General features: G+C 43.8%; 1 protein-coding gene across 2 annotated transcripts; it reads left to right on the top strand.

Moving 5' to 3' along the window:
* Positions 1–38,905: 38,905 nt before the first annotated feature.
* LOC123126736 (cyclin-dependent kinase E-1) lies at positions 38,906–44,467 on the top strand. 2 transcript variants are annotated; one of them, XM_044546730.1, is made up of 15 exons: positions 38,906–39,343; positions 39,447–39,557; positions 39,681–39,784; positions 39,927–39,969; positions 40,062–40,160; positions 40,620–40,689; positions 40,773–40,867; positions 41,027–41,060; positions 41,148–41,232; positions 41,324–41,401; positions 41,523–41,570; positions 43,211–43,243; positions 43,335–43,443; positions 43,805–44,011; positions 44,112–44,467. In XM_044546730.1, exons 1-15 carry the CDS (start codon positions 39,119–39,121, stop codon positions 44,181–44,183), a joined length of 1,413 nt encoding a protein of 470 aa, XP_044402665.1. In that variant the 5' UTR covers positions 38,906–39,118; the 3' UTR covers positions 44,184–44,467. The 2 variants fall into 2 exon arrangements, with proteins under 2 accessions (XP_044402665.1, XP_044402666.1); XM_044546731.1 differs by lacking the exon at positions 40,062–40,160.
* The last annotated feature ends 27,622 nt before the right edge of the window (positions 44,468–72,089 follow it).

Genomic DNA, 72,089 nt, shown 5'->3' with positions numbered 1-72,089 from the left:
TGAAGCATAGCCTAACTATATGATTTTGTAGGGATGAACTTTCTTTTGCCATGTTATTTTGAGAAGACATGATTACTTTGATTAGTATGCTTGAAGTGTTACTATTTCTTTTATCATTATGAACTTTTATTTTGTATTCATTTGGATCTGAACATTCAAGCCACAATAAAGAAAATCACATTATGAATTATGCTAGGTAGCATTCCACATCAAAAATTTCTTTTTTATCATTTACCTACTCGAGGACGAGCAGGAATTAAGCTTGGGGATGCTTGATACGCCTCCAACGTATCTATAATTTTTTATTGTTCCATGCTATTATATTACCCCTTTTGGATGTTTATGGGCTTTATTTTACACATTTATATCATTTTTGGGACTAACCTACTAACCGAAGGCCTAGCCCGTATTGCTGTTTTTTGCCTATTTCAATATTTCGAAGAAAAGGAATATCAAACGGAGTCCAAACGGAATGAAACCTTCTGGAGCGTGATTTTTGGAACGAACATGATCCGGAGAGCTTGGAGTGCAAGTCAATAAGCTTCCGAGGGCCCCACGAGATAGCCCCCCCCCCCCTGTAGGGCGCGCCCCCTGTCTCGTGGGCTCCTCGGGCGGCCACCAACGTACTTCTTCCTCCTATATATACCTACGGACCCCGAAAACATCCAGGATCACGACGAAACACAATTTCCACCGCCGTAACCTTCTGTATCCGCGAGATCCCATCTTGGAGCCTTCGTCGGCACTCTACCGGAGGGGGAATCGACCACGGAGGGCTTCTACATCAACACCATAGCCCCTCCGATGAGTTGTGAGTAGTTTACCACAGACCTACGGGTCCATAGTTATTAGCTAGATGGCTTCTTCTCTCTTTTTGGATCTCAATTCAATGTTCTCCCCCTCTCTTGTGGAGATCTATTCGATGTAATCTCTTTTTGCAGTGTGTTTGTCGAGATCCGATGAATTGTGGGTTTATGATCAGATTTATCTATGGATAATAATTGAATCTTCTCTGAATTCTTTTATGTATGATTGAGTTATCTTTGCATGTCTATTCGAATTATCAGTTTGGTTTGGCCTACTAGATTGGTCTTTCTTGCCATGGGAGAAGTGCTTAGCTTTGGGTTCAATCTTGCGGTGTTCTTACCCAGTGACAGAAAGGGTTGCAAGACACGTATTGTATTGTTGCCATCGAGGATAACAAGATGGGGTTTATATCATATTGCATGAGTTTATCCCTCTACATCATGTCATCTTGCTTAATGCGTTACTCTGTTCTTATGAACTTAATACTCTAGATGCAGGCAGGAGTCGGTCGATGTGTGGAGTAATAGTAGTAGATGCAGGCATGAGTCGGTCTACTTGTTATGGACGTGATGCCTATATACATGATCATGCCTAGATAATCTCATAACTATGCGCTTTTCTATCAATTGCTCGACAGTAATTTGTTCACCCACCGTAATACTTATGCTATCTCGAGAGAAACCTCTAGTGAAACCTATGGCCCCCGGGTCTATCTCTTATCATATTTGCATTCAATCTACTTTTATTTGCATCTTTGTTTTTTGCATCTATATTACAAAATACCAAAAATATATTATTATCTCTCTATCAAATCTCACTTCCGTACGTGGCCGTGAAGGGATTGACAACCCCTTTATTGCGTTGGTTGCGAGTTCTTAGTTTGTTTGTGTAGGTGCGTGGGACTTTTGAGGAGCCTCCTACTGGATTGATACCTTGGTTCTCAAAACTGAGGGAAATACTTACGCTACACTTGCTGCATCACCCTCTCCTCTTCGGGGAAAACCAACGCTAGCTCAAGACGTAGCATACTGCACCGCCCGCTGCACGCCCGGAGCCTCCATTAAACCCCTCTGTTAAACCCGCATGCAAACCGAGAATCCTACTCCGGCCACACGTCCATTCATGAGCGGGCTAGAATTAAATGCAACACCAGCCGAGCTCCTCCCGCCCGCCCTCAGTTTAAACAAGGCCAGACGCCGGCCAAGCTCCTACCGTCCGCCCTCTATTTACATGAGTCCAGGCAGACAGCGGGCTTGCACCCCTCCGCCGCTCCCCCATCTCCTCCTTCACCATTTTCTCCACTCTTTCGATGGCTTCCGATGAGCTGTTCTCCAGCATATTACCCGGCTGGGTGGCCCGCCGAGCCCTCCGGATACGGGCGAGGCCGCTTGGTGCTTCACCAACCTCGCTTGGCCCGACGGAGCCAGTTGCCGCCCCAAGCAGGCGTGTGGTTCAGCAACTCGCCGCTCTAGTTCAGCTCGATGAGGAGTGGCGAGTTGCTCCACTCGGCACGGCGGCGAGCACGCCGGTACGGGCGCCATCGTTGTCGCATCGTACCGCGCCACCAGTGTCTGCGGTGGTCGCGCCTCCCGTGTCTGTGGGCGTGCCTCCCGTGCCTGCGGCAGCGCCATGCAGGCAGAGACAGAAGCCGGGTGCATGGAGAGCGACGATTCGGTGGCCAGCTTCTCCGTGTCCGCCGCCATCATCGAGGAGAAGTAGAACACGGGAGGCCGCCGCCACTTGGGACCCATGAAGGCCACCGCCTACGCGACAACCGTGGATTCGGGTGGTTTCTTTGCTGCTTCGTCTCTTCCAAGGACCTTCGTCGACCCCGCGAGTGTCTGACGGACATGAGAAAGACAAAGGGATCCACGGGCGGCCATTTAGAACTAAAATAAGTCTAGATACATCCATTTCTAGGACAAGTATTTCCGGATTGAGGGAGTATTAATTATACAAGAGAGCCGGATTGGCACCTCTTAGTTCATGTAAATGTAATGAAATCCATCATGTTTATATGAAGATCCGACTTTTTATACGAAATCCTTCATGCTTATATGAAATCAGTCCGTGTTTGCACGAAATTCATTTGGTTGGTTAGAGTTGTAAAAATGTATGCCGCTGGCGTTTGATGTCGTCCTCCACGGAAGGAAGCGAGAGGAAATTTGTTGGCTGCCGTTGGAGATGCTCTTTATGCTGGAAATAATAGAGTGACATCCAATCCATTTGAGTTTATTGCCTGTATGTTTGTCCCTCTATAAAAAATTAATTGCATTTACAGTGTACACGTGACTTGCAGGGTGGCTACAGCTTCGTACAGAAAGTTTAAAAGAAACAAGTCCATCCTTAATCTTGTATTCTAAGTACTCTGTGGGTTTCACTATCAGTACAGTAGCGAAAGAAATATATATTAATAAATAGAGTAATATATATATAAAAATCTAAAGTTAAAAGACAGAATTCGAACTCATGTCATCGCATTGCGAGCATCCGGCGCTAACCAGCCCAACACATTTTTGTTGTAGACCATGCTGGAGATATATCTCCATGTCTACTCTTATATATACTCCATTCGTTTCTAAATATTTGTCTTTTTCAGAATTCAAATGGACTACCACATAAGGATGTGTATGTAGACATATTTTAGAGTGTAGATTCACTCATTTTGCTCCGTATGTCTTTTCAGGAAGGGGTCAGATTTGTCCTTGATTTATTTATGAGGTATCTAGATGGCACTGCACCGCCAAGAAAAGAGGGTAACATCAAAATTATGGACTACTTTTTTGAGTATGTTGGTAAGGTCCGATCATAGTCACTTGTTGAAATCTCTAAAAAGACAAATACTCCCTCCGTCCGGAAATACTTGTCATCAAAATGGATAAAAGGAAATGTATCTAGACGTATTTAAGTTTTAGATACATCTCTTTTTATCCATTTTGATGACAAGTATTTTTGGACGAAGGGAGTAGAAAACAGAGTTGGTGATGATGGTGTGCGTGACATCCTGCAATATAGGCCGTCGGATTTATATCTAACGGATAGGAAAGAAACTATGACAATTTTGCAAAAATATACCCACACGTCTCTCCATGTTCGTGAATAAGGCCTTCCCTCGTTCAGCCTTTTCTCTCACAAGATAAACTACTCATACAAATGCATCTTGATGTTCCGTGCAACGCATGGGCAACGAGCTAATTTCTTTTAAAATAGTTGCTGCGGTAATTGGGTTGAAGTGATATATTTTATGTCTGCCCGAATGATTTCAGATTCACTAGTAGTAACAAAGAAAAGATTGCCTTGTTAATTAACAGAAAACAGGGTGAAAACTATCACGTGAGGCCGGTAAAAATAAGGCACACTGGGTTCAGCGTCATCGTCACTACAACTGTGCGCACGCGAGAAGTCTACATATCGAGGGGGCTACCGAGCGAGGCACCGAGACACAATGTTTGAGAGAGAAACCAATTGATAGATTATGATCAGATCGAGTTGTCACCCTTCTGCTGTCATTGTTGGGGGGGGAGAAAGATGTATCGAGAGTGTGCGCGGTAGGCACAGAGGCACAACTAGCGAGTGTGTGTGTGTGTGTGTTTGAAAGAGGAGTAGATAGATTATTATCAAGATCGATGTGCCACCCTACTCCTTCGGTGCCGGGTAGTGTGTGTGTGTATGTGTGAGAGAGAAGCCAGTCGATAGATTAGTATCAAGATCGAGGTGTCACCCTACTCCTTCGGTGTTGGGAAGTGTGGGTGTGTGGGTGTGGGTGTGGGTGTGGGTGGGGGGGCAGTGACACTCACATATCTCTACTCTTATAAAAACAGAGTTGGTGATGATGGTGTTCCTGCCATCCTGCAATATAGGCCATCCGATTTATATCCGACGGATAGGAAGGAAACTATGGCGATTTTGCAAAAAGATACCCACACCCCTCTCCGCATTTGCAAATAAGGCATTCCGTCGTTCATCCTTTTGTCCCACAAGATACACTTCTCATACAAATGCATCTTGATGTTCCATGCAACGCATGGGCATCTTGCTAGTAGGGAGAAGGAGTTTGTGTGACACATATCTAGCTATATTAATGGATAGGTAGATAGCATATGTGTGAGAGACATTATTATACTTTGAGACATTAGTGGTTGTGGGTGGGCGGAATTAAAGGGGTGGGCGTGTTAGACATAGAGAGCGTGTGTGTTTCTGTGTGAGAGACTTGTAGGACGGGGTAGAAAGACGAATTTAACCCTGGCGGAGGGAGAGAAATACACGAAGTGCGCGTGCGTGATTCCGATGCCCACATGGAAATGAGATATGTATGTGTGTGAGAGAGATTGCACAATTCATTCACGTATCACTATCTAGTGATCGTGGACGTGCATCGCTTGAACATAAGTCAATATCTACTTCGTATCATGGCCAAAGGTACAATATCGATTCAACGCTATAAAGATTGGACACTCACATATCACTTTTTTTCTATTTAAATAAACCTTTTCAGTTGTGCATGCCAAAGTTACAGTGATGTTTCTTCAAACAACCAATGTAGCTATCATGTACATGCACCATTGTTACTCTTGCATTCAAATTCATTAGTCTTGGATGATTTAAGTTTCTATTTTGAAGTAATTTATGTAATATTCATATATGAATTCAACAGGTACGCAATTTATGAAATGGAGGCTATGTAATAATGTGAGGTAACACTTTTAAGTAGCTGACTACAATATCCATTTCTTTTTCTGCGCCTCTACACTAACACGTCAATGCATTATGTTTAAAGTAAATAACCAATGACACTAAATTATCCATTTACACGAGAAATACATAGGCTGAACGTTTGATCCCTTTTTTGTGAACGCGCCACTACACCCGTACGATTGGCCACGCCCGTGTGAACGTCCAAGTTATCGGCGCATCATCCCGAGTTATTGTCTTTTTTTTCTGGTGTGGACTTCACACCAGTTATTAACTGCTGACACGTGCCCCGTGTACATAGTCTAGCACGACCTTCCCACTAGCACGGTCCAAAATTAGTTGAAACCGGATACAAACGATCCTGCGGGCGGCAAAATCTCCCGCCTCCTTCTAAAATTTCTGCCACCTTAGTCTTTAGCATGCAAAATCCCCCTTTTGTCCTTGGTGCATGGAGGCCAACAGTTACAATACTGCCCTCATCTACATGATAGGTCGGGGCTGCTTTGGTAACTTCCGGTTCCCCCCACTACACGGCACCCCCATTTCCTCTCCCCCTCCCGCAAAAACGACTAACTCCACAGCACCAGAGCATCTTACATCACGCCATCCGTACTTCATCGCCCTTTCTCCCCTCCCCTCTCGAAACCCTAGACTGCTCATCCACCAGCGTACCATAGCCCATTCACTGCCAGCGGCGTCCACCTCACCGGATCTGCTTCTGCGGCCGCATCTACCCCTCTCACCTCTCCTAGAAACAAGTACACTGCTCATCCAGCACTGTACCACAGCCCATTCAGTGTCGGCCTTGTCCACGGCGCCGGATCTGCTTCGCTGGTACTCTCGTCAATGCACGGCTCATTCGTACTCCCCACCGGAGACGCTTCGTCCACACCCCCCGGAGCCGCCCCACCGACGCCCCCGTCGACGGCCTCTGATCCTCTTCGCCGACACCTTCCTCAACCCTACCGGAGCCGCTTTGCCGACACCATCGTCAACCTACCGGAGTAGCTTCGCCTACACCATTCTCAACCCTACCGGGGCCGCTTTGCCAACTCACAAGTCCACGGCCTCAGATCCGCTTCCTCGCACCCTCATACAACCTACCGGAGCAGCTTCTGACGCCACGTCCACAGCCGCAGATCTGCATCATTGACACCACCCTTAACCCAACCACCGGAGCAGCTTCTGACGCCCTGTCCACGGCCGTAGATCCGCGTCGTCGACACCATCCTTAACCCAACCACCGGAGCAGCTTCTGACGCCCCGTCCACGGACGCAGATCCGCGTCGTCGACACCATCCTTAACCCAACCACCGGAGCAGCTTCACCTACGCCCTCGTCCACGGTCACAGATCTGCTTCGCCCACACTATAGTCCACCCTACCGGAGCCGCTCCACAAACACCCTACTCGACGGTTCTAGATCTCCTTACCGGACCCCATCAGCCACCGCAGCGTCATCACCCTTGACGTTTCTAACCTGATTCCCACCGTCCGGAGAGATGCCAAGCACCCGCCACGGCCTAGGTACTTGTCACCTTTAAACCCGTCCAGCATCACCTGCCCGATGTACTTCAAATAAACTAACTAGTCGCTATTACCTATTATGCAGCTGGCAAAAACTACAAGGACGATGTTTGTTCTAGATCTAACAGCTTGGACAACCAGGATCCTGGACTGAGGCATTGCTATGATCTTGTAAGCGCGTCTCTCTCTCTCTTGTATTGTTCTGTGCCTGCCAGCGTGCTTTGCTAGGATTTTCGACCAGTAATCGCTTTGTGCAGACAATGATTTCTACTACTGGCTGCTAAATTAGGTATGTAGATGTCATACATGATACTACCTCGTACCTCCGTTCCTAAATATAAGTTTTTCTAGAGATTCCACTATAGGCTACATACGGAGCAAATGAGTGAATCTACACTCGAAAATGCATCTATATACATCTGTATGTGGTCCATACTGAAATCTCTACAAAGACATATTGTTGGAAATATGCCCTAGAGGCAATAATAAATGTATTATTATATTTCAATGTTCATGATAAATGTCTTTTATTCATGCTATAACTGTATTATCCGGAAATCGTAATACACGTGTGAATACATAGACCACAATATGTCCCTGGTGAGCCTCTAGTTGACTAGCTCGTTGTGATCAACGGATAGTCATGGTTTCCTGACTATGGACATTGGATGTCGTTGATAACGGGATCACATCATTAGGAGAATGATGTGATGGACAAGACCCAATCCTAAGCCTAGCACAAAGATCGTGTAGTTCGTATGCTAAAGCTTTTCTAATGTCAAGTATCTTTTCCTTAGACCATGAGATTGTGCAACTCCCGGATACCGTAGGAATGCTTTGGGTGTACCAAACGTCACAACGTAACTGGGTGGCTATAAAGGTGCATTACAGGTATCTCCGAAAGTGTCTGTTGGGTTGGCACGAATCAAGACTGGGATTTGTCACTCCGTGTAAACGGAGAGGTATCTCTGGGCCCACTCGGTAGGACATCATCATAATGTGCACAATGTGACCAAGGGGTTGATCACGGGATGATGTGTTACGGAACGAGTAAAGAGACTTGCCGGTAACAAGATTGAACAAGGTATCGGATACCAACGATCGAATCTCGGGCAAGTACAATACCGCTAGACAAAGGGAATTGTATACGGGATCGATTGAGTCCTTGACATCGTGGTTCATCCGATGAGATCATCGTGGAACATGTGGGAGCCAACATGGGTATCCAGATCCCGCTGTTGGTTATTGACCGGAGAACGTCTCGGTCATGTCTGCATGTCTCCCGAACCCGTAGGGTCTACACACTTAAGGTTCGATGACGCTAGGGTTATAAAGGAAGCTTGTATGTGGTTACCGAATGTTGTTCGGAGTCCCGGATGAGATCCCGGACGTCACGAGGAGTTCTGGAATGGTCCGGAGGTAAAGATTTATATATAGGAAGTCCTGTTTCGGCCATCGGGACAAGTTTCGGGGTCATCGGTATTGTACCGGGACCACCGGAAGGGTCCCGGGGGCCCACCGGGTGGGGCCACCTGCCCCGGGGGGCCACATGGGCTGTAGGGGGTGCGCCTTGGCCTACATGGGCCAAGGGCACCAGCCCCAAGAAGCCCATGCGCCTAGGGAACCCTAGAGGGAAGAGTCCTCAAGGGGGAAGGCACCTCCGAGGTGCCTTGGGGAGGATGGACTCCTCCCCCCCCCCCTCTTGGCCGCACCCCTTTCTTGGAGTAAGGGGCAAGTCTGCGCCTCCCCCCTCTCCCTTGCCCCTATATATAGTGGAGGGGAGCGAGGGCATCCACACCTGAGCCCTTGGCGCCTCCCTCCCTCCCGTGACACCTCCTCCTCTCCCGTAGGTGCTTGGCGAAGCCCTGCAGGATTGCCACGCTCCTCCATCACCACCATGCCGTTGTGCTGCTGCTGGATGGAGTCTTCCTCAACCTCTCCCTCTCTCCTTGCTGGATCAAGGCGTGGGAGACATCATCGAGCTGTACGTGTGTTGAACGCGGAGGTGCTGTCCGTTCGGCACTAGATCATCGGTGATTTGAATCACGGCGAGTACGACTCCATCAACCCCGTTCACTTGAACGCTTCCGCTTAGCGATCTACAAGGGTATGTAGATGCACTCTCCTTCTACTCGTAGCTGGTTTCTCCATAGATAGATCTTGGTGACGCGTAGGAAAATTTTGAATTTCTGCTACGTTCCGCAACAGTGGCATCATGAGCTAGGTCTATTGCGTAGATTCTTTGCACGAGTAGAACACAAAGTAGTTGTGGGCGTTGATGTTGTTCAATATGCTTACCGTTACTAGTCCAATCTTGTTTCGACGGTATTGTGGGATGAAGCGGCCCGGACCGACCTTACACGTACTCTTACGTGAGACAGGTTCCACCGATTGACATGCACTTGGTGCATAAGGTGGCTAGCGGGTGCCAGTCTCTCCCACTTTAGTCGGAACGGATTCGATGAAAAGGGTCCTTATGAAGGGTAAATAGCAATTGGCATATCACGTTGTGGTATTGCGTAGGTAAGAAACGTTCTTGCTAGAAACCCATAGCAGCCACGTAAAACATGCAAACAACAATTAGAGGACGTCTAACTTGTTTTTGCAGGGTATGCTATGTGATGTGATATGGCCAAAAGGATGTGATGAATGATATATGTGATGTATGAGATTGATCATGTTCTTGTAATAGGATTCACGACTTGCATGTCGATGAGTATGACAACCGGCAGGAGCCATAGGAGTTGTCTTTATTTATTGTATGACCTGCGTGTCATTGAAGAACGCCATGTAAACTACTTTACTTTATTGCTAAACACGTTAGTCATAGAAGTAGAAGTAGTCGTTGGCGTGACAACTTCATGAAGACACGATGATGGAGATCATGATGATGGAGATCATGGTGTCATGCCGGTGACAAGATGATCATGGAGCCCCGAAGATGAAGATCAAAGGAGCTATATGATATTGGCCATATCATGTCACTACTCTATTTGATTGCATGTGATGTTTATCATGTTTATGCATCTTGTTTGCTTAGAACGACGGTAGTAAATAAGATGATCCCTTACAACAATTTCAAGAAGTCTTCTCCCCTAACTGTGCACCGTTGCTACAGTTCGTCATTTCTAAGCACCACGTGATGATCGGGTGTGATGGATTCTTACGTTCACATACAACGGGTGTAAGACAGTTTTACACAGCGAAAACACTTAGGGTTAACTTGACGAGCCTAGCATGTGCAGACATGGCCTCGGAACACGAAGACCGAAAGGTCGAGCATGAGTCGTATAGTAGATACGATCAACATGAAGATGTTCACCGATGATGACTAGTCCGTCTCACGTGATGATCGGACACGGCCTAGTTGACTCGGATCATGTGATCACTTAGATGACCAGAGGGATGTCTATCTAAGTGGGAGTTCATAAGATGAACTTAATTATCCTGAACATAGTCAAAAAAACCTTTTGCAAATTATGTCGTAGCTCGCGCTTTAGTTCTACTGTTTTAGTTATGTTCCTAGAGAAAATATAGTTGAAAGTTGACAGTAGCGATTATGCGGACACTAGAACGCTTATGTCCTTAATGCACTACTTAGTGTGTTGAACCCCAAACATCGTTTGTGGATGTTGTGAACATCGGACATACACGTTTTGGTAACTACGTGATAGTTCAGTTAAATGGTTTAGAGTAGAGGCACCAAAGACGTTTTCAAAACGTCGCGGAACATATGAGATGTTTCGAGGGCTGAAATTGGGATTTCAGGCTCGTGCCCACGTCAAGAGGTATAAGACCTCCGACGATTATTCTTAGCCTGCAAACTAAGGGAGAAAAGCTCAATCGTTGAGCTTGTGCTCAGATTGTCTGAGTACAACAATCACTTGAATCGAGTGGGAGTTGATCTTCCAGATGAGATAGTGATGTTTCCCCAAAGTCATTGCCACCAAGCTGCTAGAGCTTCATGATGAACTATAACATATCAGGGATAGATATGATGATCCTTGAAATATTCATGATGTTTGACACCGCGAAAGTAGAAATCAAGAAGGAGCATCAATTGTTGATGGTTGGTGAAACCACTAGTTTCAAGAAGGGCAAGGGAACAAAGGGATACTTCATGAAACGGCAATTCAGCTGCTGCTCTAGTGAAGAAACCCAAGGTTGAACCCAAACCCGAGACTAAGTGCTTCTGTAATAAGGGGAACAACCACTGGAGCAGCATTACCCTAGATACTTGGTAGATGAGAAGGCTGGCAAGGTCGATAGAAGTATATTGGATATACATTATGTTAATGTGTACTTTACTAGTACTCCTAGTAGCACCAGGGTATTGGATACCGGTTCGGTTGCTAAGTGTTAGTAACTCGAAATAAAAGCTACGGAATAAACGGAGACTAGCTAAAGGTGAGCTGACGATATATGTTGGAAGTGTTTCCAAGGTTGATATGATCAAGCATCGCACGCTCCCTCTACCACCAAGATTGGTGTTTGCGTTGAGCATAGACATGATTGGATTATGTCTATCGCAATACGGTTATTCATTTAAGGAGAATAATGGTTACTCTAATTTTTGAATAATACCTTCAATGGTCTTGCACCTAAAGGGTTTATTGAATCTCGGTCGTAGTGATACACATTTTCATGCCAAAAGATATAAGATAGTAATGATAGTACCACTTACTTGTGGCACTGCCATGTAAGTCATAATGGTATAAAACGCATGATGAAGCTCCATGTTGATGGATCTTTGGACTCACTCGTTTTTGAAAAGTTTGAGACATGCGAACCATGTCTATTGGTGTATATGCATGAAGAAACTCCATGCAAATGGATCGTTCGGACTCACTTGATTTTGAATCACTTGAGATATGCAAATCATACCACATGGGCAAGATGACTGAAAAGCCTCATTTTCAGTAAGATGGAACAAGATAGCAACTTGTTGGAAGTAACACATTTTGATGTGTGCAGTCGAATGAGTGCTGAGGCATGCAGTGAATATCATTATGTTCTTACTTCACAGATGATTCGAGTAAATGTTGAGTATATTTACTTGATGAAACACAAGTCTGAATTATTGAATGGTTCAAGTAATTTCAGAGTGAAGTAGCAGATCATTGTGACAAGAGGATAAAATGTCTATGATATGATCATTGAGATGAATATCTGAGTTACGAGTTTTGGCACACAATTAAGACATTGTGGAAATTGTTTCGCAATTAATACCGCCTGGAACACCATAATGTGATGGTGTGTCCGAACATCATAGTTGCACCCTATTGGATATGGTGCGTACCATGATGTCTCTTATCGAATTACCACTATCGTTCATGGGTTAGGCATTAGAGACAACCACATTCACTTTAAATAGGGCACCACGTAATTCCGATGAGATGACACCGTATGAATTATGGTTTAGAGAAACCTAAGTTGTCGTTTCTTAAAAGTTTGGGGCTGCGACGCTTATATGAAAAAGTTTCAGGTTGATAAGCTCGAACCCAAAGCGGATAAAATGCATCTTCATAGGAAACCCAAAACAGTTGGGTATACCTCCTAATTCAGATCCGAAAGCAATATGGATTGTTTCTAGAATAGGGTCCTTTCTCGAGGAAAAGTTTCTCTCGAAAGAATTGAGTGGGAGGATGGTGGAGACTTGATGAGGTTATTGAACCGTCTCTTCAACTAGTGTGTGACAGGGCACAGGAAGTTGTTCCTGTGGCACCTACACCAATTGAAGTGGAAGCTTATGATAGTGATCATGAAGCTTCGGATCAAGTCACTACCGAACCTCGTAGGACGACAAGGACACGTACTACTTCGGAGTGGTAAGGTGATCCTGTCTTGAAGGTCATGTTGCTAGACAACAATGAACCTACGAGCTATGGAGAAGCGATGGTGGGCCCGAATTCCGATAAATGGTTAGAAGCCATGAAATCCGAGATAGTATCCATATATCAGAACAAAGCATGGACTTTGATGGACTTGCCCGATGATCGGCAATCCATTGAGATAAATGGATCTTTTAAGAAGAAGACGGACGTGGATGGTAATGTCACCATCTATGAAGCTCGACTTGTGGCGAAGTGTTTTCCGACAAGTTCAAGGAGTTGACTACGATGAGATTTTCTCACTCGTAGCGATGCTTAAAGTCCGTCGGAATCATGTTAGCATTAGCTGCATTTATGAAATCTGGCAGATGGATGTCAAGACAAGTTTCCTTACTAGTTTTCGTAAGGAAAGGTTGTATGCAATACAATCAGAAAAGTTTTGTCGATCCTAAGGATGCTAAAAGGTATGCTAGCTCCAGCGATCCTTCTAAGGACTGGAGTAAGCATCTCGGAGTTGGAATGTACGCTTTGATGAGATGATCAAAGATTTTGGATTTATACAAAGTTTATGAGAAACTTGTATTTCCAAAGAAGTGAGTGGGAGCACTATAGAATTTCTGATGAGTATATGTTGTTGACATATTGATGATCAGAGATGATGTAGAATTTCTAGAAAGCATATAGGGTTATTTGAAAGGTGTTTTTCAATAGAAAACCTGGATTAAGCTACTTGAACATTGAGCATCAAGATCTATAAGGATAGATCAAAATGCTTAATAATACTTTCAAATGAGCACATACCTTAACATGATCTTGAAGGTGTTCAAGATGGACCAGTCAAAGAAGGAGTTCTTGCCTGAGTTGTAAGGTACGAAGTTAAGACTTAAAGCTCGACCACGGCAGAAAAGAGAGAAAGGACGAAGGTCGTCCCCTATGCTTTAGACGTAGGCTCTACAGTATGCTATGCTGTGTACCGCACCGAAAGTGTGCCTTGCCATGAGTCAGTCAAGGGGTACAAGAGTGATCCATGAATGGATCATAGGACAGCGGTCAAAGTTATCCTTAGTAACTAGTGGACTAAGGAATTTTCTCGATTATGGAGGTGGTAAAAGAGTTCGTCGTAAAGGTTACGAAGATGCAAGCTTGACACCTATCCGGATAGCTCTGAGTAGAGAGACCGGATACATATAATGGAGCAATAATTTAGAATAGCTCCAAGTAGAACAGTTGTTTGGAATAGCTCCAAATAGAGCGTGGTAGCTGCATCTAGGAGATGACATGGAGATTTGTAAAGCACACACGGATCTGAAAGGTTCAGACCCGTTGACTAAAACCTCTCTCACAAGCAACATGATCAAACATAAAACTCATTGAGTGTTAATCACATAGTGATGTGAACTAGACTACTGACTCTAGTAAACTCTTGGGTATTAGTCACATGGCGATGTGACCTGTGAGTGTTAATCACATGGCGATGTGAACTAGATTATTGACTCTAGTGCAAGTGGGAGACTGTTGGAAATATGCCCTAGAGGCAATAATAAAAGTATTATTATATTTCAATGTTCATGATAAATGTCTTTTATTCATGCTATAACTGTATTATCCGGAAATCGTAATACACGTGTGAATACATAGACCACAATATGTCCCTGGTGAGCCTCTAGTTGACTAGCTCGTTGTGATCAACGGATAGTCATGGTTTCCTGACTATGGACATTGGATGTCGTTGATAACGGGATCACATCATTAGGAGAATGATGTGATGGACAAGACCCAATCCTAAGCCTAGCACAAAGATCGTGTAGTTCGTATGCTAAAGCTTTTCTAATGTCAAGTATCTTTTCCTTAGACCATGAGATTGTGCAACTCCCGGATACCGTAGGAATGCTTTGGGTGTACCAAACGTCACAACGTAACTGGGTGGCTATAAAGGTGCATTACAGGTATCTCCGAAAGTGTCTGTTGGGTTGGCACGAATCAAGACTGGGATTTGTCACTCCGTGTAAACGGAGAGGTATCTCTGGGCCCACTCGGTAGGACATCATCATAATGTGCACAATGTGACCAAGGGGTTGATCACGGGATGATGTGTTACGGAACGAGTAAAGAGACTTGCCGGTAACAAGATTGAACAAGGTATCGGATACCAACGATCGAATCTCGGGCAAGTACAATACCGCTAGACAAAGGGAATTGTATACGGGATCGATTGAGTCCTTGACATCGTGGTTCATCCGATGAGATCATCGTGGAACATGTGGGAGCCAACATGGGTATCCAGATCCCGCTGTTGGTTATTGACCGGAGAACGTCTCGGTCATGTCTGCATGTCTTCCGAACCCGTAGGGTCTACACACTTAAGGTTCGATGACGCTAGGGTTATAAAGGAAGCTTGTATGTGGTTACCGAATGTTGTTCGGAGTCCCGAATGAGATCCCGGACGTCACGAGGAGTTCCGGAATGGTCTAGAGGTAAAGATTTATATATAGGAAGTCCTGTTTCGGCCATCGGGACAAGTTTCGGGGTCATCGGTATTGTACCGGGACCACCGGAAGGGTCCCGGGGGCCCACCGGGTGGGGCCACCTGCCCCGGGGGGCCACATGGGTTGTAGGGGGTGCGCCTTGGCCTACATGGGCCAAGGTCACCAGCCCCAAGAAGCCCATGCGCCTAGGGAACCCTAGAGGGAAGAGTCCTCAAGGGGGAAGGCACCTCCGAGGTGCCTTGGGGAGGATGGACTCCTCCCCCCCCTCTTGGCCGCACCCCTTTCTTGGAGTAAGGGGCAAGGCTGCGCCTCCCCCCTCTCCCTTGCCCCTATATATAGTGGAGGGGAGGGAGGGCATTCACACCTGAGCCCTTGGCGCCTCCCTCCCTCCCGTGACACCTCCTCCTCTCCCGTAGGTGCTTGGCGAAGCCCTGCAGGATTGCCACGCTCCTCCATCACCACCACGCCGTTGTGCTGCTGCTGGATGGAGTCTTCCTCAACCTCTCCCTCTCTCCTTGCTGGATCAAGGCGTGGGAGACATCGTCGAGCTGTACGTGTGTTGAACACGGAGGTGCTGTCCGTTCGGCACTAGATCATCGGTGATTTGAATCACGGCGAGTACGACTCCATCAACCCCGTTCACTTGAACGCTTCCGCTTAGCGATCTACAAGGGTATGTAGATGCACTCTCCTTCTACTCGTAGCTGGTTTCTCCATAGATAGATCTTGGTGACGCGTAGGAAAATTTTGAATTTCTGCTACATTCCCCAACACATATATATTTAGGAACAGGGGCAGTACATTACACAAAATCATAGGTGGCATGAAGGAATTCCAGTGCACTACATCAGGCTCCCTTAGAGTGCCTGCTAGTCCAGCATACAGAGTCATGGCTAGTTTATGGTACGCACACAATCGTTAATTGGTGGTTTAAATATTCGCAAGGGATATGCAATGTAGTATCATGTAGAGATGTCTGAAATTAGCCGTGTCAACTTGCAGATAGGGTTACACAATGAAAAAGTACAACATGTATGTGGCAATTTCATGGAACATTGCAAAAAAAGGAGAGGCAGCAGTGAGCCTATACAGTGTGCTATGGTACATCACTCCTCCATTGCAGTTATTTGTATGCCAGTTCAATTAGCCAAGTTTCTTAGGGACAGTTATTACGAGTTATCCTAAGAAAATAAGCAATTGTGAATATAAGCTCCATGTAATAAGCCAACCAGTTCTTTTCATTGCGTTTTCAGCTTATCTTTGGTATTATCAGTGGAAAGTCTAGATTGCATTATATTTTTTTCATTTTGCTGCCCATATGGAAATTAATTTGACTTGCAAACATCACAAATTGAACCCAGTGCAATAATTAATATGATGGAAAAACAGACCATCACTATTTGCTCAAAATGCAAATACAAAGATACCATCTACTTGGCACAATCTACTTTGGTCAATGTTTTCCATAGAGATCACATTGCCTAATTTAAACGAAGAACGCATGACCCACATTTAAATGAAGAACAATTATTTATTGAAATTCGATGGTCCAAGTGGCTGGTTATTATCATATAGCAGCAGCACCTCAAAGCATCATATAGCAGCAGCTCATAGCAACTCATCATACAGTAGCAGCAGTCTGCAATTCATCATATACCAGCAGCAGCTCATAGCAATTCATCATATAACAACAGTAGGAGCAACTCATAGCAATTCATCATATAGCAGCAGCAGGAGCAGCTCATAGTAATTCATCATATAGCAGCAGAAGGAGCAGCTTATAGCAACTCATCATATAGCAGCAGTAGCAGCTCATAGCAATTCATCATATATCAGTAGCAGCAGCTCATAGCAACTCATCATACAGCAGCAGCAGCTCATAGCAATTCATCATATAGCAGCAGCAGGAGCAGCTCATAGCAATGCATCATATAGCAGCAGCATAAGCATCTCATAGCAATTCATCGTATAGTGGATCAGAATGAAAATTTGGCAAAATACCAGAGGAGATCCTCACCTTGTTGGATGAGCTCATCCTTCAACAGCACCTCAAGGACATGGCCTGGGAGAAGGGGAGGGGGAATAAGGTGCCTTCTGCTGCAGTGTAGCATCAGCCGTAGTTGTGCAGCGCCCGCTGGAGTAGTGCGTTGGACGAACCATAGTGGAGCAGCTGCTGGAGACCATGAGAATGAGGGGCAACGCCGGAGGGAGGAGCAGCCAGGGAGATTTGCCCCTACCCGCCGACCATGTAGCCTAGCTGGACATAGCATCATCGAGGACCAGGCCATATGGGACCAGTGGTGACAGCTCGCTGGAGGAACCCTAGTGCTGCAGGCAAGGGATCTAGGTAGAGGGAAAGGGGAGAGGAGATGCAAGCGGGCAGGCAATGAATGCTTGCGTGTTTGTTTTTACTTGAGGGTCAGGTGTGACACGGGCGTCAGCAGTTGCATTTTGAGTGTAATATAGGCAGACAACAGAGTCATTTCACTATTCCCCTTCCCTTCAATTTTTAGTCAGGTTCTACCCGAAACACCCCCCTCCAAAGCGAAATTAGTTAAGCCCAAGCCCATAACTGAAAAATGACTTCTTTACATCTTTTATGGCTTATTTTGACAATATGCCCTGAAAAGGCGGAATCGAATTGGCCCTTAACCTGCAATTCAATTGTGCGTGCAATGATGAATCACTCCTGCCTGCTACCTATACATTTAGGCATCATCATACATGGCATAACCTAATACATGTGCATTCCATTGTAGAATCTGGAATATGCAATGTTTATGTTAGTTCATACGTTGCACATGATGTTTAAATGCCCCTTAAATCTGGTCAGTCAAGTGATGGTCTTTAAGCCTCCTTCTTTGCTTCTTTTCTTGATATGTAAGATTTTCTCACACATCTATTCAATTGCTTGTTTGCATGAGCCAGCCATACTAGGACGGTTTGCTTTGATTACTTGTTGTTCTTGAGCTAACACTCTAACAGAGCTTGTCAATGATTTAAACACTAAGGGCTGCTGTAGTGGGGCCTTGTCTAACTCATAGGTGACATAAAGGTTTGGCTGTACACTACAGTAGGCTCTCCAAGAGTACCTGGAGATCCAGTTTGAAGGTATGCCTAGTTTTTACATAGTGCAGACATAGTAAATGCTCATTTCATTGTGTGCAAGTGCAAGAGATGCAGCATGTTTCATTATGTGGTGTTGTTTTGTTATAATCTCATCCTTTTGTGTTCACGGACTAGAAAGTATGCATATTTATCTTCCAAGGAGACGAGTAACTAGTTTGTGTCACCTTGCAGAGGGGGTGCAATGAAGATAAGATTGAGGATTTCCAAGTACAAGATGCTAGGAAGGAGCCTTGCAAGAGAAGTATGTCACGCCCAATATGCGATACTATCCTAAAGAGACTCGAAGGTCCCACCAAGGATAGAACCGCATATTGATATGCTTTTGCAAGGTGGATATCATTACATCAACATTACATAATAGATGGGGATACATATAAAAGGCATACAATGCCACACGAATACAACATCATCTTACATAAGAGCACCATCCGACTACGGATGAAACACAAACAGAAACTCAAACGACATCCACCCTGCTAGCCCAGGCTGCCGACCTGGAACCTATCCCCTGATCGAAGAAGCGGAAGAAGAACTCCAAAACAAGCAAACATCGCTCTCGCGTCATGATCTTCGCAAAACCTGCACGTGCAACTGTTGTTGTAGTAATCTGTGAGCCACAAGGACTCAGCAATCCCATTACCATGGGTATCAAGACTAGCAAAGCTTAAAGGGAAAGGAAGCGGTAAAGTGGTGAGGTTGCAGCAGTGACTAAGCATATATGGTGGCTAACACACGCAAATAAGAGCGAGAAGAGAAGCAAATGGAACGGTCGTGAAGCTAGCAATGATCAAGAGGTGATCCTGAACTCCTACTTACGTCAAACATAACCCAAAACCGTGTTCACTTCCCGGACTCCGCCGAAAAGAGACCATCACGGCTACACACATGGTTGATGCGTTTTAATTTGAATCTGGTGTCAAGTTATCTACAAACGTACATTAACAAATTCCCATCTGCCACATAACCGCGGGCACGGCTTTCGAAAGTTTATACCCTGCAGGGGTGTCCCAACTTAGCCCATGATAAGCTCTCGCGATCAACGAAGGATATTCCTTCTCCTAGGAAGACCCGATCAGTCTCGGAATCCCGGTTTACAAGACATTTCAACAATGGTAAAACAAGACCAGCAAGACAGCCCGCTGTGCCGACAAATCACGATAGGAGCTGCACATATCTCGTTCTCAGGGCACACCGGATGAGCAAGACATCGGGTTTGCATAGACCCTGGTTGCCCAGGGGGCGCCGTGCATCACTCAGTTTGGACCAGCACTTAGAGAAGCACTGGCCCGGGGGGGCTAAAATAAAGATGACCCTTGGGTTGGCCGACCCAAGGGAAAGGTAATAGGTGGTGGTGAGGCAAATGGTAAAACGAAGGTTGGGCCTTGCTGGAGGAGTTTTATTCAAAGCGAACTGTCAAGGGGGTCCCAAAAATCACCCAACCGCGTAAGGAACGCAAAATCTGGGAACATAACACCGGTATGACGGAAACTAGGGCGGCAAGAGTGGAACAAAACACCAGGCATAAGGTCGAGACTTCCACCCTTTACCAAGTATATAGATGCATTAATTAAATAATAGATATTGTGATATCCCAACATAATCATGTCCACCATGGAGCAATCTTCAACTTCACCTGCAACTAACAACGCTATAAGAGGGGCTGAGCAAAGCGGTAACATAGCCAAACAACGGTTTGCTAGGAAGGGTGAAAAAGGTTAGAGGCTGACATGGCAAATAGGGAGGCTTGAAGAACAAAAGATAGGTAGCGCAGCATAGCGATAGAACGAAGCAACTAGCATAGCAATGATAGTAATGAGATCCAAGGCGATGGTTATCTTGCCTGAAATCCCGCAAGGAAGAAGAACGAGTTCATGAAGAATATGAAGCCACGAAGACGAACCAAGCGTAGACGAACGAATCCTCACGATCGCAACGAAACAGGAACTATCGAGAAGAACCACACAACATAGTAAACACACCAAACATGAACAAGGCATGATGCTCAACCAAGTATGATGCATGTCAAAGCTAGAAGAGGCTACTCATGGCAAGAGATGATGCAAACAAGAACAACACAACAAGGCAAGGTTAAATGAGGCCGGAAACAACATATAACTAATCCGGTAAGTCCTCATATGCAAATTTCGAAATCGGTCCAGATCTGAATACACCTTAGTTCAGGTTGTTAAACAGCAAGTTAAGATGCACCAAGATGATCTACATGAGATTCTAGTCAAGTTACATATAAAGTTCATTTAGTTCGTAGCTACGGCCTAGAAGATATGAGCAAAACAAGGTAAACATGGCATTGATGCTAAATGCATCCAAACATCAAGCACACACCTCAAAACAAGGATGCAACATGATAATATGAAACTACATGCAATTCTAAGCAAGTTTCATATAGGGCACACTCAAAACGGAGCAACGGTGCAACACATACACTCTATACAAGTTTAAAGGACAAGCTGTCCAAAACAGCAACTAGGCATATAGCAAGCATCAAAACAATATGCTACGGCATCTCAACATAAGAACAAAAGTCATGGACGTGATCTACAGGTAAAGCATAACAAAACAGGAACACTGAGCTATCTCCAGAATTCACTAGAACATGCTCAAAATGACATGGCAAGATTGCAAATAATAACAGTTTACAGACTTGGCAAAAATAACATCAGGTTGCAATGTTAAGAGCTAGCACACAACATGCTATAGGAACTTATTATGGCAAACAACAGCATGGAATGAATCTACTAATTGCATAGAACAAAAGTCCCTTATTGAACTTATTCCAAAGATCAACATAAAACATGGAAGCATCCATGCAAACATGGCAAATGATATGACAGATTCAGACATGGCAGGAACAACAATAAGTAGGCATGTTGGTGAGCTTGTACCACTCACCACAGAGCAATACATGGCATGGAAAGGCAACCAACAGTAAGAATACATGTTTATGAAGCTAAGAATGGCAAGAGCATGGTCATATGGTGCATAGATCACTAGCAAAGCTCATGACAACACTGAACTTAAAGTTAATAGACTGACAGCAACATTATTTAGTAACTTTGGAGCAAGATTACAACAAGCTACAGCAGGATATAAATGAAACCAGGGGCATGAATGGATAGGGATTGACATTTATAACAAAACATCCTTAGTGAACATCTATATATTATGCATAGAATGACTTGTAGAAGCAGGTTTACATAGCAACATGATATAGCAGATTCGTGCTAGCAAAACAGTAACAGCAAGTACCCTACTTCACGAGCTCGATGCACTCACTACAAGACTCACAAAAATACATGGCTGGCACCACAGTAAATATGGCATGATTATCTCAAAACTCATGTATACATCAAGCTCATAGGATGCACACACAAAATGCAACGAAAATGAGAAAACAGCAAGTTCTGTTAACAGACAGCAGTTAACATCATATAGCACTTCTGCAACAATGATTAGGGCATCAAGATGGACTCAAACAAACATGTAACAATGGAATGAAATGAAGAACATCTCATGATGAACATTTTGATATATCATGCGCATGAAACGGAGGAGCACACATGCAGTTACAGTAGGTCAAAGTTAGCACCCGAATGTAGGGCAACAGGGACTTAGCAGATTTTCACCTCACAGGAAACTGGGATGGGGAGGACCCGGGACAGAGGGGGTCCGGGACGGGGCCGCATTTGGATGGCCGGGCGGGTGGATCTCGTCCCACCCGTCAGATCCGGCGACGGCGGCCGGAGGGTGGGGCGGCGCCGGAGGAGGTCGGGGAAGGCCGAAGGGAGTCGGGCCGGCCGGATCCGCGGCGAGGCGGCGGCGCACGACGCGGGAGGTGGCCAGGTCGGGAGGCGGCGGCGGAGCCGGTGAGGCCAGCGGGCGGCGGAGCGGGGCGCTGGCGTTTCGATGACGGGGAAGGCGGGCGGCGGCGGTCGCGGGCACGGTGGTGGAGGTGAGCGCCGGCGAAGGGCGAGGCGGGGCTGCATTCGCGGGCGAGCGGCAGCGGAGATGGGCCCGCGGGGGCCGACTTCGGGCTGAACGGGCCGCAGCGGCGGGGACGGCGCAGGGGCCACATGGCAGCGCGCCACTGGCTGGGAGCGGTGGCGGGGTTTCGTCCGGTTCGGGACGGACATGCCTGGCGGCGTAGAGGGGAAGAGGCTAGGGTTAGGGTGGAAATCATTCGCGAATTTCGGGGGGGGGGGGGCTAATTTATAGATAGAGGGAGCTAGGAGACTCCAAATGGAGTGCGGTTTTCGGCCACGCGATCATGATCGAACGACCGAGAGGATGGAGGGGGTTTGGATGGGTTGTTGGGACACTTTGGAGGGGTGTTGGGCTGCACACAAAAGAGGCCTTTGCGGCTACCCGGATAACCGTTGGAGTATCAAACGGACTCCAAATGGCACGAAACTTGACAGGCGGTCTACCAGTGGTGTACCGAGGCTGCTTGGCAAATCACGGTCCATTCCGGGAATGTTTAACACCCGCTCACAACAAGAGACAAAAAAAGGGGACGCCGGAGGACATAGGAGTGTCGGATTGCAAAACAGACAACAGGGAAAATGCTCGGATGCATGAGATGAACACGTATGCAAAATGAGATGCACATGATGACATGACAAAATGCAGCACGCAAGCAAATATCATGGCAACGACGGCGAATAACTGGAAGACACCTAGCGCAGCGAATCCGGGGCGTTACAACACTCCTCCACTAACAAGAGATCTCGTCCCGAGATCTTAGGACCGAGACGGAAGGGAAAAAGGATGAGGTGAAACAAGAACTCAAGAGAAGAAGCAAAGAATCGAGAGCACTCGAGAAGAAAAGATGAACGACGAGAATGACGAGAATCGAAAGCTCACGGAATCAGATAGACTATGGAACCACTCCGGTTAGAACGAGATAAGAAACGAATAAGACTGAAAGGATTTAGGCAGCGCTCCGGCTGAAACATGGAGGAATAGAACACGAGATTCACCCAAAGAGATGGCACTTGACGAGATGAACAATGCAATGCCTCCAGAAGAATTGAAAGAATTGAATGAAAAGAATTTAGAAGGAAGGATTGAACGGAGTTGTTGAGAAAATCAACAACGAAAAGAATAAGCTTGTTGTGGTCTTATAGGTAAAATCTCAAGATATAAGGTGATAACCGGCCACAAACGGAAATGATTGGATAGCTGAGAGGAACGAACAAATGCAAAACTCCACTTCAAAAGAATACGGAGAATTAATTACACTTTGAGATGCGAGAAGAAAAGATACTTGAATTCCTCCAACAAAGTCTTGATGAACTCTTGAAGAATGAATTAAATCATGAAGAACCACCATGAAGAACTCCGGTGACAAAAAAATGATGAGATAGAATGAAGGAAGAAAGAATAAGATGAGACTTGCGATGATTTAGATGGAGGTTCCAACAAAATGGCCGAGGAAATTGAACTCCGGAAAATAAAAGATGAAAACACTTGGAACTACAATTCTTCCCCAAGAACAAACTCTGAAGGAAGGGATTACTTGACGATGATGAAATAAGAATAAGAATTACGTTATGCTTATCCTCATCAAATTTAATTGATGACAAGCAATGGATTTTGCATACTACTTATTCTTTTTAAAGAGGATTAAGGGGGGTATAGCACAACACTTGAGAAAGTCTTCATGAATCACCGGTAGGATTGAAAAGAACGAAAGGATTAATATGATGACAAAGGAAAAAGAATCTTGAACGAACCATCGTAAGAATTCGAAAATGACTGATGAAAGAGAATGAATCACCGGGAAGAATTAGAAGAACAAATATGCTAGAGGGGATTTAGATGCAAAAGAACAAAGAGACCATGAGCTGATTAAAGAACACTTGAACAAAGCACCGGGATAAATAGAGAACGATAACTGGAATGATGGCCTCCGGTGAAAAGGAATGGAAAAAACAACTTCTGACATACTCCGGATGGGTAAGAAAAGAATATCTGACAAATGGAATAATTCAAGAGGACAACATGAAGCTAGAACCGCGAATCTTCGAGAGAACGGGCAAAATTTAGAGGAAGAACTCTTCTTCGGTCTTCAAATGACGACGAGAAACACCACCAAAATTACTGAGATGCTCCGGTAGAATGGAAAGCGGAGAGGTTGAGCCAACAATGAAAAAAATTTAAAAGCGATCTTGGAGAAGGCATGTGACTGATGAAATTCATACTTACGTCAAACTTAGAAACAGATTTGAGAATAGCTCCTGGAAATTAGAAGAGTCAGGTAAGATCCTGGGAAAAGACCTGTGGGTTAGGGCCCACTGGAGAGATAACACCGTTGAAAAGGATTGTTGAAAAGATAGATGATGCACCGGAACAATTGAAATATTTGAATGAGGTGATAACATCGAATTAATTGGATCACAGACGAATCTCCTGAGATGTCTTGAACTCCAGAATGATTGAATGGCGAGAGGCAAACGAGTAAGGAGAACACTTGATCCAAGGAAAAGATATGATGAACACCGAATACTTGAATTGGGTCCATCGGAAAAGAAAAAGAGATGAAGAATGTCGAACAAAACGAGAACTCACCGGTTGAAATAATTGAGGGAAGACTGAAGAGGCTCAACACGAATGAAATTGATGCTCGAAAGACACTCAAACTCTGGGAAGAAAAAGGGTGGTAGGGCGGGAAAACAAAGGCAGTTTGGAAGGCAAAAAAACCCGATGAATAACTTCAAGAGGAAACACCGGTTGAAATGATTGAGGAAAGAAAGCAAAGACTTCACACGAGTAGGATGGATACTCGATTATGGACTCCGGCTCCGAGGAGAAAAAGGGGTGGGTGGGTGGGAAAAGAAAACAACTGAGGATTGAACTTGGCAACAATGAAGAGGCTCGAGTCAACTTGATGAGAAATGCACCAGATGCAAAGAGCTGAGGAACAACAATCGGAGAACCAACTGCGTGATCCTAAAGAAAGTTTGAAAGGGAAGAGGAGTAATTCAAAACACCTATGTCAAGATTCCTCACCAGAGCGACGAAGGGGCTGAGGAGTAAAAAGAATTCCTACTCCCTGATATAACTAGACTCCAAAAAAGTTTTCTTCTAGACTCGACAACGGCCAAACTACACGATCAATCAAGGGGGATCCTATGGTTGGTCGAGGCTCTGATACCAACTTGTCACGCCCAATATGCGATACTATCTTAAAGAGACTTGAAGGTCCCACCAAGGATAGAACCGCATATTGATACACTTTTGCAAGGTGGATATCATTACATCAACATTACATAATAGATGGGGATACATACAAAAGGCATACAATGCCACACAAATACAACATCATCTTACATAAGAGCACCATCCGACTACGGATGAAACACAAACAGAAACTCAAATGACATCCACCCTGCTAGCCCAGGCTGCCGACCTGGAACCTATCCCCTGATCGAAAAGCAAAAGAAGAACTCCAAAATAAGCAAACATCGCTCTCGCGTCATGATCTTCGCAAAACCTACACGTGCAACTGTTGTTGTAGTAATCTGTGAGCCACGAGGACTCAGCAATCCCATTACCATGGGTATCAAGACTAGCAAAGCTTAAAGGGAAAGGAAGGGGTAAAGTGGTGAGGTTGCAGCAGCGACTAAGCATATATGGTGGCTAACATACGCAAATAAGAGCGAGAAGAGAAGCAAACGGAATGGTCGTGAAGCTAGCAATGATCAAGAGGTGATCCTGAACTCCTACTTACGTCAAACATAACCCAAAACCGTGTTCACTTCCCGGACTCCACCGAAAAGAGACCATCACGGCTACACACACGGTTGATGTGTTTTAATTCGAATCTGGTGTCAAGTTATCTACAACCAGACATTAACAAATTCCCATCTGCCACATAACCACGGGCACGGCTTTCGAAAGTTTATACCCTGCAGGGGTGTCCCAACTTAGCCCATGATAAGCTCTTGCGATCAACGAAGGATATTCCTTCTCCCAGGAAGACCCGATCAGTCTCTAAATCCCGGTTTACAAGACATTTCGACAATGGTAAAACAAGACCAGCAAGACCGCCCGCTGTGCCGACAAATCCCGATAGGAGCTGCACATATCTCATTCTCAGGGCACACCGGATGAGCAAGACGTCGGGTTTGCATAGACCCTGGTTGCCCAGGGGGCGGCGGACATCACTTGGTTTGGACCAGCACTTAGAGAAGCACTGGTCCGGGGGGGCTAAAATAAAGATGACCCTCGGGTTGGCCGACCCAAGGGAAAGGTAATAGGTGGTGGTGAGGCAAATGGTAAAACCAAGGTTGGGCCTTGTTGGAGGAGTTTTATTCAAAGCGAACAGTCAAGGGGGTCCCATAAATCACCCAACCGCATAAGGAACGCAAAATCCGGGAACATAACACCGGTATGATGGAAACTAGGGCGGCAAGAGTGGAACAAAACACCAGGCATAAGGCCGATACTTCCACCCTTTACCAAGTATATAGATGCATTAATTAAATAAGAGATATTGTGATATCCCAACATAATCCTGTCCACCATGGAGCAATCTTCAACTTCACCTGCAACAAACAACGCTATAAGAGGGGCTGAGCAAAGCGGTAACATAGCCAAACAACGGTTTGCTAGGAAGGGTGAAAAATGTTAGAGGCTGACATGGCAAATAGGGATGCTTGAAGAACAAAAGATAGGTAGCGCAGCATAGCGATAAAACGAAGCAACTAGCATAGCAATGATAGTAATGAGATCCAAGGCGATGGTCATCTTGCCTGAAATCCCGCAAGGAAGAATAACGAGTCCATGAATAAGATGAAGCCACGAAGACGAACCAAGCGTAGACGAACGAATCCTCACGATCGCAACGAAACAGGAACTATCGAGAAGAAGCACACAACATAGTAAACACACCACACATGAACAAGGCATGATGCTCAACCAAGTAAGATGCATGTCAAAGCTAGAAGAGGCTACTCATGGCAAGAGATGATGCAAATAAGAACAACACAACAAGGCAAGGTTAAATGAGGCCGGAAACAACATATAACTAATCCGGTAAGTCCTCATATGCAAATTTCGAAATTGGTCCAGATCTGAATAAACCTTAAGTTCAAGTTGTTAAACAGCAAGTTAAGATGCACCAAGATGATCTACACGAGATTCTAGTCAAGTTACATATAAAGTTCATTTAGTTCAGAGCTACGGCCTAGAAGATATGAGCAAAACAAGGTAAACATGGCTGTCCAAAACAAGGATGCAACATGATAATATGAAACTACATGCAATTATAAGAAAGTTTCATATAGGGCACACTCAAAACGGAGCAACGGTGCAACACATACACTCTATACAAGTTTAAAGGACAAGCTGTCCAAAATAGCAACTAGGAATGTAGCAAGCATCAAAACAATATTCTACAGCATCTCAACATAAAAACAAAAGGCATGGACGTGATCTACAGGTAAAGCATAACAAAACATGAACATTGAGCTATCTCCAGAATTCACTAGAACATGCTCAAAATGACATGGCAAGATTGCAAATAATAATAGTTTACACACTTAGCAAAAATAACATCAGGTTGCAATGTTAAGAGCTAGCAAACAACATACTACAGGAACTTATTACGACAAACAAAGGCATGGAATGAATCTACTAATTGCATAGAACAAAAGACCCTTAGTGAACTTATTCCAAAGATCAACAGAAAACATGGAAGCATCCATGCAAACATGGCAAATGATATGATAGATTCAGACATGGCAGGAACAACAATAAGTAGGCATGTTGGTGAGATTGTACCACTCACCACAGAGCAATACATGGCATGGCAAGGCAACCAACAGTAAGAATACATGTTTATGAAGCTAAGAATGGCAAGAGCATGGTCATAGGGTGCATGGATCACTAGCAAAGCTCATGACAACACTGAACTTAAAGTTAACAGACTGACAGCAACATTATTTAGTAACTTTGGAGCAAGATTACAACAAGCTACAGCAGGCTATAAATGCAACCAGGGGCATGAATAGATAGGGCATGACATGTATAACAAAACATCCTTCGTGAACATCTTCAGATTATGCATAGAATGACTTGTAGCAGCAGGTTTACATAGCAACATGATATAGCAGATTCAGCCTAGCAAAACAGTAACAGCAAGTACCCGACTTCACGAGCTCGATGCACTCACTACAAGACTCACCAAAATACATGGATGGCACCACAGTAAATATGGCATGATGTAGCTCAAAACTCATGTATACATCAAGCTCATAGGATGCACACACAAAATGCAACGAAAATGACAAAACAGCAAGTTCTGTTAACAGACAACAGTTAACATCATATAGCACTCTTGCAATAATGATTAGGGCATCAAGATGGACTCAAACAAACATTGCACAATGGAATGAAATGAAGAGCATCTCATGATGAACATTTTGACATATCATGCGCATGAAACGGAGCAGCACACATGCAGTTACAGCAGGTCAAAGTTAGCACCAGAATGTAGGGCAACATGGACTTGGCAGATTTTCACCTCGCGGGAAACTGGGATGGGGAGGACCCGAGACAGAGGGGATCCGGGACGGGGCCGCGTTTGGATGGCCGGGCGGGTGGATCTCGTCCCACCTGCTGGATCGGGCGACGAGGCGGCCGGCGACGGCGGCCGGAGGGCGGGGCGGCGCCGGAGGAGGTCCGGGAAGGCCGGAGGGAGTCGGGCCGACCGGATCCGGGCGGTGGCTCGCCGGATCCGCGGCGAGGCGGCGGCACACGACGTGGGAGGCGGCCGGATCGGGAGGCGGCGGCGGAGCCAGCGACGCCGGCGGGCGGCGGAGCGGGGCGCCAGCATTTCGGCGACAGGGAAGGCGGGCGGCGGCGGTCGCGGGCGCGCTGGCGGAGGCGAGCGCCGGCGAAGGGCGAGGCGGGGCTGCGCCCGCGGGCAAGCGGCGGCGGAGATGGGCCCGCGGGGGCCGGCTTCGGGCCGAACGGGCCGCGGCGGCGGGGATGGCGCAGGGGCCACGTGGCGGCGCGCCACTGGCTGGGAGCGGCGGCGGGGTTTCGTCCGGTCCGGGACGGACATGTCCGGCAGCATAGAGGGGAAGAGGCTAGGGTTAGGGTGGAAATCATCCGCGAATTTCGGGGGGAGGGGCTAATTTATAGATAGAGGGAGCTAGGAGACTCCAAATGGAGTGTGGTTTTCGGCCACGCGATCGTGATCGAACGACCGAGAGGATGGAGGGGGTTTGGATGGGTTGTTGGGCTACTTTGGAGGGGTGTTGGGCTGCACACAAAAGAGGCCTTTGCGGCTACCCGGATAACCGTTGGAGTATCAAACGGACTCCAAATGGCACGAAATTTGACAGGCGGTCTACTGGTGGTGTACCGAGGTCGCTTGGTAAATCACGGTCCATTCCGAGAATGTTTAACACCCGCTCACAACAAGAGACAAAAAGAGGGACGCCGGAGGACATAGGAGTGTCGGATTGCAAAACGGACAACGGGGAAAATGCTCGGATGCATGAGACAAACACGTATGCAAAATGAGATGCACATGATGACATGACAAAATGCAGCACGCAAGCAAATGACATGGCAACGACGGCGAATAACTGGAAGACATCTGGCGCATCGAATCCGGGGCGTTACAAAGTAGGAGCTGCGCTGAGCCTCTTTAACCTGCTAAGGTAAGTCACTGTATGCAACTCAACAGTTCAATTCATTGTTTGTTTTAGGCATAGTTAATTTGCTTTTTTCAATTGCTTTATTTGTCCTCAGTTAATGAGATTCCCAAATAATCATGCCTAATGTTCGGTACTTGTATAACTATTAGTAGACATAATTAAAGGCCTTACCATTTAATTACTCTGCCGAAGTGTGCCTGAAGCTTTGAAGTCTATTAACCAATTATTCTTGCATGAGGCTCACAATCTAGTTTATACTACGCTAATGATTGCATAGTTTTGCCTGCTGTAGTATGTTTGTATGAAACCCTCTGCTGTTCATTATGCTCCCTAAGACTTTAATTGAGATACAGAATGGCCAACTGCTTGCTTATACGCAACGTGCTGTCTAAATTTGTAACTTGTCTGTGTTTTCGATTGGGCCCCAACATCATGCTCCTCTGGTGAACTAAGAGGGATTTCTGTATGCAGGCTGCACAGACTATCTTTCTTATAATTTTTAAAATATCACCTGCTTATGCTTCATGACGTGTAACATTATTGTTAGTCCCGTTTTGCCATGTAGTACAAAATAGTGTCTTGCTCGCTTCACTGTTGTAACTATATTTTTGCCCTAGTCATGTGTACTTATAGAAACATTTCAGGATGAAGTGACATCAACACAAAGATCTGCGAGCAGTGCGGCATGGCCGTTATCGAATGATTATGGATTGGAATTGGAATGTGCTGATGTTCTCGAGCATCAACAGAGGTGGCAAGACAACGTGTACATGATTGTCAACATTTAATCAACAAGTTGAGACTGGACATGCAGGTATTAGATGCAGGAGTCAAAAATAAAACAAGACACTGAGGTAACCATGAAGGAATTGGAGATTTTGCAGACTGAAATTTGTGTTACCTGAATCCGGCCAATCGATTATAGTTCAAATGGAGTTAAGTTGATGCGCGTCCATGATGTATGAGCTGTATTTGCCTAGTGTATGTAATTTGTTGTTTGTGTATGCTTTATTAACACCTGTGCCGAACCATAATGCCTAGTGGGTATAATCAGCTGTAATTTCTTTATTGTATAGTGTAGGATTATTCTACCTTTCTATGCCTTGATCTCTTTGTTGTATAGTGTATGCTTTTTAGAGGTGATAGTATTGAGTAGGATAATTCTTTGAATATGCTATATCGTTCAAACGGGGGCCAACTCGCCCGACCATGGCCCTTCACGGGCCGTACGATCCCATGGGTCATGTATGGGCCATCAGATCCATGGGCCTTCATTGGGTCGTCGGCTCCATGGGCCTTCAGTGGGCCGTCGGTTCCATGGGCCTTCAATGGGCCGTCGGATCCATGGGCCTTCAGTGGGCCGTCGGATCCATGGGCCTTCAATGGGCCGTCGGATCCATGGGCCTTCTATGTCTCGTAGGATCCATGGGACATCTACGTCTTGTAGGATCCATGGGCCTTGTAAGGGCTGACTCATTTATGGGTATTTTGCGGGCCTTTAATGGGACGTAGATGGGCCTTTAATGGAAATCGTACGTTTTATGGGCTGACCATAACGGGCCGTTAATAGGCCGTATTTTGTGATGCTATGAAAATGGCCCAACAGATTAACGGTCCACAAACGGGCCGACTATAACGACGGGCTGAATTTGGCCCACAAGCAGAAAATGACAGTAACGGGCCGTAAGTAACCGAATGTTGCAAATGAGCCCAAGAATAAATGGGCCCTCAGAAGGCCGAAAGATAACTTGGGCTGGAAACAGCCCAATGGAATAATGGGCCGTTAATGGGTATAAAGTGATACACTGTTCATTACGGGCCAGTTTCACCACGGGCCGTTTTTGGGTGTAAAGTGATACACTGTTCATTACGGGCCAGTTTCAACACGGGCCGTTAATGGGGCAATAGTTACAAAGGGCCTCATAAGGGCCGAAAGACGTCATGGGCCATACATGGGCCAGAAGTGAAAACGGGCTGGAATCATATTGGATGGCCCAAATGACGCTACTGGGCCTAATTCGGATAGGGCGTAATGGGCCTTGGGTTAGCGGGCTGTAAATGGGCTATACGTGAACATGCCGTTACCAGGCTTTCCATGGGCCGGCCCGCCACCTTTTGACCAAGTCAAACAGGCCAGCCTTTTCACAGGAATGGGCCACTGTTGGGCCGTGCCATGTGTCGATGTATCATAGGCACCTTCTGTCCAATGAGTGGATGACATCTGTCCCAACGATGAGTCGACACGTGTTTCCTCCAACCAATGATGATTTTACACGTGGAAAATCCCCATTGGTCGGGGCTGTTAACGGGTTATCGGATCCAAAACCCGACCCGATAGCTTAACGGCGTTCCGTTACGGTGGATGCCACGTGTTGGTCACCCTTGATGAAAGCACTTCTGTGACGCGCGATTTATCGTCATGGAAGTGGACACTTCCGTGATGATAATTTTGGTAATGTCATGGAACACTTCTACGACAGCACAAGTATGATTATCTTGATTCTGTCATAAATTTGTCATGGATGTACATTCATGACAAAAACGCGACCTACTGTGACAAACACGTATCATCATGGAAGTGTATTTTTTTATAGTGCAAGTTGATGACCTAAGGTTTATCAATCCGTGGAAGGCGTAGGATGAAGATGGTCTCTCTCAAAAAACCCTGCAACCAAATAACAAAGAGTCTCTTGTGTCCCCAACACACCCAATACAATGGTAAATTGTATAGGTGCACTAGTTCGACGAAGAGATGGTGATACAAGTGCAATATGGATGGTAGATATAGGTTTTTGTAATCTAAAAATATAAAAACAGCAAGGTAACAAGTGGTAAAAGTGAGCGAAAACGGTATTGCAATGCTTAGAAACAAGACCTAAGGTTCATACTTTCACTAGTGCAAGTTCTCTCAACAAGGATAACATAATTAGATCATATAACAATCCCTCAACATGCAACAAAGAGTCACTCCAAAGTCACTAATAGCGGAGAACAAATGAAGCGATTATTGTAGGGTATGAAACCGCCTCAAAGTTATTCTTTCCGATCAATCCATTGGGCTATTCCTATAAGTGTCACAAACAGCCCTAGAGTTCGTAGTAAAATAACACCTTAAGACACACATCAACCAAAACCCTAATGTCACCTACATACTCCAATGTCACCACAAGTATCCGCGGGTATGATTATACGATATGCATCACACAATCTCATATTCATATATTCAATCAACACAAAGAACTTCAAAGAGTGCCCCAAAGTTTCTACTGGAGAGTCAAGATGAAAACGTGTGCCAACCCCTATGCATAGATTCCCAAGGTCACGGAACCCGCAAGTTGATCACCAAAACATACATCAAGTGAATCAATATAATACCCCATTGTCACCACGGGTATGCCACGCAAGACATACATCAAGTGTTCTCAAATCCTTAAAGACTCGATCCGATAAGATAACTTCAAAGGGAAAACTCAATCCATTACAATAGATAGAGGGGAGAAACATCATAAGATCCAACTATAATAGCAAAGCTCGCGGTATATCAAGATCATGCCAAATCAAGAACACGAGAGAGAGAGAGAGAGAGAGATCAAACACATAACTACTGGTACATACCCTCAGCCCTGAAGGTGAACTACTCCCTCCTCATCATGGAGAGCGCCGGGATGATGAATATGGCCACCGGTGATGGACCCCCCTTCGGCAGGGTGCCGGAACAGGGTCCCGATTAGTTTTTGGTGGCTATAGAGGCTTGCGGCAGTGAAACTCCCGTTCTAGGTTTTTTTGGGGATTTTGTATTTATAGGAATTTTGGTGTCGGTCTCACGTCAGGGGGGTCTTCGAGTCATCCATGAGGTAGGGGGCGCGCCCAGGGGGGTAGGGCGCGCCCTCCACCCTCGTGGATGGCTCGGGACTGTTCTGGCCCAACTCTTTTACTTCGGGGGCTTCTTTTGGTGCATAAAAAATCCACAAAAATTGGCATGTCAATTGGACTCTGTTTGGTATTCCTTTTCTGTAAAACTCAAAAACAAGGAAAAAGCAAAAACTGGCATTGGGCTCTAGGTTAATAGGTTAGTCCCAGAAATCATATAAAATATCATATAAATGCATATAAAACATCCAAGATTGATAATATAATAGCATGGAACAATCAAAAATTATAGATACGTTGGAGACGTATCAGGTAGCATTCCACATCAAAAAAAATCTATTTTTATCATTTAACTACTCGAGGATGAGTAGGAATTAAGCTTGGGGATGCTTGATACGTCTCCAACGTATCTATAATTTTTTTATTGTTCCATGCTATTATATTATCTGTTTTGGATGTTTTATATGCATTATTATGCTATTTTATATTATTTTTGGGACTAACCTATTAACCTAGTGCGCAGTGGCAGTTCCTGTTTTTTCCCTGTTTTAGAGTTTCGCAGAAAAGGAATACCAAACGGAGTCCAAACGGAATAAACTTTAGCGATGATCTTTCTTGGACCAGAAGCAAACCAGGAGACTTGGAGATGAAGTCGGAGGAGCCACGACGGTGGAGGGCGCGCCCTAGGGGGGTAGGGCACGCCCCCCCCCTCTCTTATGGGCCCCTCGTGGTTCTCCTGACCTAATTCTTTCGCCTATATATACTCTTATATGCCCAAACCACCAGAGGCATCCACGAAAATACTTTTCCACTACCGCAACCTTCTGTACCCGTGAGATCCCATCTAGGGGCATTTTCTGGCGTCCTGCCGCAAGGGGGTTCGATCACGGAGGGATTCCACATCAACACCACTGCCCTTCCGATGAAGCGTGAGTAGTTTACCTCAGACCTACGGGTCCATAGCTAGTAGCTAGATGGCTTCTTCTCTCTCTTTGATTCTTAATACCATGTTCTCCTCGATGTTCTTGAAGATCTATTCGATGTAATACTTTTGTGCGGTGTGTTTGTCGAGATCCGATGAATTGTGGATTTATTATCAGCTTATCTATAAATATTATTTGAATCTTCTCTAAATTCTTATATGCATGATTTGATATCTTTGTAATTCTCTTCGAACTATCGATTTGGTTTGGCCAATTAGATTGGTTTTTCTTGCAATGAGAGAAGTGCTTAGCATTGGGTTCAATCTTGCGGTGTCCTTTCCCAGTGACAGTAGGGACAGCAAGGCACATATTGTATTGTTGCCATCGAGGATAAAAAGATAGGATTTTCATCATATTGCTTGAGTTAATTCCTCTACATCATGTCATCTTACTTAATGTGTTACTCCGTTCTTTATTAACTTAATACTCTAGATGCATGCTGGATAGCGGTCGATGTGTGGAGTAATAGTAGTAGATGCAGAATCGTTTTGGTCTACTTGACACGGACGTGATGCCTATATTCATGAGCATTGCCTTAGATATCGTCATAACTTTGCACTTTTCTATCAATTTCTTGGCAGTAATTTGTTCACTCATCGTATTATTTTCTACCTTGAGAGAAGCCTCTAGTGAAACCTATGCCCCCCCGGGTCTCTTTTCCATCATATAAGTTCTCTTTTCCATCATACAAGTTTCCGATCTACAATATTAGTTTCCGATCTACTATTTTTGTAATCTTTTACTTTCCGATCTATAAACCAAAAATATTAAAAAATATCTACTTTATCGTTTATCTATCTCTATCAGATCTCACTTTTGCAAGTAACCATGAAGGGATTGACAACCCCTTTATTGCGTTGGTTGCAAGTTTGTTTGATTCTTTGTGCAGGTATTCTGTGATTTGTGCGTTCTATCCTACTGGATTGATACCTTGGTTCTCAAACTGAGGGAAATACTTATCTCTTCTTTGCTGCATCACCCTTTCCTCTTCAAGGGAAAAACCAACGCAAGCTCAAGAAGTAGCAGGGTTAAGCTTGGGGGAGTTGATACGTCTCCATCGTATCTACTTTTCCAAACTCTTTTCCCCTTCTTTTGGACTCTATTTTGCATGATTTGAATGAAACTAACCTAGACTGACGTTGTTTTCAGCAGGGGGAGTTGATACGTCTCCATCGTATCTACTTTTCCAAACTCTTTTCCCCTTCTTTTGGACTCTATTTTGCATGATTTGAATGAAACTAACCTAGACTGACGTTGTTTTCAGCAGAATTGCCATGGTGTTATTTTTGTGCAGAAATAAAAGTTCTCGGTTTGACCTGAAAATTTACGGAGAATATTTTTGGAATATATAAAAAATATTGACGCAAGAATTATCCAAAGGGGGGCCACCTAGAGGCCACAAGCCCTGGGGGGGCGCCCACCCCCCGGGACGCGCACTACAGGCTTGTGGGCCTCCTGGAGCCCTTCCGACCTCAACTCCAACTCTATTTAACCGGGGAGAAAAAAATCAGAGAGAAGGATTCATCGCGTTTTATGATATGGAGCCGCCATCGCCTCCCGTTCTTCCTCGGGAGGGCTGATCTGGAGTCTGTTTTGGGCTCCGGAGAGGGGAATCCGTCGCCATCATCATCATCATCAACCTTCATCCATTGCCAATTCCATGATGCTCACTGTCGGGAGTGAGTAATTCCTTCGTAGGCTCGCTGGTCGGTGATGGATGAGATTTATCATGTAATTGAGTTAGTTTTATTAAGGTTTGATCCCTAGTATCCACTATGTTCTGAGATTGATGTTGCTATGACTTTGCTATGCTTAATGCTTGTCACTAGGGCCCGAGTGCCATGAATTCATATTTGAACCCTTTATGTTTCCATGAGTATATGTGTGTTCTCGATCCGATCTTGCAAGTTGTATACACCTATTATGAGTTATAATCCGCATACCCCAAGGTGACAATAATTGGAATTCTTTCTGGTGATTATCGTAGTTTGAGGAGTTCATGTATTCACTAAGTGCTAATGCTTTGTTCCGGTTTTTTATGAAAAGGAGGCCTTAATATCCCTTAGTTTCCTTATGGACCACGCCGCCACGGGAGGGTAGGACAAAAGATGTCATGCAAGTTTTTTTCCATAAGCACGTATGACTATATACGAAATACATGACTACATTATATTGATGAATTGGAGCTAGTTTTGTGTCATCCTATGTTATGACTGTTGCATGATGAATGGCATTCGACATAATTATCCATCACTGATCCAATGCCTACGAGCTTTTCACATATTGATCTTTGCTAAGTTACTTTCACCGTGCTACTGTCACAATTGCTACAAAACTGCTACTGTTACTGTTACCACTCTATCGTTACTATCATACTACTTCGCTACTAAATACTTTGCTGCAGATATTAAGTCTTTCAGGCGTTGTTGACTTGATAACTCAGCTACTAATACTCGCGAATATTTTTTGGCTCCCCTTGTGTCGAATCAATAAATTTGGGTTGAATACTCTACCCTCGAAAACTGTTGCGATCCCCAATACTTGTGGGTTATCACTGATCGACTACATGCATCACCAACCTACTTTCGCCGCGGTGACTGCGCGTCTAGTGGTAAACCGGAGCCTGTAATCTATCCCCAGCAGCATGATCTTGGTTGCGCGATTGGATTTTTTTATTAATCGCTAGAGTAGCGTATCGCGTGTCCCAACAGCATGCCGGTCTATATTGCTATCAAGTCAACTACACAAGCCCACTACTCCCATTAATCCTCTCAACACTCTCGTAGCCGCTCACGATTCCTCGTCTTTCTCACTCGGGAAACCCTCTTCAACTACGTTCAAATCACTCATCTTCACACATGCTCATTCCACATCACATCCTCTGTAACAATCTTGCCTCTTTCACTGAAAGACATCCTAGCAATGTAAAAAATGTAGCCCTCCGATCCATTGAGTTTCTAAATTGCTCTATCCCCAACAAATTTTTTGAGGCATTCACAAAACACTTCCACCTACTCCTAAAAAACCTTAAGAGTCCTAGATGCGGGTGGGGGATGACCCTACACAAACATCAATAGCACCGACTGTATGAAATCTGTATCCTCCTTCCTAGTTCTTCCCAAGCTTAGATGGAGGCAAGATTTAAAAAACCATGCACAACATCAAATCTCACACCTCACGAATGTACAACCCAACCATGAGGGATATCAAACGTATAATGTATCCCTATTTTGCTCTCAGGGTCTTAACTCACTACTGGAAACTAGGAATTTGCCATCAGCCAGCTCTTTGCCATCTGCCAGCTGATGGCAAAGAACGTCTTTGTCATCTGCTTAGCTTTCATTTTGATAGGGTGGTTGAATTTGTGACTACGTCAAATGATTGTTCCACTCAAATTAACGTGTAGTTAAGAGAAGAGTACACGTTATCTAGGAAAGAGTAGTGCGAGTGACGCGTTAGGAAAATCTATGCACGTTGATGTTGTATCCATGCAAAAGACGTATGCCACCAAGGGACAAATTTGCCGAGCTACCCAATTACCCTCCTCCATAGCGAGGTGGTTCCTTGGGATGCGAGACAAAACTTTATGCAATTCAAGATAGGATAAATAAAGGGCAAATTACCGCGCTTCTATATAAACTACTTCCTCCGTCCCATAATGTAAGATTAGGGAGTACATGTTTGCATGCCTATGAAATAAGATTTTTTTTTCAGAGTTGAGAACGAAAAATATTGCTGGTGTGCAGGGAGAAGGGATGAAATCTTTGTGTTTTTTTGGATGAGAAAAAAAATGAATGAATCGCAAACCAAAGTTGTGGACTCGACCGCAGCCATCCGATCAGCATCCAAAGGCGAGGATACGGGCCACGCTGCATATTTTGCAAAAACACTCTCTTCCCCAGCCTGCCCGCCCCCATCCGATTCCCCAATCCCTCTCTCACTCCGATTCGGGCGGGGCCCAAACCCTAGGTCGCCGGCTCCTCCCGAAGCGAGTCTAGCTGATCCGTTTGTTCTGCACAAGCTCTGCCGTGTTTCGCCGCTGTTTCCTCTTTAGAGGAGGAAGAAGAAGAAAGAGAGGGATCTGGTCGACTGCCGTCGGCGGCGATGGGCGACGGCCGCGGCGGAGGGTCAAACCGCCCCGCGTGGCTGCAGCAGTACGAGCTGGTGGGGAAGATCGGCGAGGGCACCTACGGCCTCGTCTTCCTCGCGCGCCTCAAGCCAACGCATCCCCAGGCTGCTGGCCGCCGCGGCTCCCCCATCGCCATCAAGAAGTTCAAGCAATCCAATGAGGGCGATGGCGTCTCGCCTACCGCCATCAGAGAGATCATGGTAACTCATCTCCGCCGCCGGTTGCTTCATTCCTTCGTGGCGTTCCAGACCCTGGCCATATAGGACTGTAATCTCTCTCCCTACGCTTGCCCTTTGACTGCAGCTCCTGCGCGAGATCAACCACGAAAATGTCGTCAAGCTCGTCAACGTCCACATCAACCACGCCGACATGTCCCTCTATCTCGCCTTCGATTACGCCGAGCATGACCTCTATGTATGCAACTCCCATCCCCTGCTTATATGTGCCTTTTTCATTCCTGTCGACCTCTTGGTATGAAATTCAAATCCAACTCTCTCGATGGAATAATTAATTAACGAAGCACTGCTCTATCCGCAGGAGGTTATTCGGCATCACAGAGAGAAGCTTAACCTCTCCATTAACCAATACACAGTTAAATCCTTGCTCTGGCAACTGCTCAATGGCCTCAACTATCTCCATAGGTATGTCTATATATATTTTCTATTAACAATTCGAGCAGCATGATTCTCCACAAGCTTATGTCTTCACTGTAAATATATGCAATGTTTATCTGGATCAATCCTATCAAAATCTGATCTATCCTACCTGTCTCCCCTCCTGCAGTAACTGGATTATCCATCGAGACCTCAAGCCTTCTAATATACTGGTATGTTGCTTCATGCCTCACGCTGATACACAAATCTGTCCAGTATTGTCTCTTTTGCTTGCTAAGCATGCTGCAATGGTGTGCCCCAGTAGGTCATGGGAGAAGGAGAAGAACATGGAATTATAAAGATTGCTGATTTTGGTCTGGCTAGGATATATCAAGCTCCACTAAAACCACTAAGTGACAATGGGGTGTGTAGCTCTATCTACATTCCTATTTCAAGTAATATGAGGGAACCAAAGGATGGTACTTTGGTAATGGAATGCAGTCATTCACTCATTCCGCCAAGTTACCACTAGTATTCTCAGGTCCCCACTGTTCTTATAGACTCAAAGCTTATAATTTGCAATTGCATGCAAATATATTATCACACAGTGCACCCATTTTGAATGTTTGAGTTCAGTATCTGAATACAATTTTGGCCGTTGATTGGAGTCCATTGACGGCCTAGGAGGATCCACATTAAATCCCATAATATACCCTCTTAAACCTTCTAAATTTAACTCTAACTGTACATTAATTACGGCATGTGGTAGTATTATTTTGTACAACACTGCTTCATGAATAGTTGAGGTGGTATGGTAGATTTCTGCAGTACTTTTGACACTGCAATTTATTATGCTAATTCCCTGATTTGAAATAAATTTCAGGTTGTTGTAACTATCTGGTATCGTGCACCTGAGCTGTTACTTGGAGCTAAACACTACACAAGTGCTGTTGGTATCCTTGCAGAGAGAGAAAAACAGATCCTTTTACTATCAACTTTTCTTCATTAATTCTGTTATTCTCTTAACCATCTCCAGACATGTGGGCAGTTGGTTGCATTTTTGCCGAATTGCTTACACTGAAACCACTGTTCCAAGGGGTTGAAGCAAAAGCTACTCCAAACCCTTTTCAAGTATGGGCAGTTGCACTCAGTTAGTTAGTATTGCCATCTTGTTTTTAGATTATATCACTAGACTAAAGTTGTTATATTTTACATGACGATCATGTCTCAAGTAACTTTCCTCTGTTTATGCCATTGGTATATCTCACAGTTGATTTACACGTCTTGTAGCTCGATCAACTAGACAAGATTTTTAAGGTCTTAGGTATGTATTCCTTGTTTTTGCTTGTCTTGTTTGTTTTGTCATGCTCATCAGAAATATACTCACAGTAATAACCCAACTCTTGTGAAGGTCATCCTACGGTCGAGAAGTGGCCTACCCTTGCAAATCTTCCATGCTGGCAAAATGACCAGCAACACATTCAGGGGCATAAGTAGTATGTTGGACATTGTTGAGCTGCTCTAAGAAGGATTAAATATCTCTTTTATTATTACTTAACTTAATATACTGTAATATTTCCCTTGCAGTGAGAACACAGGTCTTCATACTATTGTTCACTTGCCGCAGAAGGGTCCTGCATTTGACCTTCTCTCAAGAATGCTCGAGTATGTCTCTTGCTCTCTAGTTTGTTGGAGTTAACATTACGTTGGTTGATGAACATATTTTTTGTTCTTTTTTGTACTATTATGGTGTTGGTTTATCATCCTAGTATTCCTCATGTTTCAGGTATGACCCTCGAAAGCGTATTACAGCTGCACAAGCTTTGGAGCATGAGTAAATAATTAATACCTTCACCTATTCTTTTTCCCCCTTTCCCGTGTTTGGATGCTTCTGTTTCCATATCTGTATAACTAGTTCTTAGCTGATGCATGCTCTAGACTTGTAGTAAGCTACCTGAATCTAGATGAGCAAGCATCAAAAAGATGCTGCCCCGCAATAGCTATCTGGTGCATATTTTAACTACCTGTCAGACCATTATGCATCCTTATTGGTGCTACCAAATATGAGATCTTTGGAATATGCTACGGTTTCCTTTGTGCTACTAGTAGGGAGACTCTAGCCGCAAAAAGATGCTGCCCCGCAATAGCTATCTGGTGCATATTTTAACTACCTGTCAGACCATTATGCATCCTTATTGGTGCTACCAAATATGAGATCTTTGGAATATGCTACGGTTTCCTTTGTGCTACTAGTAGGGAGACTCTAGCCGCTCCTGTTATGCCACTGTCTAAACCGCCTTACTCTACTCTATTAGGGCATCTCCAAGGCTATCCCCTAAAACAGACACACTATCCGTCCGCGGACCGCGCCCGGACGCGTTTGCGGACATGATACGGGAGCCGGCCGTCCAATGCTATACCTTAAATGTCCGCCCCTATTAACTTCTAAAAATAGCATTCCGTCAAATGCCTCATATTAAGATAACACATGCTAGCCCTTCCGCCAAAATTAAGTGCCTTCCGCCAACATGGAGCAAGCCATTTAGTGGCTTCCGCAAAAGATGCTACCCCTTCCGCCAAAACATGCTATTTAGCACTTAATTACTAGTTAAAGCATGCTAGCCATTTAGTGGCTTCCGCCGAAGATGCTACCCTTCCGCCAAACAGGTTAATTAGTGCTTCCGCCAAACATGCTAGCAGCTTCCGCCAAACATCTTCACCTTCCGCCAAACAGGAAAAAAATTAGCGGCGGCCTTCCGCCATCCGGACGGAGAGGAGGGATACATGGTGGCTTTTGATTGGCCAGATGGATTTCCGGGCTCCTGCAAAGCCGCATTCAGACATCCGGACGCGTCCGCGGACGTTTGAGGGATAGCACTGGATGGCAAAAGTGCCCGGACTCCCGCAAAGGACATATACGGATGATTTGAGGGTCCGTGTTGGAGATACCCTTAGAAGCAGTCTGGAATTGTTCTTGGAATCATGCTATGTTTTAACCTCAAAATTTCCTTTATTTACATATAAAATGGTTTTTAAACAAGGGGTTGCCTTCTGATTTCCATTATTACAAACCATTAGGAGTTCGTTACAGCAGAAAAAACCATAACAGCCTTACATCATATCCCCCCCCCCCCCCCCCCCCCCCCCCTCCAAGCCACTCCTTGAACAGAATTCGTGTTATTTCCTATTAGAAGAATGCTGAAATGGATCACAAGCATAAAGCAAAGCGGCCAAAACCAGGAACCAAAGGTTCTTCCTGTAGGATTGATCTGTACCTAATGTTGTCATTGCTAATTACACATAACTTTTAACCATTGAATGCTGTAGAATATTTTAAATATACAGTGAACACAACAAAATCATAGTTGTAATGCGGGGATATTGTCGATTACAGTTTATTATATCAACTCTTCTGATATTGGGGAATAAAGTTTGATATATCAACTCTTCTGAATACATCCACCTCTTTGCTAGGTACTTCCGGATGGACCCGCTACCTGGACGAAAGTAAGTTATGTATGAATAGAGTCTCAACTGCCTCTACTTTATAAAGTGATGGTTTTTCTTGTCTCTGTGCCTAAAATGTCTCTCTGGTCAGTGCACTTGTACCATCTCAGCCAGGCGAGAAAATTGTCACATATCCTGTTCGTCCAGTAGACACCTCAACAGATTTTGAAGGAACAACAAGCCTTCAACCAACTCAACCGGTAATAGAAGCTTTGTCTCTGCCTAAATCTTAATTTTCCAATCTGCGACCTGATTAGTGGAAAGCTTTTTTTGATAGAGAAGAGCTTAGTGGAAAGATTTTTTTAGAGATTAGTGGAAAGCTTGTGCAATGAATGTGCTTCTTATGGAGATTTAGATTTCTTGTAGCAAAATCATCTTCCAATGGTGCAGAACATATTTAATTAGTCAGTCAAGTTAGAATGTTAGATGTAGGCATCACAAGTCTTGTTTCTTGTTTAATTTCCTCACAAGATTTGTTTCAGTCCCACTTTGAGTGAACCAAAGAATTCTTAAGAACTGCCGAGCTATGATCTGTAATAACATGATGCATTCATGTTTCAGCCATCAGGGAATGGACCTCCAGGAGGCCAGCCTGTACCAAGACAAATCCCAAGGCAAATGCAACAGCCTATGGGTGGTATGCAAAGAATGCCTCCTGGTGCAAACATGGGTGCCTTTGGCGCAGCACCCCAAGCAGGCATGGTTGGGATGAATCCCGGTAACATTCCAATGCAGAGAGGCGCAGGTGGCCAGTCTCATCCACACCAGGTTTGTTCTATATTTTTAATTATCTCACGTTCCTAGCTACTGTTGTTTGAATAACGCTTATGACGATCAGTAAGCCGTTTGATTTTCTTGGTGTTGACAGTTGAGAAGGAAGGCTGATCAAGGGATGGGGATGCAGAACCCTGGGTACCCTCAGCAGAAGAGGCGCTTCTGACATCCTCCCTCCTGGGCACTGACTGATATAAATGTACTCATGGCATCATCATGTATGTACATCTTCCAGATAGATATACATCGTCTGGTGGCCATGTAAGCTTGTTGTTGTAGATTTATAGTGCTTATCTGCTAGCTTGGTAAGTTAAAGTAGCTGTAAGGGTCATTGTAGAGGAAATTTGGATGATTGCCTTTTACAGCTACTGCGCTAAGCTGCTCCATGCAGAATAGTTGACATTCTGAATTCTGAATATACAAGACAAGCTGGTAGACATGCTAGTTTAATTCTTCTGGTCATGTTGGAAGACGAGTGGTTTGGGCAAAAAGTCACTTCGGAGGACGAGCTCCAGTGAGCCCTATATTTTGAATACTGCCAAAATAATATTTTGAGGTTTCAAAAAATTCTGAAAAAAAATCAACATGTTTATATGGATGCATTGTTTTGGGAATTACTCGTATGTATGTAAAGCATGAAAAATTTGTTCTATTTGTTTGATTAGTGAGAATTGAGGGTCAAGATGTGATCACTTAAACATCTCTTCCAACTCCCACCCGCCCTTGTTATCTCTTCATTTTTTTTTTGAGAATAGTTATCTCTTCACTTACTAAGGGCAACTCCAATGAGGGTCATCGAAATGGGCCTCACAAAAGTCTGCAAACATCTCCACGGACAGATATAGTAGAAGAGTCACTGCAGGCATCAAATGCTTGTCCCATTTCAAACGAATCTTAAAAAAAAAAACAGATGAAATTCACACCAAACTAGATGACATTTGTTAAATTTTGATATATTATAACCATTGAGGCCCACCCCTTGGTCACGAGCCAGGGTTCACATGGATTCCATGAGATCCCCTCTTGTGGCTACGATGCTTTCTGAAATTTGCTGAATCTGAAAGTAACAAATGTTTTTTTATTTGATTTGTTTTGATAAAAAAACTGATTTATTTAAAAACTCTAAAAAATAGCAAAAAACAACAACTAAATGTGGGCATTGAATTAACAGGTTAGTCTAGAAAAATAATAAAAGATAATACTAAAGCTATGTAATAATAATATAAATGCAGCATGAAACAAGCAAACAAAAGATACATCTGAGACGTAAAACCAGTCATTTTCCACTCAGAGGTGTCAGTGGGATGTAATTTGCGCTAACTTTGCGTTTTTAAGGATGTGTGACGCCTCGAACTTCTTCAATTTACATTGTGGTCCAACGTAGCTTCTCGAAGCTGGCTCCCTGGAGCTAGGGTTCCCGACACGGCTCCGCGGAGCACGATGCCGGAGGCCATCCGAATTAATTTCCGCTCAACTCCCATACCCCTCCTAACCATACACTAGTAGAAAATATGGCTTCGGTCCAGGCCACATAAGCCCATTAATCCCGGTTCAGTCACGAACCGGGACCCATGGGGGCATAGGTCCTGGTTCGTGAGGCCAGGGGGCCGGTCGGGCCTCGTGGGGCATTGGTCCCGGTTCGTCTGGCCCCTCTGGTCCCGGTTCCAGATACGAACCGGGACCAATGGGCCTCGCTCCTGGCCCACAACCTTTAGTCCCGGTTCGTGGTTGAAACCGGGACCAAATGTGGTCCTTTAGTCCCGGTTCCAGCCACGAACCGGGACCAATGAGATGCCTATATATACCCCCTTGCCCGCGAGCAGAGTAGTGGAGTGCTCTGTTTTTTTGGCCGGCCGTGGGAGAGCTTTGTGGTGCTCTAGCTCACCTCCTATGCACACGAGGTGTTCAATGAAATGCCCGAGCCACACTTAAGCTTTCTCCTCTCGAAGCTCCTTATCCAAAGTCCATTTTCCTCTAGATTTGTCTCGGTTTGGCGGTCCGTCCGGTCCCGTCCCCATCCTCACCACCGTCGATCGTCCGCGCCGATCTCGTCGTCGGCACCACCGTGGTGAGCTTCTTGACCTTATCTTCTTTCTAAAAGAAAAAAGTTCTTACTTGTATGGTTTAGATAGATACTTGTGTAATTTTCTTACTTTTATTATTGTTTGTTATTATATAGTGCGATGGTTTTGGTATGCGCCTCCCTCAGCCCTCGTCCTGTCTATAATTCGGATGTGGTATATATTATCTTTTATAACTATTTGGTTCATTTAATGTTTATGACAATTATGCCGATCAACGTGACATAGATTTTTTATCTAGGAGGTATGTGAACCAGAAATTCTAACCGACCCTATTGTCGAGAGGTTAAATTTAGTTGAAGAAGAAAACAATTACTTGAAGGAAAAATTGAAAAAAAATTGAGGAGGAGAAGATGATATTGGAGTTGCATGTTGCGGATGTCGTCGATGATCACAAGATCAAGACGGATGCAATGCGCTTGATGATTAGAAAGATTAGAAAATATGCCATTCATACTGAGGCTTGGTATCATTATGCCGTTGGATCAATTGTTACCTTATTTGTGATTATGATCGCATTTGTTGTTGCATTGAAATGTTTTACATAGTTTCAATGTATGGTTTAATTAGATGCTATGCAGAGCTATATGTTGTTCAATGAGAACTATGTATGTACTTTGGTTTTAATGTGATGATGAACTTCTATTAATTTGGTCACTTATCTATTCATGATGTACGCAGATGAATCGGCAATGGATGTACGGTAACAGACGCACCTCTGAGTACATTAAGGGCGTGAATAATTTTCTCGCAATGGCTGAGGCAAACAAGCAGAATGGTTTTATGTGTTGTCCATGCCCTATATGTGTGAATACGAGGTCTTACTCTGACTCGAAAACCCTTCACACCCACCTGCTTTATAAGGGTTTCATGCCACACTATAATGTTTGGACCAAGCACGGAGAAAGAGGGGTTATGATGGAAGACAACGAAGAAGAAGAGGATGATGACAACTATGTGCCCCCTGAATACGGTGATGCTGCAACGGGGGAAGCTGAAGATCAAGAGGAACCAAAAGGTGTGCCCGATGATGATCTTCGCCGGGTCATTGTTTATGCAAAGAGACAATGTGAAAGTGTAAAGGAGAAGCTGAAGTTCGATCGCATGTTAGAGGATCACAAAAAAGGGTTGTACCCCAATTGCGAAGATGGCAACACAAAGCTCGGTACCACACTGGAATTGCTGCAGTGGAGGGCAGAGAATGGTGTACCTGACAAAGGATTTGAGAAGCTACTGAAAATATTGACGAAGCTTTCATAACGAATTGCTCGACGGTACATACGTAGCAAAGAAGATTGTATGCCCTCTAGGATTGGAGGTGCAGAAGATACATGCATGCCCTAATGACTGCATCCTCTACCGCGGTGCGTACAAGGATTTGAACACATGTCCGGTATGCAGTGCATTGCGGTATAAGATCAGAAGAGATGACCCTGGCAATGTTGACGGCGAGCGCCCCAGGAAGAGGATTCCGGCCAAGGTGATGTGGTATGCTCCTATAATACCACGGTTGAAACGTCTGTTTAGAAACAAAGAGCATCCCAAGTTGATGTGATGGCACAGAGAGGACCGTAAGAAAGGCGGGAAGTTGAGAGCACCCGCTGATAGGTCGCAGTGGAGAAAAATCGAGAGAAAGTACTGGGAGGACTTTGCAGGTGACGCAAGGAATGCATAGTTTGGTTTAAGCGCGTATGGCATTAATCCTTTTGGGGAGCAGAGCAGGTGATGACCCGCAAGTATACGGGATAGTTGTAGACTCTTTCGATAAGTAAGAGTGTCGAACCCAATGAGGAGCTAAAGGTAGAACAAATACTCTCTCAAGTCCTATCGTCCACTGATATGACTCTACGCACGCTTGACGCTCGCTTTACCTAGAACAAGTATGAAACTAGAAGTACTTTGTAGGTGTTGTTGGATAGGTTTGCAAGATAATAAAGAGCACATAAATATAAACTAGGGGATGTTTAGATAAATATGCAATAAAGTAAATATTAGTAGAGAGCTTTTTGTTACAAGAAAGTTATTTGTCCCTAGGCGATCGATAACTAGACCGGTAATCACTATTGCAATTCTATTTGAGGGAGAGGCATAAGCTAACATACTTTCTCTTCTTGGATCATATGCACTTATGATTGGAACTCTAGCAAGCATCCACAACTACTAAAGATTCATTAAGATAAAACCCAACCATAGCATTAAAGCATCAAGTCCCCTTTATCCCATACGCAAACAACCTACTTACTCGGGTCTGTGCTTTTGTTCACTCACGCCACCCACCATAAGCAAATCATGAACATATTGCAAACCCTACAGCGGGCATCCCTCATGCTTGCGCGACACAGAAAGCACCATAGGACAGCACCAATAATAAAACATGCAATTCAAACCAATCACGATCAACAATCAACCCATAGGACAAAATCGATCTACTCAAACATCATAGGATAGCCATACATCATTGAGAAATAATATATAGCGTTGAGCACCATGTTTAAGTAGAGATTACAGCGGGTAAGAGAGGGGTTACACCGCTGCATAGAGGGAGGAAGAGTTGGTGATGAAGGCGGTGAAGTTGTTGGTGAAGATCGCGGTGATGATGATGGCCCCCGGCGGCGTTCCGGTGCCACCGGAAGCAATGGGGAGAGAGCCCCCCTTCTTCTTCTTCTTCCTTGACCTTCTCCCTAGATGGGAGAAGGGTTTCCCCTCTGGTCCTTGGCTCCCATGGCGTGGGAGGGGCGAGAGCCCCTCCGAGATTGGATCCGTCTCTCTGTCTTTCTGTGTTTCTGCGTTCTCAAATCCTTACCCTTCACCGTTTCTTTTATATTCGGAGATCCGTAACTCCGATTGGGGCGAATCTTTTGCCCAGATTTTTCTCATAAAATTAGCTTTCTTGCGGCAAAATAAGAGCGTTAACTGCCTTACGGGACCCCAGGAGAGTCCAGGGCGCGCCTGCCTCCCTGGGGCGCCCCCCCTATCTCCTGGCCACCTCGGGCACCGTCTCGTGTTGATTTTACTTCCCAAATATCACAAATATTCCAAAATAATTCTCCGTCCGTTTTTATCCTGTTTGGACTCCGTTTGATATGGGTTTTCTGTGAAACATAAAACATGCAACAAACAGGAACTGGCACTGGGCACTGGATCAATATGTTAGTCCCAAAAATAGTATAAAAAGTTGCCAAAAGTATATGAAAGTTGAAGAATATTGGCATGGAACAATAAAAAATTATATATACGATGGAGACGTATCAGAATCCCCAAGCTTAATTCCTGCTCGTCCTCGAGTAGGTAAATGATAAAAAAAATAATTTTTGATGTGGAATGCTACCTAGCATAATCTTGATCATATATCTAATCACGTCATGAATATTAAGACACGAGTGATTCAAAGCAATAGTCTATCATTTGACATAAGAACAATAATACTTAGGGCATCCCAACAAACAATCATGTCTTTCAAAACATCAATGCTTCAGAACGTTATCCCTACAAAATCATATAGTCTGGTATGCTCTCTTTTCTTAACACAAGGTACCCCTCATGCCTATCCCGGTGTCAGCCAAGCAATTGCTTCATACTTTAGTATTCTCAAACTTTTTCAACTCTCACGCAATACATTAGCATGAGCCATGGATATAACATTATGGGTGGAATAGAATATGATGGTGGAGGTTATGTGGAGAAGACAAAAAGGAAGAAGGTCTCACATCGACGCGGCTAATCAACGGGCTATGGAGATGCCCATCAATTGATGTCAATGCGAGGAGTAGGGATTGCCATGCAACGGATGCACTAAGAGCTATAAGTGTATGAAAGCTCAAACTGAAAACTAAGTGGGTGTGCATCCAACTTGCTTGCTCATGAAGACCTAGGGCATTTGAGGAAGCCCATCGTTGGAATATACAAGCCAAGTTCTATAATGAAAATTCCCACGAGTATATGAAAGTGACAATATAGGAGACTCTCTATATGAAGAACATGGTTCTACTTTGAAGCACAAGTGTGGTAAAAAGGATAGTAACATTGCCCCTTTTCTTTTTTCTTCTTTTTCTTTTTTTGGGTGGGCTTCTTTGGCGCCCTTTTTTATTTAGGCTTCTTTGGCCTTTCCCTTTTTTTCTTTTTTTTCCTTTTTTTTCATGGGGCAATGCTCTATAATGATGATCATCACACTTTTATTTACTTACAACTTGATATTAGAACTCGATACTAGAACAAAGATATGACTCTATATGAATGCCTCCGACGGTGTACCGGGATATGCAATGATCTAGCATGGCAATGACATGAAAAAACGGACAAGCCATGAAAACATCATGCTAGCTATCTTACGATCATGCAAAGCAATATGACAATAAATGCTCAAGTCATGTATATGATGATGATGGAAGTTGCATGGCAATATATCTCGAAATGGCTATGGAAATGCCATGATAGGTAGGTATGGTGGCTGTTTTGAGGAAGATACAAGGAGGCTTATGTGTGATAGAGCATATCATATCACGGGGTTTGGATGCACCGGCGAAGTTTGCACCAACTCTCGTGGTGAGAAAGGGCAATGCACGGTACCGAAGAGGCTAGCAATGATGGAAAGGTAAAAGTGCGTATAATCCATGGACTCAACATTAGTCATAAAGAACTCACATACTTGTTGAAAAAATTTAAAAGCCCTTGAAACAAAGTACTACACGCATACTCCTAGGGGGGAGGTTGGTAGGAGTTAACCATCGCGCGCCCCCGACCTTCACGCAAAGATAAGCAATCAAAATACAATGCGCGCCAATTTGGTTACATAGTTAGTAGACCATAAGTGCATGCTTCGGGAATCACAAACCTTAACACCAACATCCTTACTAAACACAACCATCTACTAGTACCTTCCATATATTATCACCTTTACATTGCAAAACTATTGCAAGGCATCAAACATATCATATTCAGTGATCCACAAGTTTATGTAGGATTTTATGACTAACCATGTGATTGACCAATTCCTATCATCTCTCTAAATTGATATAAGTGAAGCAAGAGAGTTTAATTCTTTCTACAAAAGATATGCCCACGCTCTAACAAATTTAAGTGAAGCAAAAGAGCATTCTACAAATGGCGGTTTTCTATGTAAAGGGAAACAGGCAATCCAAACTTCAAATGATATAATTGAAGCACATGAAGCATTCTATAAAGCCATACTCAAAAGATTTAAGTGAAGTGCAATGAGCATTCTATAAATCAACCAAGGACTATCTCATACCAGCATGGTGCATAAAAGAAAAATGTAAACTAAATGCAAAAGACACTCCAAGACTTGCACATATCAAAACGAATACGAAAACATACTGATACTTGTTGAAGAAAGAGGGGATGCCTTCCGGGGCATCCCCAAGCTTAGACGGTTGAGTCTCCTTGAATATTTACTTGGGGTGCCTCGGGCATCCCCAAGCTTGAGCTCTTGCCTCTCTTCCTTTTCCTCATATCGAGACCTCCTCGATTAGACACTTCATCCACACAAAACTTCAACAGAAAACTCGGTAAGATCCGTTAGTATAATAGAGCAAATCACTACTCTAAGTACTGTAGCAAATCAATTCGTATTTTGTTTTTGCATTGTATCTACTGTAATATAGCTTTTTCATGGCTTAATCCACTAATAGAAATTGATAGATTCATCAAAACAAGCAAACTATGCATCAAAAACAGAATCTGTCAAAAACAGAACAGTCTGTAGCAATCTGAACATTCACCATACTTCTGGGACCCCAAAAATTCTATAGAAATTAAAAAAAAATGAACAATTTGTACATAAAGATAGTGCAAAAGGAATCAGAACCATTTGACGTTCCAGATAAAAATGTAAAATCGCGCACTACAACCAAAGTTTCTGTCCTGCACCGTACAAACCAACAAGCATTGTAAACATCCTAAAGGAAAACTTTGGCACATTATTTTTATAATACAATGGAATTGTACAAGGGGATAATTATTTTTTTTGAAAAGTTTCTGTAATCAAGATTCACAAAGTTTCCATGAGCATGAACAAAGTTCAAGGCTAGCTCCCACTTCAACAATGCTTGTCTTTCTCACTTTCACTTTCCTTTTTGAAAATTTTTAGGTTCCCCTTTTTATTTTTTTGTTTTTAAACTATATAAAAGCACTCAACAGAAATAAATGACTCTCTAAAACTTCCGGGTCGTCTCTCCGGTAGCGCTTTCTTTAAAGCTATTAAGCTAGGCATATAATGCTCAAGTAATGGATCCACCCGGATCCCAAGGTATATCAAAGCCAATTTTAATTAACAATGATTTGTGATTTAGTAGTGAGCACAAAGTAACATATATCAAGCAATTACGAAGTCTAACTCTCTTCCTATGCATCGGCATGTCATAAAAGAACAATTCATGCACACATAGTAAAGGCCAATGCATAGTATAAACAGTTTCTTGCAATTCTATCATATTGGAAACATAAAGAGGCGGAGATATAGTTCCTCTCTCATAATAATTGCAAGTAGGAGCATCAAGCACATGCATATTACATTCATCAAAATCATCATGAGCAATGGTAAAAAGCAACCCATCAATACAATCCTTACTAAGCGCAAACTTCTCCGATATATGGTAGTCGAGAGAATTCAAAAAGATAATAGGACTATCATGCGTGGGTGCAATAGCAACAATTTCATGTTTAACATAAGGAACTATAGCAAGTTCATCTCCATAAGCATAATTCATATTGGCATCTTGGCCACAAGCATAGCAAACATCATCAAAAAGGGATATTTCAAACAAATTCAAGAGATCATAGCAATCATCATAGCAATCATCCTTCGGTAAGAACGAAGGGGAATTACACAATGTATGAGTTGAAGAGTTACTCTCATTAGAAGGTGGGCACGGGTGATCAATCTGCTCTTCCTCCTTTTGTTCTTCGCTCTCCTCATCATCTTTTTCATCCAATGAGCTCACATTTCCATCAATTTCTTCTTCCATAGCTTCCTGCAAAATATTAGTCTCTTCTTGGATAGCGGAGACTTTCTCAATAAATGCATTAATATTGTAATTGTATTCATAATTTTTATAGCAATATCTAAGTATAGCAAAAATTTAGGTCTACAAACTGCATCATCAAAATCATCAAACTCTTTAAACATAGATTCAATCTCATAAGCACCCATAAAAGCAACAAATTCTTCTATTTGTTCCACATCATAGTAATCATATCTACCATTAGCATAAGAAGCTAAGGTTTCATTATCATTGAATTTGCATGAAAAGGGAAGGTGTGGAGCCTTCATCCTAGAGCAACAAGTATAATCATGTATCACGCATAGTTGACGAGCATACCAACACAACATAGAAATTTGATCCCATAATAGTTTCCCTTTTTGTGTCAAGCGGAATCCCTAAAGTATTCACGTTGATCCAACGTGTCTCCCATAACAAAGTTGAATGGGGTTTTCTCAGCATTATTAAAGTAGTAAACAATTTCTTTCACATAACAAGCATCGAGGGTTTTAGGAGGTTCCCCATCTCCATGAGTAGCATCTACACCTATTTTTTTGGTATTTCGTGTTCCATATCCATAACTAAAGATAGAGAACAACTAAGAACAACAAGTAAAAATTACTTAGTGATAAAGCAAACAAGCGCACATGAGAATATTCACCCCACGCTATGACTCTCCGGCAACGGCGCCAGAAAAAGGTCTTGATGACCCGCAAGTCGGGATAGTTGTAGCCTCTTTCGAGAAGTAAGAGTGTCGAACCCAACGAGGAGCTACAGGTAGAACAAATACTCTCTCAAGTCCTATCGGCCACTGATACGACTCTACGCACGCTTGACGCTCACTTTACCTAGAACAAGTATGAAACTAGAAGTACTTTGTAGGTGTTGTTGGATAGGTTTCCCAAGATAATAAAGAGCACATAAATATAAACTAGGGGTTGTTTAGATAAAGATGCAATAAAGTAAATATTAGTAGAGAGCTTTTTGTTATGAGAAAGTTATTTGTCCCTAGGCGATCGATAACTAGACCGGTAATCACTATTGCAATTCTATTTGAGGGAGAGGCATAAGCTAACATACTTTCTCTTCTTGGATCATATGCACTTATGATTGGAACTCTAGCAAGCATCTGCAACTACTAAAGATTCATTAAGGTAAAACCCAACCATAGCATTAAAGCATCAAGTCCCCTTTATCCCATACACAAACAACCTACTTACTCGGGTCTGTGCTTCTGTTCACTCACGCCACCCACCATAAGCAAATCATGAACATATTGCAAACCCTACAGCGGGCATCCCTCACGCTTGCGCGACATGGAGAAGACCATAGGACATCACCAATAATAAAACATGCAATTCAAACCAATCACGATCATTAATCAACGCATAGGACAAAACGAATCTACTCAAACATCATAGGATAGCCATACATCATTGAGAAATAATATATAGCGTTGAGCACCATCTTTAAGTAGAGTTTATAGAGGGTAGGAGAGGGGTTACACCGCTGCATAGAGGGGGGAAGAGTTGGTGATGAAGGCGGTGAAGTTATTGGTGAAGATTGCGGTGATGATGATGGCCCCCGGCGGCGTTCCGGCGCCACCGGAAGCAAGGGGGAGAGAGCCCCCCTTCTTCTTCTTCTTCTTCCTTGACCTTCTCCCTAGATGGAAGAAGGTTTCCCCTCTGGTCCTTGGCTCCCATGGCGTGGGAGGGGCGAGAGCCCCTCCGAGATTGGATCTGTCTCTCTGTGTTTCTGCGTTCTCAGATCCTTCCCCTTCACCGTTTCTTTTATATCCGGAGATCCGTAACTCCGATTGGGGTGAATCTTTCGCCCTGATTTTTCTCATAAAATTAGTTTTCCTGCGGCAAAAGAAGAGCGTCAACCGCCTTACGGGGGGCCCAGGAGAGTCCACGACGCGCCAGCCTCCTTGGGGCGCGCCCCTATCTTCTGGCCACCTCGGGCACCGTCTTGCGTTGATTTTACTTCTCAAAAATCACAAATATTCCAAAATAATTCTCCGTACGTTTTTATCCCGTTTGGACTCCGTTTGATATGGGTTTTCTGTGAAACATAAAACATGCAACAAACAGGAGCTGGTACTGGGCACTGGATCAATATGTTAGTCCCAAAAATAGTATAAAAAGTTGCCAAAAGTATATGAAAGTTGAAGAATATTGGCATGAAACAATCAAAAATTATATATATGATGGAGACGTATCAAGCATCAATCACAACACCTGGCCTGTGACTCTATGCATCTATAACCTTCCTCATTGGCTGTGCATGAAGCGGAAGTTCATTATGATGCCAGTTCTCATCCAAGTCCCTAAGCAACCCGACAACGACATTGATGTGCACCTAAGGCCATTAGTTGAAGAACTTTTACAACTGTGGAATGGAAACGGTGTACGTGTGTGGGATGATCACAAACAGCAGGAATTTGACCTACATGTGTTGCTATTTGTAACCATCAAGGATTGGACTGCTCTCAGTAACCTTCCAGGATAGACAAACAAGAGATACCACGCATGCACACACTGTTTAGATGACACCGAAAGTATATATCTGGACAAATGCAGGAAGAATGTGTACCTGGGGCATCATCGATTTCTTCCGACCAACCATCAATGTCGAAAGAAAGACAAGCATTTCAAAGGCGAGGCAGATCACCGGGAGAATCCCGCCGTCCATACCGGTGATCACATACTTGCTATGGTCAATGATTTACAAGTAATATTTGGAAAGGGTCCCAACGGACTATCTGTTCCAAATGACGCTGAGGGATGCGCACCCATGTGGAAGAAATCTATATTTTGGGACCTACCCTACTGGAAAGACCTAGAGGTCCACTCTTCAATCGATGTGATGCACGTGACGAAGAATCTTTGCGTGAACCTGCTAGGCTTCTTGGGCGTGTATGGGAAGACAAAAGATACACCAGAGGCACGGGAGGACCAGCAACATGTGCACGAAAAAGATGGCATGCCTCCAAAGTAGTATGAAGGTCCTGCCAGCTACGCTCTTACCAAAGAAGAGAAGGAAAATCTTCTTTGAATGCCTGCTCAGTATGAAGGTCCCGTCTAGCTTCTCATCGAATATAAAGGGAATAATAAATATGCTAGAGGAAAAGTTCCAGAACCTAAAGTCTCATGACTGCCACATGATTATGACGCAGCTGCTTCCGGTTGCATTGAGGGGACTTCTATCGGAAAATGTTCGATTAGCCATTGTGAAGTTATGTTCATTCCTCAATGCAATCTCTCAGAAGGTGATCAATCCAGAAATACTACCAAGGTTAAGGAGTGATGTGGCGCAATCTTGGTAGTTTTGAGCTGGTGTTCCCACCATCCTTCTGCAATATCATGATGCACGTCCTAGTTCATCTAGTCAACGAGATTATCATTCTGGGTCCTGTATTTCTACACAATATGTTCCCCTTTGAGAGGTTCATGGGAGTCCTAAAGAAATATGTCCGTAACCGCACTAGGACAGAAGGAAGCATCTCCATGGGCCATCAAACAGAGGATGTCATTCGGTTTTGTGTTGACTTCATTCCTGACCTTAAGAAGAGTGGTCTCCCTCAATCGCGGTATGAGGGGAGACTGAGTGGAAAAGGCACGCTAGGAGGGGACTCGATAATATGTAGGGACGTGCATTCTTGGTCTCAAGGACACTACAAAGTTCTACAGAATTCTACCTTGGTGACCCCGTATGTCGATGAACACAAGAACATATTATGGTTACATGGTGGACATATGGGAACTTGACTATGGACATGATTTTAAGCTCCCTTTGTTTCGGTGCAAATGGGTCAATCTGTCAGGAGGCGGGGTACAGGTAGACCCACAGTACGGAATGACAACAGTGGATCTGAACAATCTTGGGTACACAGACAAACCATTCGTCCTAGCCAATGATGTGGCACAAGTTTTCTATGTGAAGGACATGTCTACCAAACTGAGAAAAAGAAAAGATAAGGAAGCGCATACATCATACGATGAGCCAAAGCGCCACATAGTTCTTTTAGGAAAAAGAGACATCGTGGGATTGGAGGGCAAGACAAACATGTATGAAGATTATGAAAAGTTTCATGAAATTCCTCCCTTCAAAGTCAACGCTGACCCAAGCACCCTGTTAAACGATGAAGATTATCCATGGTTACGGCGCAATAAGCAAAGAAAAAGTGAACACTTTCTCTCCACAACTATTATTATGATGCCTTTGATCTAGAATATCACTGCAGTTACATGTGAAGAAATGAAATGCCTTTTGTAACAGATGAGTTTCCGTCCGAAACCCTGGTACTTCGAAAGAGACTGTCCGTTTTGTACACGAAGTGCATCCAGTTTTTGCCGTAACCCTCTCAACTTTTTAACACATTCTATGTGGGTGAAATGATGATACCATGCCAACTTTCAACCTTTTGAGAGTTCATTTGTAGTGCTTTTCATTTTCAGGGTCATTTAGTTCAAAAAAAATCAGTAAATGCATGAAAAATAACAAATGAAGTCAGAAAGGGTTGAAATTGATGATGTGGCTTTGAATGGTGCACTTTGAACACACAAAAAGTCTGGAGTTCAAATAAGTTCAAAAAAATGAAATCCCTTTGTAACACATGAGTTTTCGTCCGAAACCCCGATACTTCGAAAGAGATTGTCCATTTTGTACATGAAGTGCATCCATTTTTTGCCGTAACCCTCTCAACTTTTTAGCACATTCTATGTGGGTGAAATGATGATACCATGCCAACTTTCAACCTTTTCAGAGTTCATTTGTAGTGCTTTTCAATTTCAGGGTCATTTAGCTCAAAAAATCAGTAAATGCATGAAAAATACCAAATGAAGTCAGAAAGGGTTGAAAATTGATGATCCGGCTTTGAATGGTGCATTTTGAACACACAAAAAGTCAGGAGTTCAAAGAAGTTCAAAAAAATGAAATGCCTTTGTAACAGATGAGTTTTCCTCGGAAACCCTGATACTTCGAAAGAGATTGTCCATTTTGTACACGAAGTGCATCCAGTTTTTGCCTTAACCCTTTCAACTTTTTAGCATATACTATGTGGGTGAAATGATGATACCATGCCAACTTTCAACCTTTTCAGAGTTCATTTGTAGTGCTTTTCAATTCTAGGGTCATTTAGCTCAAAGAATGAACTAATAGCAAAAATAATGAACTAAAAATAATCAATTAAATATTCTGTTATGATCAACTAAAACAAAACTATAATATTCTTCGATAGCAAAACGAATCAACTAAAAAGCTTTTATAAAACTCTAATAGCAAAAGGAATCAACTAAAAAGCTTTTATAAACCTCTAGTATTTTTGAAACTAAAATTATATTAAATTTATGCAACTAAAATTATCAAAGTATTTTCTGTTTAAAACATTAATGGAAAAAAGAATTTTCATAAAGAAATTTTTTGTTAGAAACTTTAATAGCAAACTAAAATAACAAAATCTGTTTTTGATTAAAACAAACATTTAAAATAACCTAAAAATCACCAAATTGAATATAATGATAAAACACAATAATATTAAATAGTAGGAAAAAGAATCACTCAAAAATCTATTTTTATAGTAAAGTTATTCACAAACTAGTGATTCACACAAATTTAGAAGAATTCAAATTTAAACTATTCAAATTTGAAAATTAATGGCACTAACAGAAAGTCTATAATTTTTGTGACCTAACAGCAAAAAGAATCACTGAAAAACTGTAAGTATTTAGCTGTAAGTAGAAACAAAAAAAATAAATAAATCCAAAAAGAAAACAAAAAACAGAAAAAAATGTCACCTACTGGGCCACCACGGCCTGAATACGACTAGAAACCCAGCTAGTTGGGCCAGGATTGAGGCCCGCAGAAGGCCTAGTAGGCCCACATGCATAGCAGTGTGAGATTAAGCTCGTAGGCCTGCGGTTCAGAGGAGTTCGAGAGAGATGGCGGGGCAGAGCTTATAAACCACTCCGGACGCGTCTCAGCTAGCGAGGTGGGACTAAACATCCCACCGCACCGCGGCTGTGCCACGCGCAGGGCATTGGTTCCGGTTGATGGCACGAACCAGGACCAAAGGTGGGCATTGGCCCCGGTTAGTGCCACGAACCGGGACCAAAGCTTCATGTATATAAGAAACACTTGTAAAAATTTTCATTTTCATCTTGCAGTTCCCCCTGATGATGCCGACCTCCTCGACGTCACCAGGCTGCCCCGATGCCATCGCCCGTGCCCCTGCCCCACCCCAAGCCCATGCCGATGCCGTCCGTAGCCCACGCTGTCGCCGTCCGCTCCCCCGAGCACGCCCCTGCGTCCCGGCTCGCCCCCATTGTTGTCGGCTCCCTCGCACGCCGCCCCCGCCATCACCCTCGCCAGCCGACACCGTCATCGTCTCCCTCGCCCCCGCCGCCATTGCCCTTGCCAGCCGACGCCATCCGCCGCCCCCGAGCACACCCGGCCACACCCCTGTCCCGGCCCTCGCGCCCCCGCCGGACACCCCCGTTGTGAGCCGCCCCCGTCCCGACTCCTCTATTCCGTATTCTTCTCCTCTTTTTTTCTTCTTCCTCTATTCCTTCTTCTTCTCCTCTTTTTTTTTCTTATATTTTTTCTTCTTCTCCTCTATTACTTCTTCTCCTCCTCTTTTTCTTCTTCTTCTTCCTCTTCTTATTTTTTATCGGGAACGAGGGTGTCGAGGATTGCCGAGCGGTTGAGGGTCGAGGGTCGCCGAGGGGTCGAGGTTCGAGGATCCTTGAGGGGTTGAGGGTCGAGGGTCGTCGAGGGGTCGAGGGTCAAGGGTCATCGAGCGGTCGAGGGTCGGGAACTAGGGTAGAGGGTCGAGGGTCGCCGGGGGGTCAAGGGTCGAGGATCGCCGATGGGTCGAGGGTCGAGGGTTGTCGAGGGGTCGAGGGTCGAGATTTATCAAGAATGACCCCATTATGGATGGCTACATCATTTGTCGGAAGTAACAGGTGTATGATGCTACGAAGCTCTTCAAATTTGTTTTGGAACGGAGTTCCGGATAGAATCATTCGCTTTTTCATACGAATTTCAGCAAAGGCCTTCCAAATAGCGATATTCAGAAGGCTCTTGCTGAACTTCGTACCAAAAAGCTAATTATCCTATCCGGGACTACGTTCCAAAACAATTTTGGAGAGCTTCGTACCATTATGCGCCTGTTACTTCCGACTAATGATGGAGCCATGGTTTTCTTGAATCATTTGACACTAGACACCATGACATATAGAAGGGCAGATGAGATTAGGAAAAATATGGCCCATTTTCTGCACATCCAGAATGGCGCCATTTTGTTAAATCCCTTGTTTGACATTCATGAGAGAGGCAGTTCGGACGTCAGACATTCATGAGAGAACTCTTGTAACTCTTCAACATGAGGGGGGACGTCGATCAACCCCCTCTTGCCCGACCAAACCCTAGAAGCGTCGAGGCCACCCAAACCCTAGAAGCATTGCCGAGGCCACCCCAAACCCTAGAAGCATCGAGGCCACCCAAATTTACTGAGTTAAAAGAGCATTGTTGTCGAGGCCACCCCAAACCGTAGAAGCGTTGTCGAGGCCACCCCAAACCGTAGAAGCATCGAGGCCACTAATTAATATTCCTTGTTGTGATTAGCTAGCTAGGTCTATGTTTGCCACTAATATATCCATCACTCATGTTTGTATATTAATTGTCATGTTGTAATATTTGCAGAAACTATCGATCAACAAAGAGACTTGGAAAAAGAACATTTGTTGGGGGATATAATCTTCGAAGGAGGTGATGTCTTGTTGTTTCTCAATGACACCGATGGTATGGAAGGAGAGGATGAAGTAGGCTCCGGTGATCAAACAATGGTGGAGGAAAGTCATGATCATGATGGCTCCGGCGACCGAATGCCGGTGGAAGAAGGAGACCATGATGACGACTCCGGTGACCGAACGGTGTCGGGATCAGCTGTTGGAAAGTCCGACGAGGTATATATATTAGTTAAGCCTGTGTTGACTAGCTAATTGATGCATTAATTGTTTTGGTATGTACATATATTAACTCTTCTTTCTTCTTTTATAGCCCTCCGGATCGAGCCAAACTTCGGTAACGAGAAGAGGCCCGAAGAAAAGGTTGCACCCGGAGGAAAGGTTCACGATAACAGCAATCACAGACGATGGCCAACCGATGGAACCCAGGCGGACCAAGGATGCATTTTCTGCTCAGTGCGGAGCTATTTTTAGGGACAACATCCCGATCAGCATCCAACTATGGAATAAGCCTAAGAAAGAAGACCCTCCAGTTTCTTATGTCACTGATAGAGAGAAAGATGATCTTTGGACCTCACTAAAGGTAAATTTCACCCTACTGCCAGAGGAGGATCCGAATAAGCCAGTTATAGAGCCACTGGTCAAGGTGTGTGCTCTTAAGAAGATGGCAGATCTATTCAGGAGGTGGAAGAAAGAGTTGAAATCAATGTATGTCGACAAAGGGAAGACTCCAGAATTCACCGGCCGATTTGAGAAGATAAGAGATCACTGGCCTGCATTTGTGGCCTACAAGACATCGGACAAGAGTAAGAAAATGTCAGAGATAAACAAGATGAATGCTGCAAAGAAGCTGTATCACCATCGCATGGGGTCAGACGACTACCTCAAAGCCCGTCCGTTGTGGGACAAAGCTGAGACTGGCTTGATTACTAAAGGGGTCGAAACAGAGACATTGAACTGGCCAGACCGTTCAAGGACTTGGTTCTTCGGGGTTGGGGGAACTTTGGACCCTAAAACAGGGAAGTGTCGTTGGACGGACAAGCAACTTGCAATACCCGTCATGAAGCTTCAGGCAGCAATCAAGGCAGCGCAGGAAGGGATGTTCATTCCCGACAGAGAGAATGACGAGCTGACTGAGGCCCTCGGGAATCCTGAGCACCCTGGACAAACACGAGGCACGCCAGGCTCTGTTGCATGGAAGATTGGGTTTCCAGGCACAGACGGTTACAAAACCAGGGAGAGGAAGAGGAAATAAGAGCTGAGCAATATACAGAAGCTCAATGCAAGAGTACTAAAGCTAGAGGAACAAGTTGAGAGCCAGCGAGCTGCCGACCAACCATCTTAGCGGCACGAAGCTACCCCAGAAGCTACCCCGCCATCTCACCGGAGAAGCAGCGTGGCTTCCCCGGAGCTCGTTCAACAGCCTGACTTCATGGCTCCTAGCTACCCCGTGGATGCTATCACGAAGGCTCAACATTGCCAGCTTATGACGAAATGGCAAAACATCACCTTGAAGGTGGTTGTCGGCATGGTTGCACCTCCTCAACCCGACGGAACTTTTCACTATCGTCCGATTCCACAGGGCTATGCTGTTGTGATGGCGGATGAAGTAATGGAGGGATTTGAGGAGCTCGAGCTTGACCACCCTACAGGTGAAGGGGAGATTCAGCTGGATCTTGCTCTGAAGACTCCATGTCTATGGCGGAAGGAGTACATCAAGCTTCCAAACTGGACGCCTCATCCTCCTCCTCCGGCGAGTCAGGGCACTCCGTCTCCTCCTCCGGCGAGTGATCAGGGAACTCCGCCTCCTCATCCACCTCCTCCAGTGCGTGATGGCACTCCGGCTCCTTCTTTGCCTCCTCCGATGAGCACTCCGCCTCCTGTGATGTGTGAAGGCACTACGGCTCCTCCTTTGCCTCCTCCGACTCGTCGGAGCACTCCGCCACCTCCAGCGTGTCAGCGGACTCCACCGTGTTAGCAATGGCGGAAGAGAGAGACCGTCGCTCTGGTGGCTAGCAGTACAAGCAGAGGAGTTAAGAAATTCAAGTACGGTCCATCTCTCAAGGCTCCGGAAAAGTTATCATATGAGAGGACTGACAAGGAAAATGGGGACATCAGTTGTGCCCAAGTGAGGGACTTTTTTTGCACGGAAACCTCCACCTCCGAAGGAAATATAGATCTGGTGAAAGTGAAGCGGACTATCGATGCCCTGAAGCGACCACCACTGCCTCCGCCAGATTCCAACTATGTGCGCACTATGCACTTGCAGTGATGCAAGGTTAGCAGAACGAAGAAGTGGTAAAAAAAATTCCCCAGCTCGGCGAACAGGCGAAGCAAACGTGCCCCCCCCCGCTCAAGGTGTCTAGCGATATTGTTGCTAATCATCCGGGGATGGTGCCCGGTACCAATCATGTTGATTACCTGACCGATGATATAGAGTTTGAAACAATGGAGGTGGACAAATTCAGATTCCAGTACGGGCAGCCTCTCGTCAAACCTGATCATCCTCCTCCTCTAACAACGATGATGCGAAGACTCCATGAATGGTACATGGAAAGATGCCGCCAGTCTGGGAAGCAAACTTTGACAATGAGAATTAAAGAGGAGCACGACCTCGTTGGAATGGATATTTTGAATGTTGAATTTGACAAGTTATTACAGTTATACAATCAAAAGGCCCTCGACAAAACACTCGTGACTTGCTACTGTCTGTAAGTACTACTTCTGTAATAATTAAGTCTCTATATATAGCTCAGCTCTTTCATTGCATGTATATATAACTATCCTCACTATATTATGTAGGTTGAAGATCGTCGAATGCAGAAAAGAAGATATCTATGACATTGGGTTCATTAACCCAAATATCATACATGAATGGACGGTCAAACACAATGTCTTCGAAACTGAGGACAACTTGCTACAATCGTTGCTTAAAAATCAAAACAAAGATAAAATACTCTTTCCTTACAACTTCAAGTGAGTGTTATTATCTTGTGCATATTTGGTTTCCCTTACTCGAGGTTAATTATAGTAATGTAATTGATGAGTTATGCATGCGTGCATAGATTCCACTTTATTTTGCTAGAGATTAAGCTTGAAGCTGGAATAGTAATGTCTTATCCTCAAGAAGAAAAGATCCCCAGGAGTATGCGGACATGACTGATACGCTCCAGAAGTAAGTTCAATTGATATCGATCATTATTGCACCATCGGCAACTTTGTTCATTTCCTGATATCAAGTAATTATTCTCTTTGTCTGGCAGGGTTCGGAAAGAGTTCACCGTAATTACGCTGGGACTACCGACGGAGCTGCAATTTAAACACCCGAAAGTAAGTACTACTAGCTAGTTCCGCGCATCTCCCATTGATTCTAGCTAGTTCCATCAATACCATTTAGCATGCTTGATTATCAATTTGATTGAACTCTATTTCTCATAAAGTGCTTGTGGCAGGAAGCCGGGAATGATTTTTGTGGATACTACGTTTGCGAGTTCATCTACAACTCGACGACCTCTAAGCGGGCTACTCTGAAAAACAATATGAGGTACGTAAACAAAAGAATTCACAATTTTATTTTATTACCATCATTTGTGTTGAGTTTAATTCATATATATGTATTGACCCACTTCTTCAAATTAGATGTGGCAGATGCGGGATGAACTCCTACGACATGATCGCATACGAGCTATTCAAGAGGAATTGGCGGGATTCTTTCTTGACCACGTCATAAATAAAGCCGGAGAATACCATATGGAAGTTGAAATAGACCTTAGATGTTAGGGTTTGTAAGGGATATTATATTGTATATATGTAGCTAGTAGCGTCGGATAGATATACGAGAACTTGTTGTTCGACCAATCTCTCGGAGAAAGAGAGGTCACTTTTTTTGACTATAAACAGTAGGGTAAACACCCCACTGCAATTTTTATAAATAACAAAGTGCCAAAGTGCAGTACAACAAAGACAAAAAGAAAAACAAGGGCTTGAGAGAAGCCCCCTAAAGAAGCTAAGAAACTAAAAAAGAACAAAGAGATGGCTAAGAAACTACAAGGAAAAGACAACTACAAAAAAACTAAGACTAAGAAAATCTAATACTAAGACTAGGCAGCTAGGGAGGCTACCAAAAATATTTATCCTTGGAGATCCAGCCAAGAGAGGAAATGATTGGCATACTTTGGTCTAATTCTATTCTTGAGTAACTTCATCTCCATCAAGTAGATTTGCTTCCATCCTTGGAAAGTTGGCTGAATATGTTCAAAGATCTTGTTGTTTCTTGAGATCCATATTGCCCAAGAGCTGAGAATTATTATTTCCATGAAAAGGGGGAGTCTCAATTTATCCTTGATGTCCTGAAAAGCTTCTAAGACAGACAGATCTGGTGTTCTGCTGGGACATATGTAGTCCCGACATCTCCTGGCAAAAGGACATCCTCAGAATAGATGATGAAGAGTTTCCTCCTGTTGGCACTCTGTGACTGCACAGTTGTAGTCCTCCAGAACAAAGGTTTTTCTTATCAAAAGATTTCTTGTATTTAGCCTATCATGTAATAACATCCAGAAGAACATTTTATGTTTAGGTTAGCATGAAGAATTCCAGATCCAATTGAAGTGTGGAGGAGTTATTTTGTAACCAATCATAACATTATATGCTTTGGCTGAAGAATAGTGCTTATTGCCCCAAATGTAGCTCCATGTATATGTCAAGTTCTGGAATTGTGATTGCCTCAGTGAATAAAAAATATCTTCCAATTGCAAGAATTGCTCATGTGCCTCTATTGTCAGAGGCAGGTTAAATAAATCTTCCAAATATTCTGGGCTGATGACCTGTTGCACAGTGAGCCTATGATTAATCACAAAAGAGAAGAGGTGTGGGAATTTATGTTGTAGGAGTTCCTGAGCCCACAAATCACTCCAGAAGAAAGCACTTCTACCATCTCCCAAATTGCACCTTGCTAAGCCTTTATAGTGTTGAATTAGTTGCAGATTTGCCTTCCACCAGAAAGATCCCACTAATTCATCCCCTGTAAGCTTGTTTTCAGAGTAGTGTGTTTCCCAAATCAATTTTACCCAAGGAATATCACGTCTGTTATAGAATTGTGCAAATTTTTCATAAGTAGAGCTTTGTTCTGTGTAAATATTTCCATAACTCCTAGTCCTCCCTGGTTCTTAGGTCTACAGACAGTTGTCCATTTTACTAGGGCAGGCCTATGATCCTCCATGCCTGGCCCCCTCCATAAGCAGTGTCTGAAGTATTTTAAAATCTGATGCTTGATGGTAACTGGTACATCCAGACAACTCATAAAGAAAATTGTGAGAGAGGCCAAAATAGATTTGACCATTAACAATCTACCTGCATAAGTCATAAAAGTGGCAATGCCAGCAAGTATTCTAGCAAATCTATTAACCATTGAGAGACATTGTTCCACCGTTGGTTTATATAGCCCTAGAGGTAGCCCAAGATATGTGAATGGAAAGTGACCCATCTGACAATTAAGAGTTCCTGCCAACACTTGTGCCCTCTCCTCTTGAATATTAATAGGGACCATGATAGACTTCTGATAGTTTACTCTGAGACCAGTGGCATCTGCAAAAGTGTTTAATAGGGCTTTGAGGCAAAGTAGTTGTCTGGAATCAGCTTGCATGATCAGCAGTGTGTCATCTGCATATTGTACAACTGGGAAATCAGAGCATGAGTTAATTTGCAAAGGTGCTTGTACAAGTCCAAGCCCCATTGCTTTCTTAATCACTGACTGTAAAAGCTCTGCAGCCAAAACAAACAAAAGTGGGGATAAGGGATCCCCTTGTCTCACCCCTCTCAAACGATATTTTTTTACCTGGGACTCCATTTAGTAACACATCTATTGAAGCAGAGTTAAAGATCATTTGGATCCAAGAAATCCACTTGTTACCAAACCTTTATCTCTAAGAATATCAATAATTGCTTGATGCTCAATGGTATCAAATGCTTTTTCGAAATCTAACTTGATAACACGCATTTCCTCTTTAGATTTCAGGCATTAATGAATATACTCATAAGACCACCCCAAGCAATCCTGGATAACCCTGTCTTTACGAAAACCATACTGGTTGATGTGTATCATTTGCAGAATAACCTTTTGCAATCTGTTTGCTAGTAATTTGGTTATGATCTTGAGCACCCCATTAAGTAGTGAAATTGGCCTAAAGTCATTTGGGGTGAGAGGTGCATCATTCTTGGGGATTAATGTGATGTATGATGTATTGATGCTCTCAAGAGAAATATTACCTTCATGGAAAGCATGAATAAATTTTGTAACATCAGGTCCAATAATGTCCCAACATGCTTTTAAGAACTCATTATTAAAACCATCAGGTCCAGGGGATTTGTCGCTTGACAGCTCCTTAACAATATTGTTAATCTCTTCATCTAAAAAAGGTTTTCAATGTCACTGAAAATATCTGGATTTATTTGGTGTCCAAGCAGATCTTGTAAATCAAAGTGCATTATGTGCCCCTCAGATTTTCCTAATCTCTTTTTGAAAGCTTCCCAAAGAATCCCAGCCTTTCCAGCATGATATGCTATTTCCATTTGATCATCATTTAGGAGCATAGCAATTTTATTATGTCTGTAATTAATGGATGCTCTAGTATGAAAAAACTTTGTATTTTCATCACCAAATTTTACTCCTTTTACTTTTCCTCTCTGCTTCCAATAAATCTTTTGGTTCTTCAGAATTATCATCAAGTGTTCCTTGAGCAAATCCCTACAGTTCCACTCCATTGTGTCTAGTCTTCTAAATTCCTCAAAGAAATCCAATAAGAATATGCATTCATTGATGTCTGCAATCTGTTCTTGAGACATGTCAAACTCTTTGCCCATAATTTTAAACCTCTCCTTAGATTTTTGAATTTAGCATTTATCATTTTAGTAGGGTCTATATATCCAACAGGAATGTCCCAAGTAGCTTTGACCACCTCCTTAAAAGAGCTATGTTTCAACCAGAAATTCTCAAACCTAAAGATTTTAGATTTAGGTATGGAAGTGCCCACTTTAATCAAACAGGGCAGGTGTCCAGAAATAGGATTTGCTAGTGGAAGGGCAGTAGTGTCTGGATATGAAGTCATCCAGGAAGCAGAAGTAGAAAACCAGTCCGACTTCTCTAACAGTGGGTTTTCCTGCATATTACTCCAGCTAAATTGCCTCCCTTTTAAAGGTAATTCCAACAAACCTAGGTTGTTGATAGCCTCATTGAAAAGTAACATTTGATTCACATCCCCCCTGGTTTATTTCTGTCACTTGGAGATCTGATAAAGTTGAAATCTCCCATTACTATCCAATCTACCTCGGGAGGCATTTGAATGTTACTAAACCATTGTATGAATTCTGCTTTATCTTCCTGATTACTAGGCCCGTATATGTTTGTCAAAATCCAAGACTGATTGGAAGTGTTGCAAATAAATTTCACTGAGAGGGAAATTTTTTTTTGGAACAGAACTTCTCCTTGAAAGAGGGAGCCAATCCAAGCAATAATCAGGCCTCCAGAAGCCCCTATGGAAGGAAGGTACTCAAACTTATTAAATCCTTGTGGGCAAAAATTATGTATATAAGCCAGATCAAACATTTCTCTTTTGGTCTCTGATACGTTTCCAACGTATCTACTTTTCTTAACGCTTTTGCTCTTGTTTTGGACTGTAATTTGCATGATTTGAATGAAACTAACCCCAGACTGACGCTGTTTTCAGCAGAACTACCATGGTGTTGTTTTTGTGCAGAAATAAAAGTTCTTGGAATGGAACGAAATTTGTGAGGATTTTTTATACAATAAAAGAGAATTTTTGGAGAGAGGATGGACCTGAGGGGGGCACCTGGGTGGGCACAACCCACCAGGGCGCGCCAGCCCCCCCCCCCCCCCCAAGCGCGCCTTGGTGGGTGGTGCCCACCTGGTGGCCCCGCTGACCTCCAAACCGATGCTATAAAATCCCATATTTCCAGAAAAAATTGAGGAGAAAGAAACAATTATCGCGTTTCACAAGACGGAGCCACCGCCAAGCCATGTTCTTCCTCGGGGGGGGGGGGGCAGATCTGGAGTCCGTTTGGGGCTCCAGAGAGGGGGATCTTTGATCTTCGTCATCACCAACACATCTCCATCGCCAATTCCATGATGCTCCCCACCGGGAGTGAGTAATTCCTTCGTAGGCTCGCTGGTCGGTGAGGAGTTGGATGAGATTCATCATGTAATCTAGTTAGTTTTGTTAGGGCTTGATCCTTAGTATCCACTATGTTCTGAGATTGATGTTGCTATGACTTTGCCATGCTTAATGCATGTCACTTTGGGCCCGGGTGCCATGATTTCAGATCTGAACCATTTATGGTATCATCATTATATCCATGTTCTAGATCATATCTTGCAAGTTATAGTCACCTACTACGTGTTATGATTCGGCAACCCCGGAGTGACAGAAGTCGGGACCACTCCCGGTGATGACCGTAGTTTGAGGAGTTCATGTATTCACCATGTACTAATGCTTTGTTCCGGTTCTCTATTAAAAGGAGGCCTTAATATCCCTTAGTTTCCAATAGGACCCTGCTGCCACGGGAGGGTAGGACAAAAGATGGCATGTAAGTTCTTTCCATAAGTACGTATGACTATTTACGGAATACATGCCTACATTATATTTATGAACTGGGGCTAGTACCGTATCGCCCTAGGTTATAACTGTCTCATGATGAATATCATCCAACGAGTCACCGATCCAATGCCTACGAATTTATCATATATTGTTCTTGCTAAGTTACTACTGTTGCTACTGCTATCGTTACTGCTACAATACCACTGCTATCACTGTTACTGTTACTGTTACTACTGTTGCTATCATCAAAACTATCATACTACTGTGCTACTAATCACTTCGCTACAGATAATTAATCTCCAGGTGTGGTTGAATCGACAACTCAGCTGCTAATACCTTCAAATATTCTTTGGCTCCCCTTGTGCCGAATCTATAAATTTGGGTTGAATACTCTACCCTCGAAAACTATTGTGATCCCCTATACTTGTGGGTTATCAGTCTCCTGTAAACAAATAATCCCAGCTGCACTTTCCTCAATTTTCTGCTTTAAAGCTAACCATTTTGCTTCCGCATTAATGCCCCTAATGTTCTAGTTTAGGATATTCCAAGATCTGTTACTATTGATTTATTAACCTATTTTCAGAGTTTTTTTGCCAAGGTCCACCCCTTGACAAACCAGAGCAATCCAGATAGAGAACTCAAATTTGCACAGAAAGCAACATAAGCACAGAACATAACCATACTGTCAATTCCCCTGCTTATATATTACCCAGATATAAGATTCAGTACAACAAAAGCAACAAGGACTACAAATATAGGTGCCAAGCAAGATCACAACAAAATGCTTCTGACACTGCCCAAAGCCAACAGTCTGGAATACAAACTTAGGAACATTTTTCCTTTGATTCCCGGCTTTCCAGCCAATACATATGAGTATATAACTAATCATTAAGCACTAGTGTTGGAGTTGTTGTTGTCCTTGGCCTTGGAATTCCTGGCCTCCCCCTCAATCTCCTTGCTTTTGGCCCTCTTAGCCAGCTTCTCTTGCAGCTCCTCCTCAGCCACCTTGCAAAAAGATGTTGTGAGATTTTTAACAACTTTGCTATGCAAAACTGGAGGAGCTGCATTGCAAGGAAGACAAATGTTTCCAGAGCATGAGTTTATTTTGAAGCCCTTGTTTTCCTCTCTAATTCTCCCACTCCTCCTTACCTAAGATTCCACTAAGGGACCTTTTCCCCTCCTCTTTCTTGATATTGCCTCACTAGCAGGTAAGATGATAACATTCTCAGGAGAGACCATTTTGAGGGGACTACCTGCTCCAAATAAAGAGTGTGCAGCTGGGCTACTGAAAGCATTTTCTTTATTGGGTCCCATTGGGGACTGAAGTTTACAGACAGGAGCCTAGGAGACATAGCATTTATCAGGAATGCAAAAAGTCATGGTTTCTTCTTCCTTACAATTTTCAATCAAAATTTGCCAGAGAGCAGATTTTAGCAAATGCAGAGTCCAATCAAACTTGTGTGGTGTCAGAAGTAAGTGTAGGATGAAGTTAAACCAACTTACATGAATTTTAGATGAAAATGAGCTTGCCACTTGTGTAGGAGAAGGAGCAAAATGTTTCCCCAAAGCTCAATACCTTCCTCAGACATAAGATGAGCACCATCAATTACAGATAAAGCATGTTGAGAGGCCAAGTTAAAAATATCTTGTGAACTGATATTATCTTTACTAGCATTATCCAGATGAAAAAAGTTTGTACCTGTAGAAGTGCCTGCATTTTCTCCAATAGGACCAGGAATATAGGTCATAGAAGCCTCAATTACTTTGGACCCCTCATTTATCATATCATGTGGTGCAGCAACTAGAGTGTCTTCTGCAATATCCACTTGTTCGGCAATCACAACATTTCCCTCTGGACCAGAAGCAACAAGATGTTGGGCCTCCTTTTGTTGGTTCTACTCTATATCATTTTCATTGTTCTGTTCAAAAGCTACAGCTGCAAAAGCAGATTGCTCCAGATGTTTAGCAACTCCCAACTGTTGTTGGTCCACTGGAGAAAGGAACTCTCCTTCTTCAAGATCATTGTCTTGCTCATCAATAGGATAAGCTTGCAGCAAATTATGCAGACCAATACCTAGAGGGGCCCAATGTTTCTCAGAGCAACCTGATTCACTTTTTGGTTCTGAATATTGAGACCATCATTGTTATGAGATGATAAACCTTCAGACAATGAAACTATTGTGCTAATGCTGCTATTTGGCATAGCTTCATTACCATCTAACTGAATTTCTTCCCGTTGAACAATCTCCATAGGTTGAGCTACTGGCTGAGGAAATGCCCAGTGACCCTGCTCATCCCACTCTTCCCATTCAGCATTGTCTGATGGTGCATTGTTAATCTGCATGTTATGAAATCCTGGGAAATCATTTGCATTCTGAGGTATAAGGTGTGGATTTACTCCAGGAGGGGGGGAATAGATCTTGATCAGCAGGCCCACCTCCCTGCATTTCTTCTAGTAGCACCTCAACAGAACTTGTAAGTGAGCCTTCCTCAAAATTCTCTCCTTCAGACCATCTAATGCTCTTAGGAATTTCAATCAGATCTGTGACTCTGGCCTTGACCAGAATCTTGCCTCTTAAAGCATCCTCCTTCTCCCAATTGATGATTCTACCAAATTTTGCTATTGCAATGGCAAT

The sequence above is a fragment of the Triticum aestivum genome, chromosome 1B (genome assembly GCF_018294505.1).
Source record: "Triticum aestivum cultivar Chinese Spring chromosome 1B, IWGSC CS RefSeq v2.1, whole genome shotgun sequence".
NCBI classification, from domain to species: Eukaryota; Viridiplantae; Streptophyta; class Magnoliopsida; order Poales; family Poaceae; genus Triticum; species Triticum aestivum.
The sequence above is the reverse complement of the archived record's forward strand: the minus strand, read 5'-3'. Positions and strand labels throughout refer to the sequence as shown.

Excerpts from the sequence above, each read along its gene's own strand:
- LOC123126736 (XM_044546730.1), top strand. The coding sequence starts at position 39,119 with ATGGGCGACGGCCGCGGCGGAGGGTCAAACCGCCCCGCGTGGCTGCAG. Across the intron at positions 41,402-41,522 it reads CTTCTCTCAAGAATGCTCGA|GTATGACCCTCGAAAGCGTA; the intron begins GTATGTCTCTTG and ends CTCATGTTTCAG. Across the intron at positions 44,012-44,111 it reads GCCAGTCTCATCCACACCAG|TTGAGAAGGAAGGCTGATCA; the intron begins GTTTGTTCTATA and ends TGGTGTTGACAG.